The sequence below is a fragment of the Hylobates moloch genome, unplaced genomic scaffold (assembly GCF_009828535.3).
Source record: "Hylobates moloch isolate HMO894 unplaced genomic scaffold, HMol_V3 SCAFFOLD_12, whole genome shotgun sequence".
Lineage (NCBI taxonomy): Eukaryota > Metazoa > Chordata > Mammalia > Primates > Hylobatidae > Hylobates > Hylobates moloch.
The window spans coordinates 86,160,758-86,232,846 of record NW_026652287.1 but is presented as its reverse complement, the minus strand read 5'-3'; positions in this window follow the sequence as shown (position 1 = coordinate 86,232,846).

Below are 72,089 nucleotides of genomic sequence, written 5' to 3'. Positions count from 1 at the left end.
CCTTCTCTTTTTATCTTGAACTTGTAGTCATGTCTTTATATAGCACTGAATGGAGTATGCATTTGGAGCAGAGGCTTTGGATCAGTCTACCTGGGTTCCAGAAACATTTCTGCCACAGGTTAGCTGAATTAGCCTGAGCAAGTTGCCTCACATCCCTAAGCCTTTGTTTCCTTATTTGTGTATGGTGAATGATACTTTATTATACACATTATTATTTTTTATATGTGAAAATAACTGAGAAGATAAATGTGTTTATTATAGTGTTTTGTGACTCATAAAAGATCAGTAAATGATAATTATAATTTTACTCTTATGGTTCACTTTCTACTCTTCTCAATATCTAGTAATAATGCAGAAAACTCGTGAGCCAATCAGTAAATGTATGGCAGTGTAAGGTTTTCCGTTTTCTTTAGCTAAAAATACACACCAATACTCTAAGGATATTGCTGAAATAGATTTTACCCAAAGAGTCAATGACTGATGGACCACACATTCAGAAGAGACTTGTTAAGGGGCAGATGCCATAATATAGTACCTGTTTGGATGACTGCAAAATAAGTTGTATACTTCTAATATAATTAAGTGAAATATACTCAGATATTTAAATATGTATATTGCATTAACATAGTTTGCTTCTATTATAAAAAGAGGAAAGCTTTTTAATTTTTATTTTATTGAGATAAAGTATATCATGAGTATACTCTGGACTGGAGTATATGATTATTAATATTGGCATAGATTATTATAATTATCATTAATTTTATTAAAACACTATTTAAATATTAAAAGACAGTAAGTCATTTGCAAATTAGAGGAAATAATCAGAATGAGTCTTTAGTTATACAAATGTAAATTAATACCATTCATTCATCTTGGAAATACCAAAGATATTGATAAAGTTATATGCATGCAATACTTCAGTCTTCTCATTGAAAAGGGATCATCATGTAATTTCCTTTGCTGGCTGGTGCAAGATTTTGGCTGGTGCAAGATTTTGGAGTCAAAGGCATTAGAGAATGTCCTCAATACTATCTGAAACTTAACAGTGCTAGGATGCAAGTGGTCAAATGGAGGTATGATATGTATAACAGTTTAGTAATTTGTTTTTTCATTGCTATAAAGATACTACTAGAGACTGCATAATTTATTAATAAAACAAGTTTAATTGACACAGTTCTGCATGGCTGCAGAGGCCTCAGGAAACTTACAATTATGGCAGAAAATGAAGGAGTAGCAAGGTACGTCTTACATGTTGGCAGAAGAGACAGACCAAGAGAGCAAGAGCGAGGAAGCGCTACACTTTTAAACCATCAGATCTCGTGAGAACTCACTCACTATCATGAGAACATCATGAGGTAAACACCCCCCATGATCCAATCACTTCCCACCAGGTCCCTCCCTCAACACATGGAGATTACATATTAGACAGTTTTGAAAATATTAAGTTAGTGTATTTCTCATTCTTCTTAAATTATGATGAAAGACTGCATAGTATAATGTTCAGAGCAAGAAATCTGGAGCCACCACATTGCTGCCTAGGCTTGAACTCAGATTCTATCACTTAATGAGTATGGGAATTTGAATAAGGTACTTTATCTCACTGTCTGGACTTGTCTTTAAAATGTAGGGCTGGACACAGTGACTCACACGTGTTATCCCAGCAGTTTGGGAGGCTGAGGCAGGTGGATCATGAGGTCAGAAGGTCAAGACCATCCTGGCTAACATGGTGAAACCCCATCTCTACTAAAAATACAAAAAATTAGCTGGGCGTTGGGGCACGCACCTGTAGTCCCAGCTACTTGGGAGGCTGAGGCAGAAGAATTGCTTGAACCCGGGAGGAGGAGGTTGCAGTGAGCCGAGATCCCACCACTGCACTCCAGCCTGCGCGTCAGAGCAAGATTCTGTCTAAATATATATATAATAAAATATATAATATATATTATAATATAATAAAACATATATATTATAAAAATATATAATATATTATATATAATAAAACATATATAATATGTATTTTATATATAATAAAATATATATTTTTATATATAATAAATATATATATTTTATTAGTACCTCCTTTATGAGGTTGTTATAAGAATTAATTGATTTAATCAATATGTTCTTAGAATAGTGCTTGGCATAAGAGATTAAGCTCTATATAAGTATTTATAATGCAGATGCTATTCGTGCTGCCCAGCCATCCCCACTTAGGAATCAATGGATTTCATTGCTTCAGAAGCTGGGGAGGTATTATTTAGAACAGTCAGCCATTGCTCAGATCTGACTCTGAAATTAGTTTGGTGAGTGAATTGGTGGAATGGAACCCTTGAATCCTAACAGTTAAATATAATTTTTAAGAAGTATATAGCCAACATTTTTTTCATATCAAAAGGTAAGAAATTTTATTTCAGGCTAAAAAAAGAACACTGAATAAAACATAAGAGAGGTTCTAACCAAATGACCAAATGGAGGATGCATAGTGCACTTCCTGTGATGACTGGAAGAGTGGGGGACAAAAATCTAAAAAGAAAGGCTAAACCTTTTAACAGCTGCAATCAGCACTATTAAGATTCTTCTTTTACAGGTGATGAAATGGAGGTTTAAAGATGTTACTAGGTGGCTGCAATGATTCTGGAACCTAGGTTCTTCTAATTTTAAACACAATGCTTCTAATTTTTATTTACTTCTATCAAAGGTTTTGTTATATATGTTGGTTAATGAAGTTTAAGCTATGAAGAGAGATCTCTCTTTAATTTGCATTCTTACATCCTTACACAAATAACCAGGCCTTTTTTGTGTGTGATTTGCTAACCTATACTAACAACTTGGTTTTGCAAATATTTCCAAGTGGAAGATTGTATCTCTCGAAAGCATAGTCACACCTATTTTCCCTATGTCCTACCCCTTTGAGGCTCCTTTTTAAAATATTTAGCTTGTATGGGTATGGCTCTAAATAGATACCTTTTTAAAACAAGATCTTCATTTTTACTTTCTCATTATTGAGGAAGACAGTGCCAATTCTAATGTGAGGAATCACACTAATAGTTCATTACAGGCAAGACATTATGAATGGATAATAATGTAATGTAATGTTCAATACATTATGAATGGCTATTTTACACATCAAGTTTTGGACTTTTCTGGTTTTTATTTTCAGTTCTTTCTACTATGAGTCATTTCCAGTATCATTTAACTTAAAATTATATTAAAATATAATTCAATTATTACACAATATTCCCTATACACACACATACATTTATACATGTACATGTGCTATACATGCATACATTTGCACACACTCAATAGAAGAAATTATATAGTGGATAGTCTAATTTTTTGTTGTTCTATCATAGAAAATTCCATTACTGTTGGCAAAATTGAAAACACTATTGTTACCTTATGTCTTCTGAGACTTCTTTTTTTTTTATTTAAATGGAGTACTTACATGCTAACATAATATTAAAACTCCAACTTCCATAATTTTATGTTAAATGACAATAATAATAATATTGCTTTATAGATGTCAAAGTATTTAATATTTAATAATATTTTATTTAATGCACCCTGACTGTATGATGTGAAATATGTGTAATGTATAAAGTTTGGATAAAAATAGAAACTTTTTTTAGTCTTAAAACATTCATTAACTAAGTAATATAATAAAATTAAGAATAATTTACGTTCAAGCAAACAGTACAGGCAAAGAAAGAGTTGCAAAACAAATCTCAGAAAGCAGCTGATTTTCTAATTCTACTTGCATCTCTTTTGTGTCTGTGCTCAAAAAGCCCATTTTATTCTGATGTTTGTGCAGATTACTTTCTGCCCCTTCCACATCTTTCTTCCTCCACTATACAACAAAATGAATAGGTGATGGCTCTCAGCGCTTGACACTGGTGGGAAAGATTAGCAGGAATGTTGACTATGACATGTCAGATGTATTAAGCCCTTGCTGGAGGGATGCAGTGCAGAAAAATGGTTTGTCATAGTAACCAAGATACTCTATGGGTTTTTTTTCCAAAATAAAATGCAACAATTTCAGAAGAGTATATTGAAATGGAAACTAATTGCCGGTACAATTAAATTTTAAATTATTCTACAATATCTTTATTGAATTGTGTCACATTAGCCAGAATATTGACCCATGTTATTTTATAAAAAGGAAATAGAAATTTTATGATTCTTTTTAAAATGAGAGTTAGCATAGGCATGAAAATTGATTTTAAAATGTCATTTCTTTGACACAGAAGTTGCATGTTGGCCATAACATTTAATCTACAGCACATTCTTACAACCAGAGATTTTTGTTTGCTTGTGTTTTTATAAGCTATAGCAAGTTTTAAGATGTCAAGGGTTGAAAAATGTTATTTTTCCAAATGCATGACTGTTTCAGTGATATTGATGTTTTTTAACTGCTCTGTGAGTAGATTTTGAAAATAAATTGGTTTCTCGTAAGTTATATTTTTAATAATTAAGGCAACAATCTGGGACTTCTTATAGTTCCAAGGTTTTGAACAGCAGCTATATATCTGCTGACAGAATTTTGTACTTCAGTTAACCTTGTGTTTAAGCTAGGATGAGAGAAGGAGTGAAGAAGGATAGGAATGGTTGAAGAGCAGATTTCAGTAAAAAGGTTTTGAGATGGTTGAATATTTAATATTAATGCTATCTCCATTTTTTTAGAGTTGTGGGTCCCCTTGATTTTCATCATTCTGTCAATCTGTATCATTCTGTCTTATCTTTGAATAAAACTCCATTTCTAAGCCTCGATTCAAGGAAAACATATTTTGTAACAAACCACTAGTAAGTCACCTAGTTTCTCTGCCTAAACTGAGTTTGTCATACATTTAAGTAATTGAGAATAGCTCTTCAGAATGACTTACAAATTAAGACTTAGAATATCTGCTTATGCTTCAAATTTAGGTACTTTTTATTTCCTTGATTATATACCAGATATACATGATATGTGGGACTTATATTTTTCTCTTTACATTTTACATTTGGTTTTTAATCCAAGGTTTTGTTTGTTTGTTTGAGACGGAGTCTCTGTCGCCCAGGCTGGAGTGCAGTGGCGCGATCTCGGCTCACTGCAACTTCTGCCTCCTGGCTTTAAGCGATTCTCCTGCCTCAGCCTCCCCGAGTGTCTTGGATAATAAGCGCCTGCCACCATGCCCGGCAAACTTTTGTATTTTTAGTAGAGATGGGGTTTCACCATATTGGCAAGGCTGGTCTTGAACTCCTGACCTCAAGTGATCCCCCTGCCTCGGCCTCCCAAAGTGCTGGGACTACAGGCATGAGCCACGGCGCCCAGCCAATCCAAGGTCTTTTAACAAGCGTAGGCTGCTTGGCAAATCATTAAATAGGGTTATTTGGGGAAAATATATTTCTGGAAAAAGACAGATTTTTGAGAACCAAAGGTATGAGCCTCAGTTCAATCAATCAATATGTAAAGAATAATGAATTTGATGAATGTACCATGGGCCTAACTTCTGGAAATCTAAATGTCACTTTACCAGCAAGGGGTAGAACAATTATCTGAACCATAGGTATAGCCTAAACATTTTTTGTGTGTAATTGATTATCTGATCATTAATACTATTACATAGAAATGCTCAATTTTACTTCTGCCATGTAGAGACATTCAAAAGTCAGCAAAAGTCAGGACAAAGAAGATCCAAGTTTAAAGGTGTATATTCTACTTTCCAGAGAAGCTACTCAAATTCTGACTCATTAAATTTTGTTTGGTTCACAATGTCTCAATATATTTTATTACTATAAAAGGAGTTTTGAAATGTGAACCAATTTGAAAGGATGTGCAACATAACTTCTATGATTCAGATTTTACCAGAAAAAGTATATATATATATATATATACACATATATATACGTATGTGTGTACGTAAGGTAAATATTTATTCTTGATTTTTTATAACCAAACTGTTCAAGTAGCAGGCTATATGGAACTGGATATATTTCTAAACTTAAGTTGTTTCAAACTATAATATTAGGAATCTTAGAATGCAAATTGTTACACATCTCAAAGCAAAATGTGGTTCTTAAAGTATTATTAATTTTTCTACGGTTTATTTCTTATGGAGATGAACTGGTAGTATTTGCAATTCATCTCAGCAATGACTTCATATTATGAGCTGCTAAGATGTGGCCCAGCCTATTTTGTGGTACTATAAATATTGCGAATTTAGAGAAACAATGAATAGTCTTGCTACCTATGCATTAGCTTAAACAGTAAACACTTGTAAAATGCATTTTTAATTTTTTTAAAATTTTCTTTTTGAGACAGGATCTTGCTTTGTAGCCCAGACTGCAGTGTAGTGGCACGATCATAGTTCACTGCAGCCTTTAACTCCTGGGCTCAAGTGATCCTTCCACTCCCGCCTCGAGAGTAACTGGGACTGAAGGCACATGCCACCATGCTCCGCTAATTTTTAAAAATCTTTCTTAGAGACAAAAGTTTTCACCGTGTTGCCGAGGGTGGTCTCAAACTCCTGGGGTCAAGCAACTCCCCCACTCCACCCTCCCAAAGTGCTGGGATTATGAGTATAAGCCACCACACCAGGCCTGTAAAATGCATTTTTTTTTTCCAAGTCTACATGAATAACTCAGAGTTTCAGAATCCTACTTAAAATGGTTAACTTTAAAAAAAAAAATTATGGTCTTTATTGCAATTCCTAAACTATGGGAAAGACAGTCATATTTAAGCTAAGTTTAAGTAGTGTTTTTTCCTATCTGTTTTCCTCACCTTTGCTGCTGCACTTAACACATAACATACAAAATAATTTCTACCCATGTTTTTTTCTATGTCCTGATACAACTCTCTTAATACATAGGGTCAATATTAGCCTTCCTTCTCCAGTACCACGAAACACACTCTTCACATTATCACAAACACATTGATTCCTTGACTGTTTAGGTCTCATTTTTCTTTTATTACCATTCACTACAAGAAAACTTCACGAAGTAAAGTGGCCTTGTCCATTCATCTCCACTTGAGTACCAAAATATTACTATCCATTGCTCTATTTTTACTTCTTTTTTACTCCCTTCAGAAGATTAGTGTAAGACCAAAATGTCATGCTTTTATTCTTCTGGTCCCCTTTCAGAATTCAGAATAGGCCTCTTAATTTATTCCTTGATCTAGGAAGCTGGAAAACTCACTGAGTTGCAAAACTGGTAATGTTAATTTGTATAATTTTCAAATTTAAATTATCTATGTGATATATATTTATATATAATTTAAAATTTATATGTGTGTGGATATATGTACATATATATGTATGTATATCTCAAAGAGGCTGAAATAAAACTAAGTTTCTTTGTTCATTTTTAATATTACTTGTTCAAGTCCTTGGAATTAGGGTTTTAGATAAAGGACTTTGAGCAGAAATTTTTAACAGATCTGTAAGACTGAAGACATTATCTTAATTTAGGTATAACAAATCCTAAAATTTTATTAAATTCTACATTAATAACTTCACATTTTGGTAATAATTATATAACAGATCATGAAATTTTAAAAGTTGGAGGGAGAAATAATGTTATATTTTCCCTCATGAATGCATTTGATTGAAACACACTATATAGATGAAATTTTGGAAAAGGTTTTGTTTTGCTGTTCTGTAACATAAATCTTTTGCAATAACCATAATAACTCTTTAAACTAGAGAAAGGTCTGAAAGTTGTGAGTGAAACAAAAATATGAGCATTTTTCTAGGAAATAATTGCAGCAGAATATTTGACCTCAACTTTCTACCGTTATTCTTACAGTGACCTAAGTGATTTCTTGGCAGAATCCAATCAACTTTTTTCAATTTTCTTTCCTTCCCTAGCTAGTTATATTTGCAATTTCTTTAATACTCTTTCTTCCTTCTACTCACATGATGCTTTACTCTTTTTAGACTTTGTTTCTCCTTATTGGTACTCCTTGTAATCAGTTGCTGATGAGCTCAGTTCTTTGCAGTATTCTCTAAATATGAATTTATACTTTCACTTACTCACTTTTTCAACAAAAATGAATACTTATTCATTACCTCTATTTATTTATTTATTTATTTATTTATTTATTGAGATGGAGTCTTGCTCTGTTGCCCAGGCTAGAGTGCAGTGGCACGATCTTGGCTCACTGCAAACTCCGCCTCCCAGTTCAAGAGATTCTCCTGCCCCAGCCTCCTGAGTAGCTGAGATTACAGGCGTGTTCCACCATGCCTGTATTTTCGGTAGAGATGGAGGTTCACCATGTTAGCCAGGCTAGTCTCAAACTCCTGACCTCAGGGGATTTGCACATCTCGGCCTCCCAAAGTGTTGGGATTATAGGCGTGAGCCACCATGCCCAGCCCATATTACCTCTTAATGTGTTAAAAACTCAGGCCATCCATCAACCACTCTAGCATAACCCAGACTTATGTTTATATGAATGATTCACAAATCATATGCTCTGATCATTCAGTCTACCTACAATTAGTCATGAGCAGGATTTGAAATGAGAAAATTAAGATTGTAGAATATTTTATCAATAGCCCTTCTAAATGGCTTCTATTTTTCAATAGCTAAAAAAAGTTTGTGCAAAGAATGTACATTCATTGAATACGTATTTACAAAATTTATTCAAATAATATACTTATTAACCATAAAGGTTTTGGAATGTGATAGGACTCTAGTCTTGTCTCCACCATTTCTTAGTTGTATAATGTTGGGCAAGAAACTCAGTTTATAAGCAACAGTTTTTTTGTTTGCAAATGAGCATAATAATTACAGCTACTTTGTAGTTTTGCTTGTTTTTTGGCTTTTGATAATTAAATTAGATAGTCCATGTAAAGCACATGATAAAATAAGCACTAATTAAATCCTAGGTCTTATTATTATCATCATCATCACCATTAATATTCTTATTAAAATAAATTATTTATCTCTCTTCATCCCTGCAATATACATAACGTATGGTGGAAATAAAATTTCATATTGCAAACACTGCCTATAAATATATCTCATTCAAATAATTTAAACATGTAAAAATTTAAATATTAAGCCAACCATTTATGTCAAGCATTTAAAAGTCAAAAATATATACAGGTACCCACATTCACAGTCAGGGTGAATGTTTAATTCTAATATATTTTGTTTAATTTACATAAATTCTAATTTAATTAAATTACTAATACTAAAGCAGATAAATAGAATTATTAGTTGTATATGCTTTGTTTGGGATAGAAAATGCAAATAAATTTCCATCAGTAGATATTTCAACATTTAAGCAGATAACATGATTACTTACGTTTTTACTTTATTTTAACAAGGTATACTTTAGCCTGAAAGATTATTGAAAATTTAAGCTCTTTCAACACTGAAGAACACTGTGGTCATTCTATTGGTCATTGTGGTCGTGTTATTTAACATAAAACATTAAAATATTTTAAGATAGGAATGTGCAAACAATTGTTCAATCCACTTATCTATATTCTTATCATATATCTCATAAACCAATCAATTTTGAAAAAAAATATTCAGCTATCTAGCTGTCTCTGCATTCTAACAACCAGTTGACCGATGCAGACTGTTGGTGATAATTTTTATTGGATGCATTAGTTTCCTAGTGCTGTTGTAACAACATACCATAAATTAGATGGCTTAAAAAAATAGAAATGTATTGTCTCATGGTTCTGGAGGCAAAAAAGTCTGAAATCAAAGTGGTAAATATGAATACACAGGAGTATCATGGATATATGAAAAAGTGATGGAACAAGAGCTTAGTGTAGTAGATGCAGTCTGTATTGTTAGGACTTTGAAGTCAATCTAAGTTTGAGGATATTATTTATTTATTTTTAGGTTCTTTTGAAACCTGTAGGAAATCATCTTTCCTTGCCTTTTCTGGCTTCTGAATTCATATTAATTTAAGGCCCAGTCCAATGACATCATCTCAACTTGATTACATCTGCAATGAAGACCCTAATGCCAAACAAGGTTATAGCCATAGATACCAAAGGTTAAGACGTCAACATATCTTTTGAGTGACATGATTCAACTCATAATATTGAGCATGTTGTATACTGTTTAGTCCTTTTCCTAATTTTTCACAACTTCTTCCTGGCTACACTTCCTTATGTGCTCATCCAAAACCCATGAGGTCTATTTCAAGTGCCATTTACATTGATATTCCTACTTCTTTGATCCTATTATTCTGCAGGGTCTAATCTAGTTACTCTCTTGCACCTTAACCTGGCCAAATGTGAGCATTTAGTTTGGAAACATTTTTGAAACTAATAAGATTGCTGCCAATATCCAGGTGTAGTGTCAATCCTCAACTGGGTAACCAGTGCCTCTGGTCAATATTTCTTAATATCACAGCTATTCAGTCTTCTGTTTTGTATGACAGTCATTTAAAAATCTCCAGCATTCTCTCTAAAAGTCCCTTACCACTTTAATATAAGCCTGATTCATAATTAAATCAAATACTGATTTATAAAGAACAATTTTTATCTCAGAATGTAAATTTTTCCATCCCACAGTTAATTTATCCTGAAAAGCTTATCACATTTTTTCCATCTCAGCCAAAAGACATGATCCTTCACTTGAATAAGAAATACTTCCAACAGGTTTGGCATATTGTCTACTCTTTCTTAGCTATCTTGACTTAGTTAACTAATATTTCTTCTTTTGATCCATTTTCAATCTCTGTCTCTATTGGTCTATTATATACAAATGTGTACATATATCCCTCTATACAAAAATGTTCAAAAGGTATTTTATATAAGCCTATTTTCCCCTCTAAATAGCATTTCATGACATTCTCTTTATAGGCTAACTATTCTTTTTAGAGTCATCCTCACCTAGTTATATTTCCTGAAATCTTTTTTGTGTAATTAGAGTTTTTCCTCCAGTAATCCATTGAAATTGCCATGTCAAAAATTGCTAATGATCAACATTTGCTACATTTGAACACAAATTAAAATAGGTTTTTTATTTGTTGTATGGACATACCCATTATTCTGATATATTGTTAGTTTTCTTTTAACCTCTCCAAATGTTCTTTCTTAGAGTCCTATGAAGTCCTCTCTGAATTCTCCTTGATAGGTTCCCTATTTCAAGGTTTTGTATCTTCATTGATCCTCTCCACAGTCTTGCCAGGATGATCTTTCTGAAATTCAAATATTGAGATATCATTCTCTGGCTTTAAAAATATTTAATTATTTATGATGAATCCATTGTGCATAGGAAAAAATAAATCCTCAAACTTAGATTGACTTCAAAGTCCTAACAATACAGACTGCATCTACTACACTAAGCTCTTGTTCCATCACTTTTTCATATATCCATGATACTCCTGTGTATTCATATGACCACTGATTATCTCTTCTCTCAATTATTATCCCCTCCTCTTACAGGCACTATGTTGTAATTATCTTTGTATGTTAGTTATTAACATAGGGTCTAGCATACCATTATTATTAATAAATGTAGAATGCATGAGAGTTGAGGAAAGAAAGTCTTATATCCATGTCATTCCAGGCCTTATTGCAATTTTACTACAATTAGAACACCTGGAATTGACTTAACTCTTCTCTGTAATTCAGGTTTGCTGATGTACAGAGGTAATTCTCTTTTGATAGACATTCAGAATAAAGAAGTCCAGGAGAGACTTGAGGTCCTGGTGTCACCTTGCCTCTCATTCATTCCTTTCTACCCCTATAATTTTCCCATAGATTATCTGCCGCTGCCAGAATAGGGGTGGAAAGTTTAAAAAGGAGAGGTTTGTCTAGTATCAATCACCAGTTGGAACTCAAGATGCATCTTGCCATAGATCATTGTTATAGATACTTATTGCTGTAGTACAAATAGTGCTCAGTCACACACTGAGTGAAACTTGTTTTGCAGGGAGAAGGGACATTGGTCTATAAAATGAACTATCATTAATAACACGTAATGCAGCAGCATAAAATAGCTGCTACTTCTACTGATGAAATTAGGGAAATGTCAGTTCAAAAAAAGTGGCTTGAATTAATAAGCAGTTCTCCCCATTTGGTTCAAAATGAAACAGCCCTGTAACAAGTACACTTGTAGCAAAACATCTAATCTCCTTTTGAGCAGTCAGCCATTAAGGTACACTAGTTAGAAAAACAAGAAAAGACACAATGATTAAGATTATAGATCTTCAACATGAAGTGAATTTATTTTGGCTCAAAAAGGTAACTAATGATTGTTTTAAAACACCTACAGTTAGGAAATCATGTTGTAGATTTTAAAAATGGGATTTTTCTGACAACTCATATATTGTCTAAATCAATAAAAAGTAACCAATATGTGCCCTGCATTTTATAAAGGAGGCTCTTGGACTTGAAATTGTTCTTATGAGAATAGGATTAACTTGCTACATTTTGCTGATCACACATAATAGTGTAAGCACTATTTCCGTGAGGAGAATAATTAAAAAAGAAAAATCTATTTTTCTTTACACTGTATTGATTAATGCCTACGACTTTCTGGTTTGAGAACTTGTTTAATACTAATTGAAATCCATTCTTAGAATCTTTATGTTTCTTTATTTTTTTCTTCAGGTTTATTTCCCACGATAGTCAATTTAGTGCAAGATTTTTATTCTTAATATGAATTTAGATGAATAAAAACTATCAAATGAATTTTAATTTTACCTTTTTCTAGCTCTCTTCTCAACTCTTTATTTAAATTGCTCTTCATGTGCTTGCAGAAAAAAAAAAACTTGCTGTAAGCATTTTTCTGGAGCAATTTCTTTCTTGAAATGCTTCTTGTTCTAGGCAGTCAAAACTTGGTTTTAACTATATGTTATGTGCTGACAATTCTTGTTACTAAAAAAATAGTTACTGAACAAAACAATTCTCTCTTCTCCTCCTGCTTCTCTTTCCCTATCCCTACTTCTGCTCTCCCTCCCACCCCTTATCATTACGCTAACATGTCCAAACTCCCATGGTTAAATCCAGCCCTGGATTTAAGTATGCCAATACTTCGGAAGCTAAAGATGGCAAAATAAAACCGCATACACTTGCTGACCTGTTTTAAGTTCAACTCATAAGCAATAATTTAGGTAGACCCCTTAGTGTAACACTACCTTTCTACTTTATTCCCCTCGAAAAATTACTCTAACAAATCTTTGACTTTGTAACATCTCTGCTCTGCTCAAATTTCCAACACTTCCCATGTCTTCAGATTCTCAGCTGCCTCTTCCTTTTCTATTTCCGCAACAAAATCTCTCAGAAGAAAACTTGCACACAGGCCCAATCTACCATTCATATATCTTGAGCAACAGATCTTGTCCCTTCTCACCTAATTTAGTAACATGACTATCAATTTGTCATTGGCAAACTTATGATTCTAGCTCTGTATACTCTCCTGAGTTTCAAAGTCCCGTATTCAGTTTATTAGGCATCTTACCTTAAGGCTCAGCATCTTGTTTCATTCATTTTCCTCTGAACAAGCTTCTTTGCCTCCTATTAGCTATTCACTTAGGTTTTTAGCTGAAACCCAGAAGAGTGAAGTCATCTTTCACTCTTCTCTTTCTCGATAGTACTTCCCACATTAATTTTAGTTCTATCTATGAAATGTCTACAGCTGGTCCATTTTCCCTCCATTCTTATTCTAAGTACTTTTTTTCAGTATACAAAAGTCAATTTTATTTTTATTTATCAGACACACAATTTAACATAAAATTTTGTTTAATTCGAAAAAAGAGGTTAAAAATCACGGTTTACTTGCAGTCACAAAACCCAGATATCTTGGAATGTATATAAAGAAATACAGCCTTACATGGCCAGAGCAGGAGGAAGAGAGTGAGGGGGGAGGTACTACAAACTTTTAAACAACCAGATAACTCACTCTTATAACTTGTGATAACTCACTCACTATTGTGAGACCCTCAAGGAGGAAGTCCACCCTGATGATCCAATCACCTTCCACCAGGCCCCTTCTCCAACACTGAGGATTACAATTCAGACATGAGATTTGGGTAGTGACACAAATACAAACTGTATAATTTGGTTCATGGTCCCTCTCTAATCTCATGTTCTTCTCAAATTGCAAAATACAATTGTCCCTTCTTAACAGTCCCCTAAAGTCTTAATTTCTTTCAGCATTAACTCAGAAGTCCACAATCCAAAGTTTTACCTGAGACAAGGCAAGTCCCTTCCACCTACGATCTTGTAAAATCAAAATCATTTAGTTACTTCCAAGATACAATGTGGGTACAGGCATTGGTTAAATACTCCCATTCCAAAAAAGAAAAATCAGCCAAAACAAAGGGGCTACAGGCCCTGCGCAAATCCAAAACTCAATAGGGCAATTATTAAATCTCAAAGCTCCAAAATAATCTCCTTTGACTCCATGTCTAACATCCAGGCCACACTGAACCAAGGGTTGGGCTCCCAAAACTTTGGGTATCTCTGCCTCTTTGGTTCTACATGGCTCAGCCCCTATGGCTGCTCTCAAGGGCTAACATTGAGTGTCTGCAGCTTTTCCAGGTGCATGGTGCAAGCTGCTGGTGGAAATACCATTCTGGTGTCTGAAGGATTGTGGCCCTCTTCTCACAGCTCCACTAGGAAGTGCCCCAGTGAGGAATCTGTTGGGGGCCTCCAACCCCACATTTTCCCTCTGCACTGCCCTGGTAGAGGTTCTCCATGAGGGCTCCAACCCTGCTACAAGCTTCTGACTAGACATCCAGGTGTTTCATACATCTTCTGACATCTAGGTGGAGGCTCCTAAGCCTTAACTCTTGTCCTCTGTGCACTTGCAGGCTTAACACCATCTGGAAGCCACCAGGCCTTAGGGCTGGCACTCTTTGGAGCAGTGGCCTGATAAATTTTGGGGCCCCTGTTAGCCATGGCTGGAGCTGGAGCAGCTGAGATGCAGGGAGCAGTGTCCCAAGGTTGTACAGAGTAGTGGGGCCCTGGGTCTGGCCTGAAAAACCATTCTTCCATCCTAGGCCTCCAGGCCCATGATGGGACGGTCTGCTGTGAAGACCTCTGAGACCCTTTACCCATTGTCTTGGCTACTAACATTTAGCTCCTCTTTACTTACGTAAATTTCTGCAGCCAATTTTAATTCCTCTCCAGAAAATGGGGTTTTCTTTTCTACTACATGGCCAGGCTGCAATTTTTCCATACTTTTATAGTCTGCTTCCCTTTTAAATATAATTTCTAGGTCCAGTTCATTTCTTTGCTAAAAAATATAAGCATAGGCTGCTAGAAGTAGCCAGGATGTATCTTGAATGTTTTATTGCTTAGAAATTTCTTCTACCAGATACCCTAAATCATCTCTCTAAATTTCAAAGTTCCACAAACCCCTAGCTCAGAAGCACAATGCTGCCAAGCTCTTCGCAAAATCGTAGTAAGAGTTGTCTTTACTCCAGTTTCCAATAAGTTTCTCATTTTCATCTGAGACCACCTCAGAATGCTTCACTATCCATATTACTATCAACATTTTGGTAACAATTATTTAATAACTCTCTAGGAATTTCCAAACTTTCCCTTATCTTCTTGTCTTCTTCTCAGTCCTTCAAACTGTTCCAACCTCTGTCCATTACCCAGTTCCAAAGTTGCTTACACATTTTAAGCTATCTTTATAACAAAACTCCACTCCCACTACCTTTTTTTTGTATTAGTCCGTTCTCACATTGCTATTTTTGCACCAACATAATATAAAGAACTACTTGATACTAGGTCACTTATAAATAAAAGAAGTTTAATTAGCTAACAGTTCCACAGGCTACACAGAAAGCATGGCTGGGGAAGCCTTGGGAAACTTACAATTATGGCAGAAGGTAAAGTGGATGCTGACACATCTTACATGGCCAGAGCAGAGGAGGAGAGAAAAGTGGGAGGTGCTACACACTTTTAAACAACCAGATGTTGTGGGAAGTCAGGGACCCTGAATGGAGGGACCAACTGGAGCCGCAGCAGAGGATCATAAATTGTGAAGATTTCATGGACATTTATCAGTTTCCAAAATTAATACTTTTATAATTTCTTATGCCTGTCTTTACTGCAATGTCTGAACATAAATTGTGAAGATTTCCTGGACATTTATCAGTTCCCAAAATTAATACTCTCATAATTTCTTATGCCTGTCTTTACTTTAATCTCTTAGTCCTGTTATCTTTGTAAGCTGAGAATGTACGTCACCTCAGGACCACTATTGTATAAATTGATTGTAAAACATGTGTGTTTGAACAATATGAAATCAGTGCACCTTGAAAGCGAACAGAATAACAGCGATTTTAGAGAACAAGGGAAGACAACCAAAGGTCTGACTGCCTGTGCGGTCGGGCAGAATAGAGCCATATTTTTCTTATTGCAGAGAGCCTATAAATGGATGTGCAATTAGGAGAGATATTGCTTAATTCTTTTCCCAGCAAGGAATATTAATAATTAATACCCTTGGGAAGGAATGCATTCCTGGGGGGAGGTCTATAAATGGCCACTCTGGGAGTGTCTGTCTTATGCAGATGAGATAAGAACTGAATTACACCCTGGTCTCCTACAGTACCCTCAGGTTTATTAGGGTGGGTAAAGATCCCACCCTGGTAAATTTGAGGTCAGACCAGGTCTCTGCTCTCAGACCCTGTTTTCAGTTGTTTAAGATGTTTGTCAAGACAATACCTGCACAGCCAAACATAGTCCCTCATCAGTAATTCTAATTTTGCCCTTTGCCTTGTGATCTTTGCTTTGCCCTTTGCCTTGTGATCTTTATTGCCCTTTAAAGCATGTGATCTTTGTGACCTACTCTCTGTTCATACACCCCCTCTGCTTTTAAAGTCCTTAATAAAAACCTGCTTGTTTTGAGGCTTAGGCAGACATCACAGACCTACTGATATGTGATGTCACCCTGGAGGCTCAGTTGTAAAATTCCTCTCTTTGTACTCTTTCTCTTTATTTCTCAGACCAGCCAAAACTTAGGGAAAATCGAAATAACCTACATTGAAATACTGGGGGCTGGTTCCCCCAATAACCAGGCCTTGTGATAACTCAATATCACGAGAATAGCAAGGAAGAAGTCCACCTCCATGATCCAATCACCTGTCACCAGGCCCCTCCTCCAACACTGGGGATTACAATTCAGACATGAGATTTGGGTGGGGGCACAATTCTAAACCATATCAGAAATAATTATCCTTGGCTACAACGATCAACAATCAGGGTAATTCCAGTTTGAGATTGAGCAGGTAGTTGCTAGGCTGAAGTCCTTGTAGAAGTAATTTTTCTGTAAGGTTGTGATGTCCTTTGTGCAAACTTTTTTTTTTTTTGCAGTCCTTTGTAATAGTTTTTGTTAACAAGCATACAAAGATGAGAATGCTCACTTCATGGCCTTCTGTGTCTCCAATTGCCACAGGTTTTTGATTGTTTTTAATATTAGTGACTACATTTTGAATCTGAAAACTTTCACAGCTTCTATAAATTCCAATGTATTATCATTACTCTCTTGGCATTGAATTCTTTAAGTGCTTTAATTGTGGAATACTGTTATTCTTGTTATTATTACTACTTTCAGCACCTATTACCATTCCTAAAACATATCATTTATTTGATAAAATTTGGTTGGCCCAATGAATAAACCTGTAGTTACTTTTTATTAGTATTTTCATTAACTAATTTCTAGATATAAAGTAGCTTAATAGAATGAGTACTGTTGAATTTAGAGTTCTTCACAGAGAAGTGTAATAAAGTAGATTGATTTGCTCTCTTGAAAGTTCTTGCTGCCTTAGATATTTAGTTTCCTTACTACACTACCCCAACCCCACCAACACACACTCTGGGGGCATCATAAGAAAATAAATCAGAAAGAAAATATCTAGAAAATTTTTCTGATCTTCACAAAAAGTCATTGAATGACTGAACCTAAACAGACTTGAACCATTTCTAAAACTTAAATAAAAGGTTATATACTATTTATAAGACATTAAAAATGAACAAGGGAATAGCTGGACATATTATTCTGGAAAAATGGAGACTGAAGTTCTATCTCTCCTTTTTGATAACAATTAAATAATGAGATCAATCTATTTATTCAAATAGAAAAATAAATAGGTTAGCAAGCTTGTTTTTCTGAGTCACAAATGTTACAGAATTTTTAAATATGTCCCTTCCTACCAAAAACTATTATAAATCTTTCAATAGTACTTATGTATGTGAATTTCAGAGACAGAGACTCTAGGTATGGGAAACCAGTTGCGGAAGCAAAAAATAAAATTTAAAAAATATAAAATGAAATTAGAAAAGTTAAAAAGTACCCAATATACAAGAATATATATATAGAGAGAGAGAGAGAAAGAGAGAGAGTTTACTGTGTAATAACAATTTATTCCAGTTATATAAATGATAAGGAAGTTATTTTACTTCATTCTAATTTTTGCTTCACAAAAATCTCAAACACACATATAAATCTCTTAAGAACACTCAGTTCATCTCAGAAAATAACTGATTTCAATCCTTAAATGTACTGGGAATGATTGAAAATCTACAATGGGTCATATTTTTATTAAAGACTTACAAAATGAAGCATACTACAAAATAGAATTTTATTTCGATGTCACCATGTCATTATCAAAACATTTTATGGATTTTTTGAGAAGGAGTCTCGCTCTTTCACCCAGGCTGGAGTGCAGTGGCGCGATCTCGGCTCACTGCAGGCTCCATCCCCCGGGGTTCACGCCATTCTCCTGCCTCAGCCTCCCGCTTAGCTGGGACTACAGGTGCCCGCCACCTCGCCCGGCTAATTTTTTTGTATTTTTTAGTAGAGACGGGGTTTCACCGTGTTAGCCAGGATGGTCTCGATCTCCTGACCTCGTGATCCGCCCACCTCGGCCTCCCAAAGTGCTGGGATTACTAGCATGAGCCACCGCACCTGGCCTGGAGACACTATTTTTTAAAACACAAGAGCTTTGGTCATGTCTGCAGTTGTGTGCGTGTATGTGTGTGTGTGTGTCTTGATACCATCAAATTACAGGAAGAATGTTTAATCTATCCAAGGAAGTTGCCTGGCAACAACATTAGAGTCAATTGCATTGCAGGGTGCAACATATACCCATGTTTAGATTGCTATTTATCTTCATTATAACTAAGTAATTTAAGTTGTCAACTCTCTTGTGACTATTGGATATCTGTTAACTATACATTTAATGCTTGACTAGACTGTGCTTCTAAAAAGAAAAAGCAGCTATAAATTCCTGTGTTGAGTTTAAACCTTATGGCTGACATAAGGCTACAATATGTCTTCATCTTCTTGAAAAAATGTCTTTCTACCAAGTGTGTAATAAATGAACCTTACAGAGTAGCGAGGAGTATGATTTATTCACAAATTCATACAGAATAAACAGTTTTATGAAACTGAATCAAATTGCACCTGAGGGGATTGTTGAATCACAGAGCAAACTGATTAAACTTAAAAAAAAAAGTAACAACCTACTCTAGTAACCTCCACTTTAAAATGACATTAATCCTACTGAACCACAATAGAGTATGCATTTCTAAGCAAATAAGAACTTCACCCAAACTTTCTTTTTTTCCCCATAAATAGTGAGGTCTGCATACCTAATATTCTCATAACATTGTTTTTAGAATAAGAATGATTAAATATAATATAATCATTTTCTCACTACACCCTTTGGTTACAGGTTAACAACATGTATAATCTTCTATTGCATTCTCCATTATAATTTTATAATGTCAGAAATTATAATACTGAGCAAAGATGCTTGATTATATATTCTATGAAAACAGTGTTGATAAAGATATTCAATTCTACTACATATTTTAAAGCACAATGTTGAAAAATTATAAATATTAACCATGGGGACAAAAGCTTTTGCATTTTGGACTCTTGCAGATCCTCACCCTATGTACCTTTTCACCTGGCTGTTCATCTATATTCTTTATAAAATCTTTTATATCATGGCAATAAATGTGTCCCTGAGTTCTGTGAGACATCATGGCAAATTAATTCAATCCATAGGGGACATCATGGGAAGCCCAGTTTGTAACCACTCAGTAAGAAGTATAGGTGACAACCCACTACTTGCAACTGGCATCTAAAATGGGGATAATCGTATGGGACTGAGCCTACAACCTATGGATCTCACATGTCTCCAGGTAGATAGCATTAGAATTGAATTGAATTGGAAGATACCCAGTTGAGGTCTGCTGGAGAATTACTTGACGTGTGTAAAATACCCTCACACATCTGGTCACAGAAGTATTCGTGTTGATTGTGAGTAGAGAAAAAAAAGTTTATCTCATCCTTTACAGAGTACAGTTGCTGAGTTATATAGTAGTTGCATATTTAGTTTTTTTTAAAGAAACTGCCAAACTGATTTCCAGAGTGGTTATACCATTTTACATTACCACCAACAATGTATGAATGGACCGGTTTTTCTGAATTCTCACCAACATTTGCTATTGTCACTGTTTTTTTGTTTGTTTCTTTTAGCCATTCTACTAAATGGCTAAAAAAAAACATACATACAGGTAAGTAGTGATTTAATTTGCATTTTCCAAATTGCTAATGATGTTGAACAACTTTTCATGTGCTTACTTGCCATTTGCATATAATCTTTGGTGAAATGTCTCTTCATATCTTTAGCTGTGTTTTATCAGATTGTCTTCTTTTGTTGAGTTTTGAGAATTCTTCATATATTTTAGATACTAGCTTTTTATTACATATACCGTTTACAAGTATTTTTTTTTCCACTTTGAAACTTGTATTTTCACCCTCTTAATAAGGAAATTCACAAGACAAAAGGTTTTAATTTGGCAGAAGTCCATTTTATCAATTTTTTATTTGTATCATACTTTTGTTGTCATCTAAGCACTTTTTGACTAGCTCTAGATGCTAAATATTTTTACTTATGCTTTATATTTTACATTTAATTCTATGATCCATTTAGGGTTAATTTTTGTTTACCAGGTGAAGCTTAAATCAAAGTTTTACATATATATAAATTAGTGTATATATATAAAATAATTATATATAATTGTATATAATATGTATTTGTATGTATTTATATATAATATATATATTGCCTATGTATGTCCAGTTGTTTCAGCACCATTTGTTGAAAGGCAGTCTTTCCCTCACTGAATTGCTTTGCAACTCTATTAAAAATCAATTGGATATATCCGTGTAAATTAATATCTGGGCTCTCTATTCTGCTCCATCAAACTATTTTCCATCCCTATAGCAATACCACACACTTTGATTCCTGCAGCTATATATTACATCTGTAAATAAGTTAGACTGATTCTACCTATTTATTCTTTTTCAAGATTGTTTTAGCTCATTTGGTTGTCTTTCTGTATCAGTTTTATATAAAATACAATTCAGAAATTGTGATAAGAATTGCTTTACAACTGTATTTCAAGTTGAGAGAGTTGACATCTTTACTACGTTTAGTCAATAAATCCATAAACCCCATGTGCTCCTTCATTTTTTAGATCTTTGGTTATTTATTTTATCAGTATTGTATAGTTCTCAGCATACAAGTTTGGTGCAAGCCTTCTTATACGTACTCCTAAGTATTTTTTATGACTGTTTCTAAGTGGTATTTTATTTTTAGTTTTGGTGTCCACTAGTTCATTGCTGGCATATAAAAATATAATTGACTTCTGCTGTTTATTGGCTGTTCTGGAGTCACTTATTCTAGGAACATTTTCTTAGATTCCTTGGGATTATTTTACATAGATAAACATGCCATCTTCAAATAGGAACAGTTTTATTTCTCCCTTAGTTTCTTCCTTTATTGTACTGGCTAGAACTCCCATCACCATTTGGAACAGAAGTCCAAATGTTACTATTAACATTTAAAATACTTCAATTTTATTGATAAAAATCATTCTGTTGAATCTTTCATAGTTTCTGAAAACTTTTTTTTCTTGTTTATTTTATGTGATTTCACCCTTTTAAAGATTGAGAGATGAAACATAATTTTAAAGGAAAATTAAACCTACTGTCCTTCTACCAGGAAGATCCAAGGAAGTCAAATCACATAAATTATTACTTTCCTGTGTCATTTAGTTAAACATTATATTTGTAACTGAATAAATTTGATGCTCCCACATAATACTAAGAGAAAGTATCTATTTTTACTTTCAAAAGCAGTCTGTATGTCTTTCATAGATGATCAATCATCTTTTATATTCATTAGGTAATCTTCCTTTCAATAATTGTTTTTTACATCAGACTTTTCTTTTTATTAAAATGTGGGTGTATTAGTTTTCTGTGTCTACTGTTATAAATTACCACCAACTCAGTGTGTGAAACAATATAAATTCCTTCTATCATGGTTCTGGAGGTCAGAAGTTTAAAATTAGTACCACTGGGCTATAAAGAGCTCTTATGCCTTTGAAATTCTAATTTCTGCCTCCATGGTCACATTGCTTACTCTTTTTCTGTCTGTGAAGTCTCCCTCTCCCTCCCTCTTATAATAATATATTTAGGGCCTTAAAAGAATCATCTTTAGAATTTTCTTGTATAATCCAGGGTAATCTCCCCATCTCAAGATCCTTAGTCAAGTATGCAAAGACCCTTTTTCCTTATAAGACATATACAAGTAACATATACCAGGCCTACGACTAGGATATGACATACTTGGAAGTCACTGTTCAGCCTGATACAGCAAACTTGCCTTTGTTAATTTAGTGTCTTGTAATTTTTATTGTCATTTTGACATAATATTAAATGCTCTTGCACCAAGTCCGTTAAACTATGATTATGAATTTTTTTGAGACAGGATCTCACTCTGTTGCCCAGGCTGGAGTGCAGTGGTGCAATCATAGCTCACTGCAATCTCAAACTTCTGGGCTCAAGCAATCCTCCTGCCTCAGCCTCTCAAGTAGCTATGACTACAGGTGCACACCACCATGCCCAGTGAAATGTTTTAATGTATAGTCTTCATTATTATTTCTGGTAATATTTGATTATCTCATTATCACATATACACAATCCAGATTCTTCTAGTATATACAATTTTACAGAATTCCATTGCTTACGTATTTTATTATCAAAAACTATCCTGCCTAACTTAATGTTTTTAATACATTTTATTTAAGATTCTGTCCTTGCCATATGAATGCTTTCAGATCAACCAATCATAAAAGTGTCTCCCCATTGGGAGTCAAAGTATCTTCATTCTTCCAGGGCAATAAAAAGTATTTCAGGACAACAGTGGCAAAATATGGCTTGAGAGATTTTAGTCTTCCTCTGCTTCCCTCCAAAATGTATGCCTAAGAAATGCATAGATATTACATGTGTTGCTATTACCTCTCTTCCTAAACAGCGAAAATTTCAAAAACTTAAAATGGTCCTAATTTCTAATAGAGGCATATAATTTAAATGTAAACATTCAGGAAAAAAACCATCAGATGGGAACCCTACTTTCTAAAGTGAATGAGATATTCTATCATATGCAATTATGCCTTCTTCTTGGTTGAGATTTCTGTAATCCTAGTGAGTACACCACTTCTGCCCTAGCAAAAATTCTATTAGATTATTTGCTTTCTATAAGGAAACAGAAGCTGCTAACAGGGTATTTGCATATATTTTCCCTTAGTACAATGTGTTACAGGAATAGTTCCAGAGACCTCCATCAGCATTACGTGGTTACAGACCATTGTTTAAATGTATTAAAGCATCATTCCCTGTAAGAAAACGTTCCCTAGGGCAGGTTGTGGGAAATAATAATAATCAATGTCAATGGTAGAAGGTAAGCTTTACCACTTATGTAAGAAAGTGCTACTGATAACTCAGTAAAACATATTGCTGTTTTAAATAAAGATGCCTTAACAGTAATGGTATAGCAGAAATAAGATGGGCATTGAATCAAGAAATGTTGAATTCAAATTTGATAGTCATGGCCAATATAAAGTTAGGCAAGTTATTTAACATGTCAGAGCTTCAGCTTTGTCATAAAACGGGTTAGTTAATATTACCTAAACCCAAAAGTTTAGTGGGAGACTATAAAATAAGATTATATGTGTAGTTCCTAGTTCAGAGTCAGCTGGGAGAAGATGCTCAATAAATAATAATTCCACTTTTTCTTACTTCAGTAAAGTTTGCAGTTTAAAATCACATTAAAAGAAAGATCAGGAATGCTGCAATTGCTCAAAATCCTTGAAGAAATAGTCTTTTAGATTTGTCTTTATAACCAGATAAAATTAATTTTTAAAGTCAGTATATAAATCAAGTGCCTACTATATGTTAGAGTCTAGGATAAGTTGAAAAGTATTGGAAATATAGAAAAAATCATGGTAAATAACAGACATTGTTTATTGTCAAGAAGAACAAAGACAAAAAAGAATATCTCTATCTACTGATTATCTATCTATCTATCTATCTATCTATCTATCTATCTATCTATCTATCTATATATCTATCTACCTACCTATCTATCTTCCAAGTATACCAAATTGTATGCAGTGAAACCTCATAATTTTTCTACTACAAATATAAATAGTGTGTTTGAGAATATGGAGGAGGAGCAATTTGTCCCCAACCTCTTATTTTTATTATTATTATTATTATTATTATTATTATTATTATTATTATTATTATTTTAAATGGAGTCTCACTCATTTGCCCAGGCTGGATGGAGTGCAGTGGCACCATCTTGGCTCACTGCAACCTCCACCTCCTGGGTTCAAGTAATTTTCCTGCTTCAGCCTCCCCAGTAGCTGGGATTACAGGCTCACGCCACAGTGCCTTGCTAGTTTTTGTATTTTTAGTAGAGACGGAGTTTCACCATGTTGGCCAGGCTGGTCTTGAATTCCTGACCTCAAGGGATCCACCTGCCTCAGCCTCCCAACGTGCTGGGATTACAAGCATGAGCCACCGTGCCAGGCCTATTTTTTTCAACTGAAAAGAGCATTATTCTGCTTGCACAGTGTTTTAAATAGACTACACCAAATTAAAGTATACCCTTAAAGGGCAAAGATTTTTCCACAATAATAATATAATAATATTGTTAATAATAATATAGAATATGACATTAACTATCAATACAGGACATGCAGTTTTACAAAAATGACATTTTCAAGAAGTCAGCAGTCATTAACATGTTTGTAAGTTCTTATACAAATGCTAAATTATCAAATTGTTTCTTAGAACTCTTCCATGTCACTTTTCCAAGTGTAGGTTCATTTTTAGCCTAAATTTGACTGTTAACTATTTTTCATGTTTCATGTACTTAAATAACAAAATGGTTTTTTTAGTTGCAAATATTTGAAACTAGTAAAACTAAGTGCAATAATATTTTATCTTCCAAAAACTTTATTTCTCTGGGAGATGTTACTAATGTTATAATGTGCTGGAAGCTAGAAATATGTCACAAGATGTGAAATGAAGACTTCTTTCTACTTTTGTCTCATCAATCAGAACCAAAAACTGAAAACTTCTCTTAGAAGTTATAGACAAAAAAGTGAATAAACATAAGCTGGTTTTAGGAATAGATTATCTTTTTTGTCTAATTTGACAAAATTTTGAAGAGATAAGTAAAATTTAAAATGAATTATTGTCATTTGCCTTGCCTGACTTTTTTTCAAGCTATGTAACATGGTAACATTGACAAATCCAGTGATTTTTGTTGTTGTTATTGTTAAAATTATATATACTGTTGTTATTCTATGGCTTTTTACTCTGCCATTAACTTAATAGGGGCTCTATAAATATTTGTGAGCAACCATAATAGAAATATATATATATATAGACACACACACACACACACACACACACACACACACACGTTATCTACAACTTTAGTATGGAGTAAATCTCATAAATATGGGAACTTTGAAAGTTTATATGAACTGAATTTTACACCCAAAAATCAAAAAAAAAATCCATGAGTTCAAAAATATTTGTTACCTATGTAAACACTATTATTAACCAAATTAATTTAAAATACTGAGATAAATTCAAGATTATTTTTTAGAAACAGCCATTTCTTTATAAATAGGGGGATTCAATTTTTCTTTAGTAAAGTCTCTCCTTCTAATTTATTCAAGAAGGAAAAAGGAAACACTAAAATTTGCTGTAAGATCATTCTACATAGGCTCCAAGACACATATGCTAGATACTCACTTAACCACTCGTTAGATGTAGATAAATACCTGAATCCTAGAGAAGCTAAATTACTTATAAGTCATGCAGCAGTATGCAGTTTAAGAAAAATCCTACTTTGACTGTTTTTGTCGTTATGACTACCTCTGTATTAACCTGCTGACCATAAAAGGCTCCATCACTAACTTTACAAAATTCCCTGCTACATCTGAAAACATCTTCATATTAATTGAAATATTCATTAATGAGAATATAGAGAAAATACAAAAAAGTGTAATTTAAACATAATGTTACTTTCTCATGTTTACATTCAAGTTTATACGAAAGCTCAGTTCAAAAATGGCGCCAGGAACAAATGCTTCTCTGTTTTTCCTTTTCTATCTCCTGGAGGCTTGTGTGATTTGCTTAGTCTAAAATGGCTCACCATCTAATCTGCATTCCAACCAATAAGCAGGAAGAATAGGAAAAGAAAATTGTCTACCTCTTTCTTTTAAGAGAATGGTCCAGAAGTTACCTACATCAAAATTAGTCAAAGCTTTGTTATGTTTTTACCTGTGAATAAGGGAAGTTGGGTAATACAGTCTTTTTTTAATAAAAATCCTAATACTAAGAAATAAAAAGAAAAGTAATTATTGGAGACAACTGGAAGGCTATTCATGCCACATTGTAATAGCGTGAATAATACCCACAGAGGAAAAAAGACAAATTGTTTCCCCTCTGTTCTCACACCACAACCATCAATATAGAAGACTTCTGTGACCAAAAGGGTTGGGGAGTTTCACCCTCACCTACCAAGCATGCAGTCAATTCTGCAGCAGATACCAGCTGGGTGTCCTCCAGTTCGTTCTGACACTATCTACCTGGAGATAGCCTCAGTTCCCACAGATTGAGGACTCAGTCCCAGAACACTGTCTCCCCTGAACTTCCAATGCCAATCACAAACCCCATTGCTTTACCTGTGCTTTTGACCTACCACCTATAAATCAGGGATCCCACAATCCTATCCTTGGGTTTGATTAATCTGCTAGTATGGGAGACAGAACACAAAGAAACACTTACGTTTACCTGTTAATTATAAAGCATATTTTAAAGGACACAAATAATCAGCCAGGTGAAGTTATATATAGGGCAAGGTCTGGAAGAGTTCTGAGTGTGTAGAAACTTTTGTTGCTGTGGAGTTGGGGTGCAACACTCTCCCTGCATGTGGATGAGTTCCTATTCACCTTCTTGTAAGCTCCCAGTAGTTCAGCTGTCCAGAAGCTCACCTTACTTTCTCCTCTTGAGCCTTTCATGGAGACTTCATTGGATAGACATGATTGAAGCAAGGACAACTGTGTAGAAATGTAACTGGACAGGCCCGGGTGCGGTGGCTCACACCTGTAATCCCAGCACTTTGGGAGGCTGAGGCAGGCAGATCACGAGGTCAGGAGATCGAGACCATCCTGGCTAACACAGTGAAACCCCGTTTCTACTAAAAATACAAAAAATTACGGGTGTGGTGGCGGGCACCTGTAGTCCCAGCTACTCGGGAGGCTGAGGCAGGAGAATGGCATGAACCCGGGAGGCGGAGGTTGCTGTGAGCCGAGATTGCTCCACTCACTCCAGCCTGGGTGATAGAGCAAGACTCCGTCTCAAAAAAAAAGAAAAAAAAAATATGTAATTAGACAAAGGGTGGGCTCAGTGGCTCACGCCTGTAAGTGCTCAGTGGCCTGAGTGCTCAGTGGCCCGGCACTTTGGGAGGCCAAGGCAGGCAGACCACGAGGTCAAGAGATCGAGACTATCCTGGCCAACATGGTGAAACCCTGTCTCTACTAAAAATACAAAAAAATTAGCTGGGCACGGTGGTGGGTGCCTGTAGTCCCAGCTACTCAGGAGGCTGAGGCAGGAGAATCGCTTGAATCCGGGAAGTGGAGGTTGCAGTGAGTCAGGATGGTGCCATGGCACTTCAGCCTGGCAACAGAGTGAGACTCTGTCTCAAATAAATAAATAAATAAATAAATAAATAAATAAATAAATAAATAAAAACAAATGTAATTGGACAAAAAGCCTGTCATCTAATACCTGGCCTGGACAGCAGAAATCCCAGACCTGCCTGTTCAAATTCTTCTTGACCTCCCTGTGAGACATTCCTTCCCTCTGGTATGGGGCAGGACTCCTAAAATGGGAGTCTATGACCTACAATCAAACAAAGTAGGTGAGATAATTTTTTTATGTCCAACTCCAAGACAGAAAGATGGTGGAAGATTAGAATATATTTTTAGTTTCTATGACCTGCCTAGGGAAGAAAAAGGAGCAAGTAAAAGACGGTCAGGAGAAGATCAGAGAGAGAGAGATTCTCTTTCCTGAGGCCTGCTTATGAGACCTAAAGCAACCAAACATCATCATAACAAAAGACTATTAAAAGGGCTATGGGACTTATGAGTCAGGAACCACGGACAAGAGTATATATACCATATTTATATATAGGGTATACATGTATACCACATATGTATACATGTATGTTAATATACTATCAGCACTGTCAGAAAATAAATTTATATGGTTTTAAACACCAAGTTCACAGTCATTTGTTATGGTGGCATCAGGAAACTAATACACACCAAATACTGTTTGTTGTTGTTCCCAACTAAATAATGCTAATTGTTTCTCGGAATACAAACTTCCAAATATTCTGATGCTAAAAACTTATAAACAAATTATTACACAATTAAAAAAATTAAGAGATGACATCTCTGTCACTCAGGCTGCAGTGCAGTGGTGTGATCATAGCTCACTGCAGCTTCAAACTCCTGGGCTCATGCCATCCTCTCACTTCAGCCTCCCAGATAGCTGGGACTACGGGCATGCTCCACCATACCCAGCTAATTTTTAAATTTTTCTTGTAGAGATGGCTTTCTCTATTTTGCCCAAGCTAGTCTCAAATACCTGGCCTCAAGCACTTCTCCCACCTTGGCCTCCCAAAGTGCTGGGATTACAGGTGTGAGCCAAAGTGTCTGGCCTGATTATTATATAATTCTAATGAAAACCAAAATATATTATTTTAAAAATATTTAATGAGGAGCTAATATACACAAAGCAGGGATAAACAGCTAATAAAATAGAAGTAGGGCTAATAAACATAAGATAACTACACTAGATATAGGGATCTGCTTGACTTGATTCATAGGCTGCTTTTTAAGCTTTTATTCAATGATCCAACACGCAAGGGGAAAAAAAAAATCTGAGAAAGGTGTGGATATGAGGCAAAAGCCCACCTAGAGAAACCAGTAAAGATCAAGTTGGTTTAAAACGGGGTTTTGGAGGCAAAAAATCAAGTTGATTCAAAAGAGGGTTTGAGAGGTTTTGGAGGCATTGAGTTATCTGTCTAAATGAGCATGATGATGGTTGCTTGGCTGAGCCATTCTTTTACTTCATACATATACATTAATATGTACAAAGTACTAAATACTATGAGGGTTGCTGGGAATATAAGGAAAAAATCTCATTTTCTGCTCTCCATAAAATTCTTTCGCTGAAATGTGAATATTTTCAGTAGAATATGGCAAGTGCTATAAAGACAAATGTTCCAAATACTAATGGGCATAATAATCAATATAATAATAAAATGCAGGCCTCCATCTTTGAGAATTCATATTTACCATGTCTGAATGAGGTCATGAAATGTGTAGGTTTTGGTAGTTTGGGTACAAGTGATCTTGAAATCATAGATTGAAAAAAGCTTCTGTAGAAAAGCTAGAAAAGCTTTTCTGTAGAAAGCTGAGGAACATTTATGTTAAGAAAAAAGAAGAAGGAAGACTAGCAGAAATGATACAAAATAGGTAGGCAAAGATATTGTTGGAAAATCCCCTGGATACAGTGTCTGAAAGTATTTTTATTATAATAGTTATGGCTACCATAATAGCTACAGATGTGCTTTTTTCATGAATGAGTCAATAGTCAATTACTTCTAGTTTTATTTACTCTAAAGTTATAATTATATAAAAGTAAAATACTTAATGGCATTGTATCTTTGTCACTCCCTGCCCCATATCTTATCTGCCATTTCCTGCTTTTCTGCATCCTATCTCACTCCCTGCTCCCCCACCTTTGTGTTTTTGTTTCATTTTGTTTGTTTAGAAAATATACTTGAAACATGAATAAAATTTTCCATTGTAAGTGTGAGTAGCCAAATGATGGATGGGCATCCAGATAATTGCCAATAGCATTAATTTCCTGCTGCGGGTCAAATGCAGCAGTGTCTTTTTGCCAAGAGATGTGTGAGCATAGTAATCTTTTAAGATGTGTAGAGCTCGATAATCTCCAAGCCTTTGTGCAAAAAAATTCCGTGATTCTAAGCATGTATTTATTATAAACAAATATATTTTTTTAAGGTTCTCACATTGGGCAATGAGAATCACCTGGAATGCTTTTAAAAAGTATTAAGAGACATGCTTCACTCCAGAATAAATAAACTCACAATAACTTAGAATTTTTGAACTGGAGCCTGGGTATCGATATTTTAAAATATGTTCCAAATGAGGCTAATGCATCTAGGTTTGAGGTCCATCAGTTGAACATAAAAGTTTAAACTTCTTAATTTTACTTTTAGATTTTTTACAGAATCCAAAGTATTGTTGTTGAATCATAGTTATTACCTGGAGAAAAAATTCTATAGTAAAAGAAAAAAACACAACTCATTGATATTTACTGCACATTTAAATCGTGGACATAAGATCAGGATAAAGGAAATTATACTAAATAAAAATATCCAGCTTAGAAAATGTAAAATTATGGTTATATTTCCACATATTATTATTCTGCAGCATTTATTGTTAACTCCTGGTACTAATTAAATTATTTTTGTGAAACGCTGAGGCATATGTTAGCCCATTCTACATCCATACAATATATCACTGCCAACAAGCACACACAAAAAGCCAGATGAAGTTGTATTGGGAAGACATTCACTTTAAAGCTATGTTATACATTTCAAGGGAAAGAAAATCAAGGACTTATTACAGTATTATAGCTACTGTGCACTGAATTGTAAATTCAAAAGGCCACTGCACTTTTAAAATACAAGAGCTCAGTACCACACATCAAAAACTTACATTGGTTGAATGTGCATAACAAAGAACAGATTTTCACTGGAGGAGTTTTCCTTGAATACAATTTTGAAACGTGTAATCCAAGCTTTAATAACTCATCTCATTTCTCTCTTACTTGTTGGATGATACACAGTTCTGAGGCGCTTAGTGTATTTTCCATTTTCTGTGCTTTTTTAAAAGCATAATTTAAAGACGTCCTGAATGTATATTGGTTTAGCTATTACAATCTTTTTTCCATATGAATGCTCTAATATGGTAAGATAAATAAACCATGAATAATATTATAGTAATAAAAATATTCATTTAAAATAAGCCAGAACCTCTGTATAATGCAAAGGATGATCTCTTCAAGCTCTAAAATTCAGTAACATTGTCTAATATATGCAAAAGAAACTGATTAGATCTGAGATCTCAAATTTTTGTTACCTGAATTAGGTAGATCGCTGCTTTCTTAAAGTCATTTATTATGTTCCATCTTTTTAAACTTACATTACTTTACTAAATTATGTAATGTTCCTACTTATCATTCAAGACCATATTTTTTTTCTGTTCTTTTTTTTTTTCTAAAGCTCTTAGACATATAGTTTCTTAACAAGAAGATATGAACAAAAATGAGAAAGGGGACTCATAAATGTACTTCTGAAATATTATTTAAATAGTGATACAAGTCACATGTAATATTCCTCAAAAAAACATAATTAGGCCGGGCATGGTGTCTCACACCTGTATTCCCAGCACTTTGGGAGGCTGAGGCGGGCGGATCACCTGAGGTCAGGAGTTCAGGACCAGCCTGGCCAACATGGTGAAAGTCCATCTCTACTAAAACTACAAAAATTAGCTGGGCATGGTGGTGTGTGATCCTGTAATCCCAGTTACTCAGGAGGCTGAGGCAGGAGAATTGCTTGAACCCGAGAGGTGGAGGTTGCAGTGAGCCGAGATCATACCACTGCAACAGACAGAGACTCTGTCTCAAAAAAAAAAAAAAAAAAAAGTATATATATATATATATAATTAAACCAAATTTCTAATAATATTTCAGAGCAATGATAATGTTCAGTGGACTAATATCAATGGAGCATTCAGCCTTTTTAGAACAAGCATTAACTTTAGAATGACTTAATAAAAGCCTGAAAATATTCACATAACTTATTTTCAACAACCAATTTTACCCAAGTTATCTATTTCATCCATTAGTATGTCTTGAAGAGCAAATAACAGATGGACAGCGTTTAGCCCATATGGCTATATGTTGTTTATTAATTGAGAATTAAGAAGGCATACATTCCCCAAGTTGATTCAGTAATCCTTCCCTCTTCTCTGCCATCCTTTTGGTTACCTTATTATGCTAGTGGCTTCATTGTCTCATGGTGGCTGCTCAGCATCTGCTATTGTTATTCTGGGAGAAGAGGGCACAAACCATATGAAGTGTTTAGGAGCAAAGGTGATTCTTCGCTGGCCTCCTTTATACTAGGAAGAAAAATCACTGGAGTCTATCACAGACATCATTTTATGTGTCATTGGCCTGAACTGGTTAACATGCCCATCCCTCCACTAGATCCTGACAAAGTGAGAGTCACGACTGGCATGATGAGTGAAGCCAGTGTTTCCAACTAGCAGCACTGACATTTTGGATGATGCCAATTTCTATAGTGCAGGACTGTCTCATAATTCCTAGGCATTAAATGCCTATGGCTAATCACCATGAAAGACATCATTCTCCATGCATCATGGAGGGGAGCAGCACTGCCACCGATTGAGAATCAGTGATTACTATACCCTCCAAGGCTGGATATTTTGCCAAGAGAATAAATTAATTTTTTTACTTATCAGGGAACAGATGGGATTTGCCTCGGGTAGGTGAATAGCAGAGTCTGCCACATCTCTAAAAACAATTGAGTTACTGATTTTTGTTATGTTTCTTATATATTCACTCTTTAAAAGATAATATAGAAGAAAGTGCTTTAATCCCAATCAAGTTTCTAAATGTGTTTTATTGGAGAAGAAAATTTGTCTCTTCAAACTTCAGTTTTCTTATATCTAAAATAATGATACTGGATTGTATGATCCCTTGTATTCCTTCCAAGCTAGAAATAAAAAAACCTTCAGGTGTATAAATCGTTTTTTACATCTTTTTTTTTACATCATGTGGATTAGACATGCTGTAATTAAGAGAGTGATACAAATCAAATACTGTAGAAAATAGTTTTTCTCTGTGTATTTCTGTACTTTTTCACCAAAGTGTATTGGGCAAAGAGATCTCTGAAGAATAAATAATAACATTCATTTATTCACGTATATCAAATACATTTAGAAAACTCTACATAATTGTAATTATAAGAAACCCAAAGTTAAATAAGTATTTTTAGAGTAATTTTTCAAAAACCTGGAAAGATAATATTATTTTCCCTGGAAAAATAATTGACCTTCTAAGCTTTGTTTTAATTTACATGTTTGTATGTATGTACATTATAACATCTTTTAAAGATGCAAATTGTTTTCTTAGTTTATTATAGGTTAAAATATTTCACAATAACAGTGAAACTGTAAACATTTCAATAATTTATGTATCATATTCTGTTAATATTTGCATCAATAATAATATGATTGTTTATAGTGTACAAATTGATGATGAATTTCTTCCAACCATTATCATAGGCAAAAGAAATTTTGTCAACAAGTAACTAATTCATTCAAACATATATTTACACATCTATGCAATTATGTATTTATCAGTAATTTCTGTACACCCCTAAAAACTCAGGTAAAATATCAACTTACTCTAAAAGCCATCCCTCACCGCTCTGTCTTGATTAAATATCCTCCTTTTTGGTTTTATTGCACCCCGTGCTGCTTAGGCTTTTGGAGCACTTATTACTCATTGACAGTACCTAATTCTTCTGGGGTTTTTTTTGGTTGTTGTTGTTGTTGTTGTTGTTGTTGTTGACAGAGTCTCGTTCCTGTAGCCCAGGCTGGAGTGCAGTGGTGCAATATCAGCTCACTGGAACCTCCACCTCCTGGATTCCAGTGATTCTCTTGCCTCAGCCTCCCGAGTAGCTAGGATTACAGGTTCATGCCACCACACCCAGTTATCTTTTGTATTTTTAGTAGAGATGGAGTTTAACCATGTTGGCCAGGCTGGTCTTGAACTCCTGACCTCAGGTGGTCCACCTGCCTTGATCTCCCAAAGTGCTGGGATTACAGGATTGAGCCACCGCATCTGGCCGACATTACCTAATTCTTGCTCTTCTTCTAGAAGACCATAACTTGGTATTTCTAGTACCAAACACTGCAACTGTTACATTGTAAAGTTTATCCAGTAATCATAACAATTAAATTACCATTTAGATACATAAAATCATCACCATAATCCTATAAGGCAGGGTATTATTATCCTCATCTCATCAGTAAGAAAACTAGAATTTTAAAAAGATAAATAAATGACTCATTATTATTCTGCTAAAATGTAACAGAACTTAGAGTGGAACTCAAATTAACTTTGCTTCCCAGCCAGCCGACTTATAAATGCCAACTTTTTTTTTCTTTTTTTGAGATGGATTCTCACTCTGTCCCCAGGCTGGAGTGCAGTGGCGCCATCTCGGCTCACTGCAAGCTCCACCTCCCGGGTTCACGCCATTCTCCTGCCTCAGCCTCCCGAGTAGCTGGGACTACAGGCGCCCGCCACCACGCCCAGCTAATTTTTTTTGTATTTTTAGTAGAGATGGGGTTTCACCGTGTTAGCCAGGATGGTCTCGATCACCTGACCTGGTGATCCGCCTGTCTCGGCCTCCCAAAGTAGTGGGATTACAGGCGTGAACCACCGCACCTGGCCTAAATGCCAACTTTTTGATTGAATGAAGTTACCGAGTTGCTTAGTAAATATTACAACTGGACCTTATCTGCAAAGTTCAAGCCCACACACCTCCATTTTATCTAGAAATCAATGGCATTTCTTCTTCTCTAATTAGACGGGTATATTTAAATGCGTATTTGTTTATTATTACATGTGAATTCACTACCCTTTCACATTCTGATTAACCCCATACTGTTAAAACAGCAACAAACCCTTGGCACAACTGTCCTGTGTTTTGAGCTCAGTACCAATCAGATAAGCAGAAAATCCTTTACTCTAAAAATCAAAGTGCTTACATGTACTCTCTCATACATTGAAATTTCTTTCTCTGAATTCATGTGTTTTTAGATTGTAGTTATTTCACACTCTTTAACTGCCTTTCCTATCATCCAAAAGCTTCTTAAATAAAAATTTGAAAACTCAAGACTACCTTTGCTGACAGTTGCAAAATTGCAGGAGATTTTATGGAGAAAACAGATTTTGAACACCTCATCCCACAAAATGAGAAAGAAAAAAAAATTAAGTGACTCAGTAGCCCCATATTCTGTAACCCTTTAAGTCCTTTCTGGAAATCAGATATTCTTATTCATAGGAAATATTTCCATGAGATTAATGCATGGGTAGGATATGGGTTATAGAATTAGAAGAATTGAGGTCAACTCTTGGTCCACCTTGTAAATTTCTGTATTTTGTGGCCTAATATTAATCTTCTTGAGCCTCAGTTTCTTATATGAAGTTCTAGTCCTTTGTTCTATTACTAATTATTGTTCCTGGTAACTAAAATTTGAAAGGTGTAGAATGGGGTTCATTTTTTTTATCAGCTTGTAAATACGATAAAGAAAAGGTTGTGACTACTGGTCACCAAATTTTTTTCAAAAGTCTTTGTTTGTTTGTGATTCAAATTTTGGGTTGAAACTGGCATTCTGAATGTTTGCTATTTCTCTATCAATGTGATTTATATGTCTGAATAGTATTATTTTAAGTTTCTTCTCAAATGTATTGTCTTTTGCAAAGTGAATTGATCAGTACACAGGATTCTATTATTTTCTTTTAAATGTTGAATGAATTTTAAATATCATATAAAGTATTTCTGATATGACTTATTTATTTTCCATAAATATTTTCCCAGACTAGATTTCAGTTACTAACTCTCTATCCAACAGTGATATACAAAATATTAGACTGGAAACATACTAATTTCATATGATAATAAATAAAATTTGTTTCTTAACTATGGTACGTAACAAAATAAGAGAGTTTCTTAACAATAGTACTCCAGAAACTCATATGTGTATTTATGATTTATACAACAATAATGTTGTATAACAAACCACCTCAAAGTCTGTGGCTTACAACAAAACTCACAGGGCTGTGAGTCAACACTGTCTCTTCTGAGCTCTTTTGGAATCAGCTTAGTGTTTCGCCTATAAGCTGTGGGTCATCTGGTCTTGTTTCTGGAATCCTCAGTTGAATCAAGGTCAGCTGAATCATGAATTTCACTCTGGAGACTGGCTGAATGTAATGTTGTTAAAAAGTGCATGCTCTCTAAGAAAGGATCCCAGGAGCACATAACCAAAATCAAATTACACAAATACATTTAAGACTTCTATACTTTTATGTTCTATCATATAGACAAAACAAGTATCATAACCACATGCAAAGACATTGTTATGGTGAAATATGCTGCACCCCCAAGAGAGAGAAAAGAAAACCTTAACATTCATGAAACAATAATTCAATTTATCACATAGAATAATTTTGAAATAATATAAAATTTTGACATCCACATTTGGAAAAGAACTCTCAGCATTAGATATAACACACTGTAAAACATAATAATTTGATACTTACACCCAGTAGTTTCAGTGAGATTCACCTTATAATTTACAAATTCTGGTTATACGCTGTTAGGGTAAATTAGTTCAGTTATTGTGGAAGACAGTTTGGCAATTCCTCAAAGACCTAAAGACAGAAATACCATTCGACCCAACAATCCCATTATGGGTACATACCCAAAGGAATATAAATCATTTTATCATAAAGACTCATGCACATGTATGTTCACTGAGCACAATTCACAATAGCAAAAACATGGAATCAACCTAAATACCCCATCAATGATAGAATGAATTAAGAAACTGTGGTACATATAGACCATGGAATACTATGCAGCCATAAAAAAGAATGACATCATGTCTTTTCCAGGGATATGGATGGAGCTAGAGGCCATTTTCCTTAGCAAACAACACAGGAACAGAAAACCAAATACCGCATGTTCTCACTTATAAGTGTGATCTAAATGATGACAACACATGGAACATAGAGGGAAACAACACACAATGGGGCCTTCCAGAGGGTGCAGAATGGGAGGACGGAGAAGATAAGGAAAAATAACTAGCGGGTACTAGGCTTAGTACCTGGGTGATGAAATAATCTGTACAACAAACCCCCGTGACAAGTTTACCTATCTAACAAATCTGCAATTGCACCCATGAACTTAAAAGTTAAAAAATAAAATAAAATGTACAAGTTCTTTATATATACTAGAAGAAAAAAAACTATGCTCAAGAATGAAACTGGCCAGAAGTAGTGGATCAGGCCTGTGATCTCGGCACTTTGGGAGGCCAAGGCAAGCAGATCACCTGAGGTCAGGAGTTCAAGACCAGCCTGGCCAACATGGTGAAACCATGTCTCTACTAAAAATACAAAAAAAAATTAGCCAGGCATGGTGGCTGGTGCCTGTAATCCCAGCTACTCAGGAGGCTGAGGCAGAAGAATAGCTTGAACTCAGGAGGCAGAGGTTGCAGTGAGCCAAGATCATACCACTACACTCCAGCCTGGGCAACAAGAGCAAGACTCTGTCTAAAAAACAAAACAAAACAAAACAAAACAAAAAAAAAAAACGCTGAAGAGTTTATTGATCAAGTGTCATTGATAGGCAGTTTGGTTCAGTGGGAATATCTCTTAGTTTAGAGGCAGTTCTTATTTAGTTTTATTTATCTCCTTCTGTGATAAATTTAATTGGCCTATGTGTAAATTAAGTTGCATGATTCGATGTACAAGAAATGCTTTACAAGTTATATTATTGGTTCAAAATATTTCTTCATCATTATCAATGCTTCTTTACATAAGAAAAGAAGTTCTAATGAGCTAACTTCTCATTCCAACCTTAAAAAAAATTGTACAAAATAAAATATTGTTCTCATCTTGGAAATTATAATGCATTTCCTTTCCTAGAAGAATGATAAAAATTATGCAGTTGGTACTTGTTTATCACTTTTATATTTTGTCTCCAAAATATGTATATTTGAAATCCAACAAAATACAAACTCCTAAATAACATTGTGAAAAGCTTCTAATTTTCTTCACATCTTCCTGATAGAATGAGAACTCTATTCTATTAATAATATATTATCATTATAGTCTTCTTACTGCATTTATAAAATGGCTGTGCAGGAATCAGTTATGATAGATGACTTGAATATTTGTATTACTAGAAGAGGAAGAAATTTCAGCAGCCATGTCTGAATTACAAGCATCTATTCTGTCTTGTGCATAAGTGTCTGAGCATTAATATCTTGAAACTACACACTTACTGAATTTCATAATACTAGCTCATGTTCCTGCTTCATAAAACAATAGAGTATTTTGTCATAGTGCCTTTCAGATATACACATTCATCAAATTATGATTAGCTAAGGTCAAGCTTGCAGCTACAAATAACATCCACAGTATTTGATAAATAATGCAATAAAATATCATTAACTGCTCAATGTAATGGATGATCTACTTTTTTCCCCTTCTGCTGCTCAGCTATAATATTTAGGGCTGCAGAAGTCATACTACAGCTTCAGTAATAATGGGCTTGTTATCGAATCCATTAACTTAATATTTTCCCATTTTATTGCATATTCTAGATAAAATAACCGATTGACAACATTTATAAATAATGCCATTGAACATTGTTTAAATACACTTTTACTATGCTTCCTCCCTCAGCAGTTCTTCATGTTTAGCTTATGAATTTATTATAAGTAAATATTGCAAACATATAAATAATTCAAGCATATATATTTCCATAATATTTTGTACAGAAAAAATGAATGCTTTGTAAAAATTCTGTTTTCAATTCTGGATGGATAATAATAATACTGATATTACACATCTGTGAAATACACACATATAAACCTATATGTATATATTTATATAGCAATAATAGAAAACAGAGGATGAATATTGACGTTATTTACAATATTGAATATTATACATGAATCTAGAAGTTAGAAGCGGCATAATCATTGTCTCTGAGAGATTAGGACTAGTAAGTAAGTATGCAGTAAAATTTTCATTGCTGTGGACTCAGGATCACTGGGAAATTCATGAAGACATAAAGGTATTAATTCAGACAACTATGTACATTTTGTATTTGGAGGAGTCTGTTAGAAGAAAGACTTATTACAGTGTCTGAAATGTTGACATTAGATATGTAATATTCATAAAATTATGACAATATTTAAGCCAATTTATAGAAAATGAGGAATAAATATGGCAAATTCCAACTATGCAACTTGCTTCAAATTTTATTCAATTGGTAGCTTAGACTTCTGAGGGAAAATTTATTTAAAGTGATATGTGTTATTAGTGAGCTATGCAAACACAATAGCTAAATTGAACTTTGCATGAATACGTTTGTGCCATGTAGTTAACAAGTCAAATAGAAGAAGAGACAATTTCTATCAAGACATTGTATATATAAAAATGAAATTCAACTTTCAGTAATATTCTACTGAAGTCCACTGAGATCCTTTAATTATTATCAACCTTATTCCATAATATTTTTTCTATTGAAAGTAGTAGTCCAAAATATTAACTTGTTTGAATATAAACAATTTCTTATCATTTTACTTTCGATCACAATGTGAAACAAGCATTGAAATAGGCAGAAATAATGTAATTGAAATGAAGGCAAATAAGCTATGTATACAATTCTGTTTTCCAACATGCCACTGGGGTAATCTTTCAAAATAGAATATGTTTCAACTGTGATTGTGAAGTCCTGAACATTAACAGTTCAAGACTTCTCCATATAAGACAAGGGAAGCTTATTCATCAGTGAGCACTTCCTATCTATGATGTACCAGTGATTGGGAACATAGAAATCAGAGGCAGGCCCCATTTTTTTTAGGTATTCATTGCCTAATGGGAGGAGGTAAGCAAACATGCTACTCTTCCCTGTGAAGACTGGTGATGTAGGCATGTGTTTTGTTTGGCACTGTATCATCTGCATTCCCTGGAACTATCACAGTGCCTTGAACATAGTTGAATCTCAAAAATAATTACCTGGCTCACACCTGTAATCCCAGCACTTTGGGAGGCCGAGGCAGGTGGATCACGAGGTCAGGAGATCAAGACCATCCTGGTTAACACAGTGAAACCCCGTCTCTACTAAAAATACAAAAAATTAGCTGGACATGGTGGCGAGCACCTGTAGTCCCAGCTACTTGGGAGGCTGAGCAGGAGAATGGTGTGAACCTGGGAGGCAGAGGTTGCAGTGAGCTGAGATCATGCCACTGTACTCCAGCCTGGGTGACAGAGGGAGACTCCGTCTCAAAAAAAATAAATAAATAAACAAAAAATAAAAAAAAAATTACTGATGAATAAGAATAATGGTAACATTTGTATAAGATTGACAGGGAGCACAGAAGACACACATCTTAGTCACAGCTGGAAGACAGAAAGGATACCGTGAGGAGGTATTATCTGAATTTAATTTGAGCAGTGTGGAGGAAACTGAAATGAATGAAAGGAACCAGTGAGACAGGTGTTGGTAGACAACACAGCATACTGGTAGGAAGAGCAACAGTTGAACAGGCTCAACTTCATCAATCCCATGGTGCATTTTAAGAAATTTTCTGTGGCTGAAGTGTAGTGCACTTTGAGATAAGTAGCAAGAGATGAGGCTGACAAGACAGGCTTGGACCACAAAAGGTCATACATGCTATGCATAAGCCATTCGATTTTATCTTACAGACAGCTGAGGAGGCATTGAAAGACATTAAGCAACAAAATTTCAGGCTAATATTTTCTTTTCTTTCTCTGACATCTAGTTGGAGGGGAGGAGTTGCACTAATTATGGCATGACATGAGCAGAGCCTGATATAAATGACATTTAATAATAAAAGAGTATATACATAGATTTGAAAGCTACAATTTAAGAGCTAAGAGGAGTAGGATTTATCCTCATGGAAAATATTCTAGTATGAAAAAGGCCCAGATGAAATGATACGCATATATTATTATTATAAATTATTTTATCTTATTCTTGTTTTAATTGGTTAGTGAGAGCATGTCAGTTTCCAATTAAAAAATTATGTAAATCAGTCAGATTTATTGTTTCAGCAAGTGTTTATTGAGCACCTACTGTGTAAGGAATACTGTCATGCTGGGGAATACTGTAGGAAACTACACTGAGTTCAATCATTATTTTTTTAGTTGTATTTTAAATGGTAACATTAACTTTCAAAATATTCTTCTTAGTAGGGGAAAAGCTGCTATTTGAATGAATCTAGGCAAAGATGGGGGTTAGGAGAAATTAAGTAGGTCAGAAATTAGTAGAAATTAACCATCTGAAGAGAACAGCTACCTAAGTAAAATGGTTAACAGCTCAAGTATCCATAGTGGCAAGGGAGCAGAGGAGTAGCTGGTGACAAACGGCAGCAAAGAGGCCATTTGAAGAGGGAGTAGAAGATACGAACTTACACAGAGTGTGAGACTCTGTCCTGCCCAGATTACTGGACGTTAAACAGAAAGCTAGTTCTATATCATTCAGTAAATGTGGCTAACACCTTGATGTTTCTGATACAGAAAGGAAATGAGAATATGTAAATATTTTGTTATTTTTTAACAAACATTGAATAAAGGAAAACAAATAAAGGTTATTCTCCCAAGGGAAGAATGAATATTTTCACAATTTAGATTTTTTTCTTGCTGTATCAAATACTAATGAGTTTGGGCAAGATATTTTATCTTCTTTAAGTCTCACATTACATTAATAATGATAAGCTCTGCCTTACTGGGGTCACAATCCTGAACACCATTATCCCAAATATTGAAATCCTGAACAATCAATATCCCTAAAGATGAAAATGTCTAAGGTCTAAATTTCCACTGTCAAAAATCCCTAATGTCTAAAATCCTGCAAATTACAATCATAGGATAGTTGTCTCATCTTAGGTAGAAATATTACCTTGTTAATCGTCTTCATGTGGAAATTAAGTAGGGTTTTAGGAGATGCATGTGAGTACTGCATTAGTCAGTTTTCACACTGCGGATAAAAACATACCTGAGACTGGGCAATTTACAAAAGAAATAGATTAAATGGACTTAGAGTTCCACGTGGCTGGGAAGACCTCACAATAATGGCGGAAGGTAAAAGACGTGTCTCACATGGCAGCAGATAAGAGAAGAGAGCTTGTGAAGGAGACTTCTGTTTTTAAAGCCATTGGATCTTGTGAGACTTATTCACTATCATGAGACCAGCATGGGAAAGACCTGCCCCCATGATTTAATTACCTCCCACCATCTCGGATTCTCAATGTGAAAACATTGTAACTTTCACAATAAATGAAGATATGTCTTTTTTCTCTAAATATGAATTTGTGATCTTGAGATCCCAGCTCTTTGGGTGACTGCATATACTGCAGTAACCCCTTTTGGTTTTTTAATCTATCCTGTCAAAAATCTCAAGTTGACAGCCACGTGAGAAATGAACACCGTTGTAAAGCTGGGTGCACATGATTCCAACCATAGTGGTATGCGTTTTTATATTTCACTTTTTGAGCTTTCTCTTTATGAATACCGTTCACCTGCTCATACTGTTGTACCTGTTAAACTGTCAGTTTCTATGTCTGAGTGTTTATGCTTGCAAAAACGTTATGCTATTCTTGCCTATTTTATTGTATAAATTGGCCTATGAAGTGTTTTCTCATATATTCATATATTTCTCAAAGAAATTCCCTTTCAAAAGAGGAAATACATGTCTTTTAAAGAACATTTAAAATTATTTTTTCCTGAATTATATTTTCAAGATTTTAGACTTTAGGCATTTTGATCTTTTGGGATTTCAATATGTGGGATTATGGGCTTGGGATTGCTAGCCAATCTCCTAGTTAAAGCATCTTCAAAAACTGCATATTTTTGAATAAAATGTAGGTTTTATGGATTATGTCTCTCTGGATTATGATTGGCTTCCTCCTTTTTGTGTTCTCATGAAGACTAAATGAAATGATACACACAAAGGGCTTAGTAGGTATGTTGTGTAATGTTTAAGTTTGATCTAATCATGATTTTTCACGTATTCATTCTTTTAGGCATGGAAGAGACAGCACTGATTATGACAAAAACAATCTACGTCCTTGTCTAGTTTACTTTCTACCAAACGAAGTCATCATAATCATTAATTTATTCCAGCATTAATTTTTTTTTATTTCTGGCATACAAGCAATGTTATAAGGTATGGCATGGTCACAGTCAATATTTAACACCACAAAGTGGCAAATTCAGTTTTTTCTGTTAAGGATTATTAAGAGAGTAAGTCTATTTAACCAAAAGAAAGAGAAGCTGGATAAAACAGCCTTTCAGAAATTTGGTGAATTTTTTCAAATTTTTAATGTTATTTTTAATGTCAATGAAGCCTTTTGTAGTGGCTCCGATTCTTAGAATTTCTTTTCACTCTATAGAAAGAATGTATATTGTGATGTAGATCAAGTATTATTAAGCAGAACCAATTTAAACGTATTCAGTGTTACAGCACATTAGTCAATGTTACCATAAAAAAATGACTCATGTAAGAAATAATTGTAGTAGTCCTACTTATTTCTAGTCTTTGGCCCAGAAAATAATACCTAGGATATCGCCACACTTAAAAGTCATACAGTAAAATGTTAGAATAATGCTTGGATTTATTAGGCGCTCCTATACAACACCCACTTATGAATCCCCACAAATTTTTCTATGCTGTGAATCACTTATTTGATTATGAGTTTACTTTGAGATGTTAGATGAATACCTTTAACAAGAATACTTATTCTAACTCAGGATAAAACAGAATTTTGGATTGAAGAATGACAAAATAGGAAAAAGATAAAAGAGCAGATAGAAGATTATTGAAATTTGTAATAGAAACGAGCAAGCCTTAGATTATAGTGACTGAAAGTATAATTTTAATTAATTGTTACCTGTATTAAACTTTTTCTAAAAAATCATTGTTTTATATAGAACGTAATTAGAATACTAAGAGTAAATAGTTTTTTTCCTTTGCTCATTCACTGGTCAAATATTTATCTAATACTGTGTGCCATGTACCATTCTAAGCAGTAGATATATAATCATGAATCAGTCAGACACATTCCCTGCTCCCAAATAACCTTTGCCAGAAAGAGGTGGCAACAGTGTTTAGTGCAAATAATATAAACCTTACTGCATGATGCTATTTTCAGAGACAAACCTGTTCAACTATCAAGGCAGAATTTGGAATAAATATTCTTAGGCTCTATTATATAAAATGCCTAATTTCAATTTTTAGCCAATATATTCAACAGCAGCAAAACGATGATTAAAGTACTAAAGAAGCATTTTGGTCCACATGGGAGAGAAGACAACTATCACTATATTTTAGTCAAGTAATGATGATAGCTTGTATTTATGCAACACTGTCAACTAGGCATTGTTCTAAACATTTTACATATATTTATTCATTTAACTTTTCCACAAATTTATAAGGTAAATATGAGTATTAGCAATATTTTAAAAATAAATAAGCTGAGAACCTTAAGGTTATACTACTTGCCTAAGATATTGTTTAATTGTATTTTTAATGGACAAATAATTATTGTATATATTTATGGAATACAATATGATGTTTTGATATACATTTTTGGCAAAAGATAGAGCTCAGATTCAAATCAAGCAGGTTGATTCTAAGAGCTCCAATATTGGTTCTAAATCTATATAGCCACCAGGCAAAAGATAGCAGAACTCCTTCTGGCCTCACTGTAACTTTTGTAAACTTCTCTAGTCTGGATCCTTTGATACTTCCTGGGACTTCATTTTAAGACTGTTACCTTGCAACTTCATCAGCCAACATGACTTCAAGTTCTAAGTAATTGAAGATTATTTCTAGATTAATATCGTGAGATTGATTTACTCATCTTCTTGCTAATCTTGTACTTCACATTTTCTTCTAGGGAAAACCCCGTAAATAAATCATATTGAATTTGGATCTCTATAATTCAAACTTTCTGTAGGTCATTATTTCTGTGTCTTCCTCATTAACATTAAGAGTACTGCTCATCCCCAGTCCTTTAAGCTCATGATTCTTGGATAAAATAATGTTAAAATGAAGTCATCGTGTTTGCTCTTTTTTTCTTTCCTCCACTAAATCTAAAACTTATGGATATGAATTTACAAACTTTAAGTCATATTGCTTATATTGTTCCACCTTATTATACAAGTCAAATGTCCAGAGATTCTTATGAATTAGCTAAGGCAGAACCAAAAATCACATCCTTATTTTTTGACTCCAAATTCAAGTCCCATGTAAATACCAACACACTGTGGTCATTCATATAACCAGATAACAGTAATAATTAATATTCCTTTAGTAGTTTCTCAAAAAAAGTTAAAAATAGAATTGCCATATAGTCCAACAATTTCACTCTGGGTATATACCCCAAATCATTGAAAATGGGATCTTGAAGAGCTATTTGTACACCAATTTTCATAGCAACATTATTCACAATAGCTGAAAGGTGGAAGCAAGCAAAATATCTATTAACAGATGAGTGGATAAATGTGGTATATACACACAGTGGAATATCATTCAACTTTAAAAAGGAAGGAAATTCTGACACATACTACAACATGGTTGAACATTGATGACATTGTGCAATGTGAAATAAACCAGTCACAAAGGGACAAATATTATATGATTCAACTTTATATATAAAGTATCTATGTTAATCAAGTTCATAGAGACAGCAAGTAGAATGGTGGTTGCCAGGGACTTGGGGCCAGGGAAGGGGAGAATGGAGAGTTACCGTTTGATGAGTACAGGATTTCAGTTTGGAAAGCTGAGAAAAGTTCTCAAGATGGGTAGTGAAGATGTTTGCACAGCAATGTGAGTGTAGTCATATCACTGAATTGCATACTTAGAAACTATTAAGATGGCAAATTTTATGTTTTTATATTGTACAACAGTAAAAATATGTAGAAAAGGAAAATATTAAATCATTATTGATCTTTGGTGAAAAAAATCAAAGGGATGAAAAAGTCTAAGTATATTCTTAAGTATGTCACTTAAAATTAAAACATTGTTAAGAGCTCAAGTCATTATTTAACAGTTCATTGTTGGGATTAAAGCATTGAACACAACATATATGCTGCTATTCTGTGTAATAGTAAATGCTCTGACAAATATGTTGGTTTTGAGTTAAAGACTACTTGCTATCACTGTTGATTACCATTTCATTTTAAAATAATAGGAAAAAGCAGTAAGATTTTTGGGGTTAATAATGTAAATGCCAGCCGGGTGCAGTGGCTCACGCCTGTAATCCCAGCACTTTGGGATGCTGAGGCAGGCGGATAACCTGAGGTCGGGAGTTCAAGACCAGCCTGACCTAGATAGAGAAATCCTATCTGTACTAAAAATACAAAATTAGCCAGGCGTGGTGGCGAATGCCTGTAATCCCAGCTACTCGGAGTCTGAGGCAGGAGAATCACTTAAACCTAGGAGGCGGAGGTTGCAGTGAGTGGAGATCGTGCCATTGCACTCTAGCCTGGGCAACAAGAGCGAAACTCCATGCCAAAAAAATAAAAATAAAAGCAAATGCCTAACCACAGGAAATAATATTTTTGTTTCTTTTAACAAAAATAATTATATAACGAAATGTAGAAAAATATGAAAATGAAGGTTGAAGAGAAGAATAAAGTACATTAATTCCACTAGTGTCAACAACTTAAAGATGTATCTCTCCTTTCAATCTCAATCTCAACCGCTCTCTTTCTCTTTTTCTCCTTTCTCTCTCTCTGTCTCTGTCTCTCTCTCTGTCTCTGTCTCTCTCTCTCTTTCTCTTTAATGTAGGTATGTATATGGGGAGGGGAGTGTCATCACTTTACCCCTGAAGTCCTGCTTATTTATATTTTTCCTATTGAGTTAATGATGATTTTTGTTAAATACTTATGTTTTCTTATGGTTCTAAATTTATGTTTATTCCTCCTATTTTTGTCTTGTCATGTGACCTAATTTTTGTTTGTATCTACCATAAAAAAACCTCTCCCATTTAGTCATTCAACAAATATTCATTGGGATTCTAATGTATTGTTCTAGGCACAGGAAAATATAGCAATGTACAGAAATATCTTTACATTCTGACTGAAAAATTGTATTTTATATATATATATACACAATAATCTTTTTGTTTCATTTTTCAAATTTATTTATTTTTGGTTTTTTGAGACAGGGTCTCACTCTGTCACCCAGGCTGGAGTGCAGTGGTTGGATCTCAGCTCACTTACTGCAACCTTTGCCTCCGGGCTCTCAGCCTGCTGGGTAGCTGCTGTACTACAGGCATGCACCGCAACACCTGGCTCTTTTTTTTTTTTTTTTTTTTTTTTTTAGATATGTGGTATCTCCATGTCTCTCAGGCTGGCTTGAACTCCTGGACTCAAGCCATCTGGCCTCCTTGGCCTCCCAAACTGCTGGGATTACAGGCATGAGCCACTCTACAGCCTCATTTTTTCAATTTAACTATCCATTTGCAAACTTGAGTGTAATGTAGATATATAATTATTTCCAAAACAATTATATAGTGCTCTCCAAACAATTTGCCTTAACGTTCAATCTATTTGCAATGATTTGAATGCAAACATTATAATAGATAGTTATGATCTTGACTTTCCATATTTTCCATTAATCTATATCTCTCCCACTTTAAAATATTATGCGTTGTATAATCTCTCCATTTTTAAGTAGCATTGCTAGAGGTATATTTATTATTTTACTAGTAAAACACATTCCAAAGATTTTGATATTCATTGTTCTCATTGTTAATGTTCTCATTGTTAATGACAATCTTGAGTTTCCTTTTGCTTCAGGGCTTATTTATTTATTGTTGTAAACTTCTTATTTTATCATTTAGTTTAACTTCTAAAAATTAATATTTGAAGGTAGAAAAATATATAACTATATACAGGCATACAAATAATCTGGTTCTGACCTAAAATGATGTATCCTAGTTTGGAAGAATTTGTCAAATATTTATTTATGCTTATACAAATTCCTCTTTTTCCTTCTCTAAAAATTCCAAAACTTCAAGAAACAGATTGATTAGGTTAACTATAAAGAAAAAAAATAAATAAACCTTGGACTATTAAGGCCAAATACAATAAACCTAATATTAGTAGACAGCATGTCTAACCATACCTTATTTTCTTTTCACATTTTTATATTTTTGAGATGATCTGAAAATGATTTTCCCTACTGTTCAGTAACAACACAACAGAGAATTTTTGGCATAGAATCTCCATGTAATTTCTCCTTTCTTTCTCTCCTATTATTTCCAGTGGTAAATACAAAACCTTGAATGAACTATTCTTTTGTATTTCCTATTTCTATATCTCTTTCAAGATGCAAAGCTGCTTGAAAAAGGGGCCTTAGAAATACTGGTATTTCTTCTCTTAAATAGGCCAACACTCACTCTTTTTTAAAATCCTATTCATGAGAAATCATAATTGAGTGACAGAGTAACACGTAAACGAATTTACTTTAGCTGTAACAAGGAATATTCTGACAGTAGGGAGGGCTAAACATAAGAAAGTGTTGTCAAGGGAAGTGGATTATCATTCCTAGCATTAAAAAATAAGATCATTTCCTCCTTAGTTATCATGTCCTAGAGATTATTTGTTCATAAGATCTAGTGCATCTTTCTGAAAGACTGAAAGAGAAATATTACTACACCAGCAAAGCAGGCCTTACTGGTTCTTGCCTAAACTACAAAATTAGTTTTGTCTTTAGTAGCCTTAATAATTGATGTTTCCAGTAATTGTAGTAAGCCTTCAATAAATATGCTATTAAGCAGAAACTCTTCCACAAAATCTGAAGGAATGCTTCATTTTCTTCTTGAAGGCCAAGTGCGTGGTGAAGCATAAGCTGTGAATCCAGAAATGCCTCATTTCTGATCTCAGCTTGGCAAATTGCTTAACTGAACCTAATTTTCTCATTTTTAAAAATGGAATAAATAGTAAACATCTTGTAAGATGCCTATAAGGAATATAATGCTTACAATGCCAAATTTAATATATTGATTGCCATAGTAAGTATTTAATAAATTGTAACTCTTGTTGGTGTAACCATGTGAACTCATCAAAGAATATAATAGTTTCTTCAGTGATTGCCAAGTCTCTGTTCACTTTGTAGCACTGTGCCTGACACCGATTAGATGTACAAAAAATAAAAGTCACTTGAGTACTGGATATTTTGCATTGGGTGCAGTCAGAAAGTTATTCTTTCAAACACTTGAGTACTGGATATTTTGCATTGGGTTCAGTCACAAAGTTATTCTTTCAAACCTATCACTTTCAACATACTTTTTCAGAAATGAACTTCCTTCAGTGTTTCAGTATCATTTGTTGAAATCCTTTGCTTGAAATTTAAATAATCTGTAATCCTGCTTCAATATATTGTTTATTCTTAGCTCACACTGATGATACTTGCACTACGGCTAAACACATCTCTCATTTTTTCATGTCTGTTTTTGCTCATGACTTTTCTACCATTTTCCACAGAGAAGCTGTTAGGCTAAATAACCTACAAACATCTCGATTCTCTAGACTTTGAGATAGGTTCTCAAGGTAGGGCTCAGGACTTTCTGTGTTATGAGGACCTAACACAATGCTTGAAACCTAGTACACATTCAAAGTATATTTGGTAAATGTAAGAATGAAAGTTACAGCTATATACAGCAGTGGTTGTTAATGTGAGCACTTCACTGAATAAATTAAGAGCAAGATGTTAAAAGAAGATGAATGGACTGTGGGGCAGAAGGAAGCAGAATGAGAAAACAACAATTTTGGTGGTGTTGTTCAATGGATATTGCCCACTAAACAACCTTAGTTCAAGCCTTTTGTCTATTGACCCCTTCAGTGTGTTTCGCAGCTATTCATATCTGCTCTGCTATGGTTCATTGATGCAGTAGTAACAGAGAACTATGCTACATCAGAAACAAAACAAAACTATTTTCTTTTGTGATGGCAGTTCCCATTTCCCTATAATCAATATTTAGACTGAAAAAATATATACAGAATTATTAAACATTTCTTCTTTAATCTGCTCTGGGATACTGTTTATCTACTTATCTGATGTTTAAACAAATGATTTTTGCTGCATGTATTTGGGGAAAAATAAAGACAAGAAAAATACAGTATGAGGTATATATTGTAAGGATGATATAAATTCTGTCTGGACAGTTTGGCTTTGCTATACTCTCATTGTCTACAGTACTGTGCAATCATGATAAATGTTTACAATAGGGTCAGTCCCAAGACTGATCTCTGAATGATAAAAGATGAATCCGTTTTGTTAAACAAAGTTTAAAGGGCTGAGCATATTTAGTTTTGAAATGTTACAGTAAAAATAAAATAGCATTTGTAATCAAACAGATTCTGGATCTGTTTCCTCTTAAATCTTAACCCCATCAGTTACCAAGATGAGCAACGCACTTAATATCTCTTAGCTTCAGACTTCTCACTTGTGAGAGTATAGTAAGGTTTTGTTTATAGTGCTCCTATAAAAATTAAATTAGTTAATATATCAAAATACTGTTAATATCTGAAGTTATATAAATAATTGTTGCCTTCTTTTGCCTTTTGTTATAATTTTATAATTGAGTATTCATATATGTAATTATTTATAATTAATTTTATTTATAATTCAATTACCTCCAAAATGGAATTTGAGATTGTTTAACAATATTATTATACTTTTATTTAAACTGTATACTTGTTGAGCATCTACAGTGTGCCAACTGATAGTTAGGGTGTGAGAAATCTAGTGACAAAAGTGTTTAGACAAAATACTAAACACAGAGCAAATGAAAAAGCTATACTAAGAAATTGTAGCTAATACAAGCTACTGCAATTGAATATAAAATTGTATTAAATACATGGCAAGTTGCAGTTTACCAGATATATTTAATTAAATGTAACATTACATTGTCTAGTTCCTTTGTTTTTAGATAGCCACTACCATAAGGAATTACCGGTTCTGAATATATAATACTTCACATAGACTTGGGCAGTATACCAATAAAAGGTTTTAAAGCAGAAATACTTTTTATTATTTCAGAAGATTAACTGCATAATTCATCATTTCCCTAGCAATATCCTAACAAATAACTCCCATTGTTTTTCCTTTGTACCTTGTATAAAATATGTAACAATAGAATTATGTGATTTTAAAGTATTAGTTTTGTTCTAGATTGCTTTTTTCCTTTTTAATAAGAAATAGGAGACATATTATAGAATTAAGATACCCCAGGGTGTGTTTTATTGGTCCACTAATACATGATTTGGGTGGTTAAAGTACTTAGCCTTTAGGTTTGCAGCTCATAATATACCGTAGGCATGAATAAATGGAATAATAAAATGTGCCCTGGAGTGTCTTGATGTCATATTAAAAATAATAAAACACACGAACTGCTATATTCTGAATTCAAATAAATGGTTGGCTATGCAAACATCTAATACTCTGATTTGAATTAAACTGACACTTTTAAAAGCCTAATAATATGATTACTATACATAAAATTTTATTTGACACAGTATATTTTTTGAATTTTTTTTTTAAAATTCATCTAATGGACTTGAAAAAAAAATCTTGATTAACTTTGAAGTACCCAAAGGCAAATGTTGAATACTTAAGTGTAGAAGTATCCTCCAGGAAAATTCTTCACATTTTTGATTTCCAGGAAAGTGTTTATTTCATGATTTATTATATTACCTAACTTCCAGGTATTTTTCTCAACGTTGAGTTGATTTATTTTTATTTAATTTACTTTAAAATGTATTTCATACTTTCAATGTAATAAGAACTGACCCAGGAATTTGGCCAAGTATTGAGGAATCAAAGATGAATAAGATGCATTTCCCAACTTCAGATGTTCACAGTCTAGAAGTGAAACACAGTCTAGAAATTATAAAAGTAATTTCATTCAAAAAGAAAAGTGCTCTAAGTCAGGGTCCTAGCTACTTCTGCCTATGGGATAGGGAGGGAGGCTTTATAAACATGAACATATTTTTGAAAAATTTGAAGGAAAAGACAGCATGAAAACACACATGAGGCCAGTGACCGTTACCTATTGAGGGGTGTTCTACCACTGGCTTAGGGTTTTGAGATTCTCCCTGAAGGCAATGGAAAATTGCTGAACACTTTCATTGGTGTTTCATTTTTTTATCAAGGTAATCATAAGAGCAAACTTATCTTTTGGAAAGATCCCTTTAGCAGCAGTATGGAAGATTGATTGTCCTAGGGTGAAGTAATTACAAAAGTTTAAGTGAGATGGTGAGGAACTAAAGAGTGGGAAGGAAATGAAGAGCAGAATTTGAGAGAAATGACTGAGTTAAAGCTTTCTCGCTTCACAATGCACACCAATAGACAGAAAGTCTTGGTGACTAATAAGATATAGGATGCTGGGAATGAAGGGCGAGAAGGAAAGGAAGAGGAATTTTCGAATATTTAGTCCTCTTTAGCTGGAGCAATAACTAATACTAACCCAAGGCATGTGAGCACCTTTTACAATTTTATTAATCTTGTAAGACTCAGTATAAATTTTATTTCCTGAAAGAAATAATTTCTCAATCAACTGATCTAAACTCGCAGCCTCTCTGCCCCTATACATATAGCAACCTATGCATAATGGTATAAAATCATCTTGATGTGGTATGAAAGGACCAGCCCTCACCCCTCTGCCATCTCACTAAAGGAGCAAATTTTTAAGGGCTGGGATGCAGTCTTATTTATGTTAGTATTTCTAGTGCTTAGCTTAGTATTTCAGTGCTTATCGTAGGACATAGTCAATACTATTGAAATTACTTTCGGGAAATTATGCATACATATTGAACTTTTGGGGATTAAATAGGGGAAGAATAAAAAGACAAATAGGAAAACAAGTTACTCAGGAGCAGCAGAGCTACTTTATTGTGTGATAAGAAACATTCATAGCATTTTGCCTTCATTATTCAGTTTTGCTTTCATAACAATCTTTTAAATCGGTAAATCTATTCAGGCTATTTCCTTTGTTAGCACCTATCTATACTTTTTCTACTGTTTTCCAAAGGATATTCAACTTCCTTAGTAGAATAAAAAAGATATTCAAGCTCTGGTAACTTCTTATATCTGAAAGCTCATTCAATCTCATCACCAGGCAAGTTTTTCCATACCAGTGCTATATCAACATGCTTGTATTTTTCTCATACATCATATTTACTCACTTCTTGATATTTTGCACACGTTGTTTTCTCATGCTGAAGATATCTATTTATCTTTCCAGTTTCAGTGGAAGTATCACTTCCTGGTGGAAGATTTCCCTTTCACTCCCTGTCTGAATAAAATACTCTATTTTTCCATTTCATAATGTATATTTACTCTAACATTTAGTACACTATATTATGAATCCTTCACTTTTGACTATGAGCTGCACTTCATTTCTAGTGAGGTAAATGTTACAAAGTTGGCACTAGGGCTCAATAATCGCTTTTGAATAAGCAGAAAATTTTCTTGTTGATGTCCCAATTCACCTCCTTTAAGATAAAATAGTAATTTATATATGACATATGCCTCTTTTATTTTCTTTTCTTTTTTTAATCTTTTTTTGTTTGTTTTGTTTTTATTATTATACTTTAGGTTTTAGGGTACATGTGCACAATGTGCAGGTTTGTTACATATGTATCCATGTGCCATGTTGATTTCCTGCACCCATTAACTCGTCATTTAGCATTAGGTATATCTCCTAATGCTATCCCTCCCCCCTCCCCCAACCCCACAACAGTCCCCGGAGTGTGATGTTCCCCTTCCTGTGTCCATGAGTTCTCATTGTTCAATTCCCACCTATGAGTGAGAACATGCGGTGTTTGGTTTTTTGTCCTTGCGATAGTTTACTGAGAATGATGTTTTCCAATTTCATCCATGTCCCTACAAAGGACATGAACTCATCATTTTTTATGGCTGCATAGTATTCCATGGTGTATATGTGCCACATTTCTTAATCCAGTCTATCGTTGTTGGACATTTGGGTTGGTTCCAACTCTTTGCTATCGTGAATAGTGCCGCAATAAACATACGTGTGCATGTGTCTTTATAGCAGCATGATTTATAGTCCTTTGGGTATGTACCCAGTAATGGGATGGCTGGGTCAAATGGTATTTCTAGTTCTAGATCCCTGAGGAATCGCCATACTGACTTCCACAATGGTTGAACTAGTTTACAGTCCCACCAACAGTGTAAAAGTATTCCTATTTCTCCACATCCTCTCCAGCACCTGTTGTTTCCTGATTTTTTAATGATGGCCATTCTAACTGGTGTGAGATGGTATCTCACTGTGGTTTTGATTTGCATTTCTCTGATTATTCTTAGAAAGCAAGCATAAAAAATAAGCAAACAAGTAATGTGAGTGCAACTATGATTCCTCTTTAGAAACTTAAGGTCAGCCACAGCTTTATGTATGATGTTCTTAACATTTTCCTAAAACTAAAGTATATTACATTATCTTGGGTATCATATGTGTGACATATTTGTCTGTTCAAAATATTTTGTGTTAAAATTTTAAAATAAAAAATGCACACATTAAAACATCATGCATAAATAGTGGAATATTTCTTCAGTGATTTTTATCTTAATTCTCCTTAGGAATGTTTATAGAAAATACAAAGCTAACAGGAATGTATTTACCTGTACGTAGTTGTTCAAATTGTCACAAACTAAATGGAAACAAGCCTTATGTTTGATGGACCAAATATGTCAATATGTCACATGTATTAATGAAATGGGCAACAGCTTCCTCTAGAGAAATCTTGTGCTTCCTCTCAATGTGCCCCTCTTGCCTCTACACACACACACACACACACACACACACACACACCGAGAAGAGATAGAACTATATTGCTGTCTATTTAACACTTAAAGGAAATGACATTTTTCTTAAATAAGTCTTTTATACCTTACAAATCTTTAAACACTTTGTATAGTCTCTATTCAATGTGTGTAAGGTACAACCAATTGGAACCTGTTTAGTATATCTGACACACTAAAAAGAAACAGTAGAGAGAGATAATTTAATTTCATATAATTGTATTAACAGTGTTTGACAAAATTTTAAAAGTGTTATTTTTCAGAAGTCAATTCATTTTTCTTTTGGCCCAGGAATGCTTTTCTTTCTTGAAATAGCAAAACTGTCAAGCAATAAAAAGAGTAGTCTATTTAGTTCTTCAGCGCCTTACCTAATCAATTAAAAGCAAAGTCCCTTGTGATAGAATAGTCCCTAAAGTTAAAAGTAAGCACAAATATAAAATGATTTCATTTCAAATTGTAATTCATTCTTGAATCCTTAGAATGTTTTTCTTTTAAATGTATTGAGTCCATCCATACCTTTCTTAAGTGTTTGCATCCTTGAATTTTTCAACCCCATTTATTCAATGTTTCTGAAGAAATTTCCTTGGAAATTCAAATATCAGACTATCTTTCTGGGTGGGGGGAGGGTATAAATTTTGAGAATCTGCAATTCTTACTTTATTCTGGTAATTTATTCTGTTTTTAGCTTAGAACTAGTGACAGAAAAGTTAAACAAAGAGGTAGAATGAAGAAATGGCAGCACTGCTAAACTCCCAATTCAGGTCATCTCTGTGTGGATTCATTGTTTGGTGTGAAAGAATGGCCAAACAGCAGGCGTGCACTCATATGTAGGCACAAAGACCTATAAAAAAACACATTCAAAATTGAAAAGAAAAAAAAAAAAAACTTTCCTGCTGCTATGGCTTAACTTCAATGGTTTTTTACATAAAGAATTAACTGAATGAGGCTTCATAAGAGTTGAGAAGAGGGTAGCTGGGGAAGATCGATAGATAAGATGTTGATGTCTCATCTGACTTTTGATGAGGATATATTTCAAAGTGTACACAGTGTAATACATAGTGTTGTATCTTCATGTATGTATCTGGAATCCAGGTGAAGTTTGTCTTTGGGTTTTACACAATATATTTCTCAATTTTTTAATGTTTTGCACCATAAATCCATTTCTAATACTGAGCTTCCCTTGTTTAGAATTTTTGGGCAATAGGCTTAAAGGAAAATATACAATAAAGTATATATTTTGCCAAGACATATTTCCAATAGGTTTTGTTAAAAAAAAAACAGTTTTAGGATGCAATATGCTCAAATAACTAAAAATGGACACATTCCATAAGGGAGGAGAAAAATGCTTTATATTTCTCCTATTTATCTTACTAACAGATCAGTATATTGTTTGAGGTAACAATAGATTTATCAAAACATCTACATTTCAATTTCCTTTCTGAAAGGTGTTTTCAATAACATGTAAAGCTGAAGTTATTGGGTCAGTGTCAAGAACAGCTGTTTTTATTGGACATGCTCAACCAGTATATGTATATTTCTTTTGCCCTCGTCTCTTCCTGTCTTCTGCTTTCTGGAGGCTATATAGTTTACGTGGAACTGAAGTAGCAATGTTGTAATTTAAAGGTAGAAACCATTAAGGGTGGCAAAGCAGAAAGAATCCTGAGTCGTTAGTGACCACAAACTTCCAAAACAGCCCTGAGCTTTCTATCTCAGTCTCATTTGAGTCATTTTATTACTCTTTAGTTTTTTTGAATTACTTATGTTTCTACCCTATCTAGTAAAGACAGTCATCATGATGAGGAAAACATAACATATAATACATTCTGTTTGCAGCGATCTTTCTTCGGTAATTATAATCAATCGATTGCATTGGGTGTTTCCTATGAATCATTCACTGAAAAGGCATGGCTAACTGCCAAGTCACACTCATCAAATATTTATTGAGGCTGACATTGCATTAGATACTGGAACTATATTACAATATAAAGAAACAACCATGGCTGGGCGCGGTGGCTCACGCCTGTAATCCCAGCATTTTGGGAGGCCGAGGCGGGCAGATCACGAGGTCAGGAGATTGAGATCATCCTGGCTAACACAGTGAAACCCCGTCTCTACTAAAAATACAAAAAAATTAGCCGGGCGTGGTGATGAGCCATGGAGCATATGTGGGACCTGTGGGAGACAGACTGACTCCTCTCCTTGGATTGGCTGCAGCTTGATGGAGGTGTGGATGAGGCACTTAGGGTCTTTGCTCCTTCTTTAGCCCAAGGGTGGCAAGGGCAGTTCCACTGCATAGGCAATGGCAGAGAGGCTTTGAATTGCCCCTGGAGGCTCTTTCCAGGGAGTTGCTGAGTTGGTACTGTCTCGATAGCCCCTTCAGGGGTGGCTGGAGTACCCGACCTGGAGGACCTGCCTGGTGAGGAGACATGGAAACAGGCACCTACGTTATGCTCTGTCTACTTCTCCATAGGGCTGCTATGGTGTGCTTGGGACTTGCTCCATTTCCTAGTCACCTCAGATTTTCCAGAACCTGAAGGCATCACCAGTGAAGGTTGCAAAACAGCAAAGATGGTAGCCTGTCTCTCCCTCTGGGAGCTTTGTCTCAGGGAGGTATGGACCTGTTGCCAGCCTAAAGGATATATAAGAAATGGCTGGAGACCCCAGTTGAGAGGTCCCCCCCGAGAGAAGGAACAAGATAGGAACCCACTTAAAAAAGCAGTCTGGCCATATTTTGGTAGATCGGCTCTGCTGCGCTGGGGGTCCACTGCAGCCCTGTCACCTCAGACACTCCGATGCTCAAAGGCTCGAATGGTTAAGTCACCCAAACAGCAAAGATGGCGACCTACCTTCTCCTCTAGGAGTGCCATCCTAGGGGAATTCAGATCTCTGACGGCTGGAGAGCTCAGGTGGGTGTGGCAGAAGGCCTTGACTGGGAGGTCCTGCCCAGGATTGAGTGCCTGCTTACAGCAGCAGTCAGGCCACATTTTGGTAGAGCAGCTGTGCTGTGCTGGGGGATCCCATCTGCCCTGAGTCGGATCAGACTTTCCAAAGCCTGAAGGCTGGAATGGCAAAGTTGCCTGAACAGCAAAGATGGGAGCCTGACCCTCCCTCTGGGAGCTCCTTCTTGGGGGAGTGCAATGCTGCTACTGGTAGCTGACTGTAATTTTAAGCCAGTGGGTCTAATCTCGTGAGGTGCTCTGGAAATGCAGCCTATGGGCTGTTGCTGCTCAGCCCCCTGGATTCAGCCTCTTGCCTAGGGGTATGTACAGGAGCCTAACCTCCCACTTTGCTAGAGCAGCAGCTACTTTTGCCAGAAAGTCAAAGTATCTAAGGCTGCAGGGTTTCCATGCACACCTATGCGGCTGCTCTGCTGAGACTCCGTGTAGCTCTGTCTGACAGACTGAAGATTGGAGGCCCTGGTGGAGTGGGTTCACAAGGAGATCTTTTGACCCTAGGGTAGCAAATATCTGTGGGGGAAGCATAGTCTCCTGGGGTGGCTCATTCACTCATGGCTTCCCTGGGCTGAGGAGGATCCCCTGACTCCATGTTGCTGCCAGGTGGGCCATTGTCTTGTCTTGCTTTTCTTCATTCTCTGTGGGTCAAGTTGTTTCTATGATTAATGTCAATGTGAGTACATGGGTGTTTCAGTTGAAGGTGTTGTATTTACTTGCCCCTTTTGTTCCTCTCCGTGAGAGCCACAAGCACTAGCTGCTTATAGTCAGCCATCTTGGCCACTTTTATATTTTTTTATAAGCCCTTTTAAATATTTTGGAAACTTCTTGTTAAAGAACTTAAAATCAACCAGGTTAAACTTGGGCCTTAAGGTGAGAGATTAACCTCAAAAGTTTGCTTGTGAAGACTTCTTCTGAACTCCTTTATGTCTCTCCAGTATACACACACTGTCATGTTCACTCTATGAGGAACCCAGGATTCTTCTATTTGGTAATTCCACTGTGTAGGTCTTCTAGTTCCAAGCCACAGTATCTTTATAACCTGTATTATTTCCAAAGAGTCATCAATAATGATATCATTTTATGTTTGATTCTTAAAATATGTATCTTCTGTCTTCTCTTTTTGCCAGTTTAACCAAAATTTATCAAAGCTTTTATCTGAAAAGCGAGTCAACTTTTGCTTTAATTGACTTTTCTACAATTTTATCTTTCTGTTACTATTTTATTGTTCTTCTATAGAATCTTTATCGTTTCCTTGTTTTTTCTTGCTTGGAAATCAGATCAGCCTTTCTTTGTTAATTTCTTAATGTGGCTGCTTTGGTTATTTTAAATCATTCTTTTTGTTGAATATAGGCTTTCAAGCTAAACATTTTTTAAACACTGCTTTATTTTCATTCATTTGATGCAAAACGTCTTCTAATTTCCCTGGTTATTTTGTTTTTCTCTTGGTATTTAATCAAGCCTTGACTTCCCTTTTACTTGATTATTTCTGAGTGTCAGACATTGTGTATAAAAATTATAGAAGTAATTTGAAGATATAAATTATGTTATGTTCTTTAAGATGAATTACTTAATATCTGACTGAGATAAAGAATAAAAAGATAAAGAATAAAAGCACATGAAGCAAAATGAACTCTTCTGTTATTTATAAAGGCTAATCTGGAGATCGTATTAGTGGACAAGAACTTCAGAATTAAGCCAAATTTATCTACTTATTAATATATTCAATGTTCAAATGGGGGCAAGCGTCTTTACAGGAAGTAGAGCAGAGGAGAAGTTGCAATATCTAGAGAAAGGCTTTGTCCCCAGAAGATTTTAAAAAATAAAACCAAAGTGCTGCTCTATGTACTGTAGCCTAGAAGAAACATAAGAAAGAGCTACCAATCTAAGATTTGAAAAAGATTAAACAGAGAAAGGAAAAAGGCCAAAGTTTGGCGTATTTGAGGAAAAGAAAAACTATTGTGGCAAGAGTATCTTGGATACTAAAATTTGCTCTGTGTGTCTTTGTGTGTGTGTGTGCATGTGTAGGTGTGTGTGTATATACTATAAGATAGAATGTTAATCAGAGAGGCTAAGATAAATAGTTTGAATTGTAAATTTTCATATAAATAATGTAAGTGTACAGAAGTCTCTCAGAATGTTGCTGATCCGAGATCTGTCTGTGGTAAGAAAACATATTTTTATGTATGTTTAATACAAAGACATTTAGAAGATTGAGTGATCAAATTTGATTGGAATAATCAAGGAAAAACGTGTATCTTTATAAATTTTCATTTGAAGTAGACCTTTTAAGGAGGCAAATATTCTTTTCATTCTTTAAAATCTATCTGAAATATCATTTCCTAGTTGAAGCTACTCTGATATCATCGTCTTTGTGCTTTCTATCTTGCTGAAATAGTTTATTCTACTATTTCCCACAGCTGATTCTTTACTAATTTCTTAGACAATAGTAGCCCTATATGAGCATTGCCTGCTTTTAAAACTACTCTATTTCTGGCACTTTTTGCATAGGGGTTAAATGCACAGGCTGTGGAGGCAGACTCTCTGGTTTGGATTCATGTCCCTTCATTTGCTATGTAACTTGGACAGATTGTTTAACCTCTTTGTGCTCCAATTTTCTCACCTGTACAATAGGGATAACAATAATAACAATAATACCAACTTCATAGGGTTGTTTTCAGCTTTAAATGACATAATGCATGTTATCAGCATAAAGCAACATCTGACAGATAAATGTGCTCAAGTAAATATTAGCTTTTTCTCTCTCTCTCTCTTTTTTTTTTTTTTTTTTTTTGAGATGGAGTCTCACTCTGTCACCCAGGCTGGAGTGCAGTGGCACTATCTCAGCTCACTGCAACCTCTGCCACCTGGGTTCAAGCAATTCTTATGCCTCGGCCTCCTGAGTAGCTGGGACTACAGATGTGTGCCACCATGCCTGACTAATTTTTGTATTTTTGTAGAGATGGGGTTTCACAACGTTGGCCAGGCTAGTCTCAAACTCCTGACCTCAAGTGATCCAGCTACCTCAACCTCCCAAAGTGGTGGGATTAAAGGTCAGCCACTGAAACTGCCTTCGCAAAATTATGACTGAGAAAGTGAAGGGGATCTAACCTAACCGACTCCATCTTTCTACTAATCTCCAAGCTGCCCTTGTTCATTCCTGGGCATAGGCTGAACTAACTTTGGGAGGAATTTAGTTTATAGTTTATAATTTAAGACAAAGACAGTAACAGCTCTTTCCCAAAACAAAACTCCTTCTTACTGGGGAACTCGACTGCCTTTGTAGGACTAAGAAATTAGCCACAAGATTAGAAATTATGGTTTAGGAGTCATGCAGCTATAAGATTCTGACCCTCCCTAAACTGCTCCCAAGATCAGTGCTTGAGATATTTGGCAGACCCTGCACTTGATGGATCAGCTGGAACCACCCAGATTGATAAACTGGCTCATCTGATCTTGTAGCCCCCACCCAGGAACTGACTCAGCACGAAGAGACAGCTTTGACTCCCTATGACTTCATCCCTGACCAATCAGCATTCCCAGTTTGCTGGCTTACCCTTACCCACTAAGTTGTCCTTAAAAATTCTGCTCTCCAAATGTTCGGGGAGACTGATTTGAGTAATAATAAAACTCTAGTATCCCACACAGTGGGCTCCGCATGAATTCTTCTTTCTTTGTTGCAATTCCCCTGTCTTGGTAAATCAGCTCTGTCTAGGCTGCAGGCAAGGTGAACCCATTGGGTGGTTATAACATTGCACCTGAAAGCTCTTTCTCTTATGATTCTTGCTATATTATATTTTGAAGATGTCATCCACTCAATTGATTGGCTTGATTAAACAACTCTCTTATAAAACATATGAATTGATTCCTACAAAGACTTCTACAACATAGTTCATCATCCAAACAAGGATACTTTTATAAGTAGAAGGATCTGCTATTAATAATTACATTCAGACAGCAGTTAAAAAGCAGAAGTATGTTTATCCTGTTATTAGGCCATCCTATTATAAACCCATCATTTCAGTACATGTCGACTTTTTAGTTAATGTATCCGCAAATATTTACTCAAACAAAGTTTTAGCTTCTACTGTCTGTTCTCACACCACTATTGTATCTTGCCTGAATTATAGCATTCACTTCCCAACTTTTTTTTTTTTTTTTTTTTTTTGAGACAAGATTTCATTCCTGTCCTCCAGACTGGAGTGCAATGGCACTATCTCAGCTCACTGCAATCGCCACTGCCTCCTGGGCTCAAGTGATTCTCCTGCCTTAGCCTCTCAAGTAGCTGGGACTACCACAACTGGCTAATTTTTACATTTTTATAGTGGCAGGGTTTCGCCATATTTCCCAGGATGGTCTTGAACTCCTAGGCTCAAGAGATCCACCTTCCTTGGACTCTCAAAGTGCTAGGATTACAGACATGAGCCACCATGCCCAGCCACTTCCCAACTTTAAAAACATCAGAATATTATTTCAAAAATGTAAATTAGATAATATATTTCCATTTTAAAAACACTCCAGCAATTTCTATTTTCTTCAAACACTTCATAACTCCCAGGACCTGGTATATAGTATATGTGTACTTCATTATCAGTATCATAGATTGGTTTCTATCATCATTACCACATCATCATCATCATCGATCATTTTCTGGGTATCAAGACTTATGTTAATATTTTAGGTACAATTCTCTTTAATCCACACAAAACTTTATGTATTATCCTTATCTATGAAATGAAGAAGCTGAAGTTTAGAGAGGTTAGACAACTTGCCTAATATTATACAACTTATGAGAAATGGAGTCAAATTTCAAAACCTGTTAGTCTGACACCAAAGCCCTTGGCAGTGAATATTAAGTTATATTTTCTTGCTCATTAATCTATTGATTAAAATAAAACTGAACTCGTATACAAATATTAAAAAAATAAGTGCCTTTCCTATCTTTCTCTTATTTTGTTTTAGCCTCATTTCCTGACACCCCTCCCATTTCACTGAATACACTGTAGCCATTCTGATTTTTCTTGTCTTCATACTGCAATGTTCATCTTCTTTCTAGGTTTTCACATGTGCTGATGTCCTCCTGGAATGTTTTTCCTACTGCAAATTGCCTGGATAATACCATGAAGTGACTGGCTTTGATGATATTTCCTCTATTATACTTTTTATTCTCTGTTCCTCTTTTATCAGGCACCTCCCTTCTGTTTTCCCAGACACTGTATTATCACTCTCCTTTAAATATCAAATTATTTGTATCAGTCTTCCACTAGATCGTAGGTATTATCAAGGCATACAGTGTCTACCTTGCACAGCACTGAATTACCAGAGTGCCTGCTGGCACATAATAGACACCTGAGAATGTGAAAGAAAAATCGCACTTAGAGTTAAACAGGCAAGGAAGATTTATAAGATTAGTAGTGTATTCAACATTTATTACAAAGAAGGAGAGATATTGAACTGAACTCTACTGAAACAAGGGGGTAGGATTGTTCACAAATTAGGTGAACTAGTGGGAAGTATAATTGTCTCTGTGTATCTGCAGGTTCCTCATCCATGGGATTCAACCAACTGAGAATAAAAAATACTTGGAAAACAAAAAAAGGAACAATACAACAATAAAAATAATACAAATAAAAAAAATACAGGATAGCAACTATTTACATAACACTTACATTGTATTAAGTAATCTATGCCAGGGAGGTGGCAAAGTCCAGGCATTGGAAAGTGGTTGAGGCAAGGGTTGGTAAGAAGCATGTATCAACATCAGCATAGGTTTAAAAAAGGAAGGTTTTATTAGAAAGAAAGAACACTGCAGAAGAGTGCAGTGGGACGCTTCAGCAAGAGAGGACTGAGCATGCCACGGTGGATTTTTCTTTAGTGGTATTTATGGACCTTAAAGCGGGAGATTAAGAGTATTTTGGACCATATTAGCCATGCAGGTCATGATAAATGATTACATTAGTAGACATTTTGGTGCCTTCATGTCAGCAAGGGTTGCACAATGAGTTTTGATAGGCATGCATTCCAGAGATGAATAGAAATTCTAGTTACTATATGTTTTTTGCAAAGAAAACTGGAACAAGATGTGGGCTTTAAATAATAGTATAATTACTTGTGAATTCCTCAAATAAAGAGTTTTGCCTCTGGATGGTCACCAGGTAATTTTGGCTCTCCTCAATCTATAGATGATTTTTAAGGGACTTGAGCATCTACAAATTTTGGTATCTGGAGGTTCCTGGAACCAACCCCAAGAAACCATTCTACCAGAGGATATTAGTGAGGAGATTTGCCAGTGTTGTTAGGCCACCTGTGTTTGCTAATATTGCTCATCTAAGTTAGGCTTATACTCTCCCACAGAGACTGGGAGATAAGGCCATTATTTTTCTTGTGTTTACATTTCAAAGGAATGTATCCCCAGATCCTAGAGAAAGACTTTACTGGGTTGTAAAACTAGCAAGGTGCAGAGAGAAGATTTACATCTCAAAGGGGTAGAAAAATAATAAAATAACAAGTGTTCTGAAATAAATGCTCTAAGTAAAAAGAGGTTAGGGGTCTAGAGTCAGAAAGAAACCTATCTATAGTTCAGTCAAGCAGAGGGAATGTTAAGGGCTTCCTGGTCTAGATCTGTATTTGTTTTTCATCACTGGCCATCAGAGAAATGCAAATCAAAACCACAGTGAGATACCATCTCACACCAGTTAGAATGGCCATCATTAAAAAATCAGGAAACAACAGGTGCTGGAGAGGATGTGGAGAAATAGGAACACTTTTACACTGTTGGTGGGACTGTAAACTAGTTCAACCATTGTGGAAGTCAGTGTGGCAATTCCTCAGGGATCTAGAACTAGAAATACCGTTTGACCCAGCCATCCCATTACTGGGTATATACCCAAAGGACTATAAATCATGCTGCTATAAAGACACATGCACACGTATGTTTATTGCGGCACTATTCACTGGAAAACATCATTCTCAGTAAACTATCGCAAGGACAAAAAACCAAACACTGCATGTTCTCACTCATAAGTGGGAATTGAACACTGAGAACTCATGGACACAGGAAGGGGAACATCACACTCCGGGGACTGTTGTGGGGTTGGGGGAGGGGGGAGGGACAGCATTAGGAGATATACCTAATGCTAAATGACGAGTTAATGGGTGCAGGAAATCAACATGGCACATGGATACATATGTAACAAACCTGCACATTGTGCACATGTACCCTATAACCTAAAGTATATAAAAAAAAAAAGATCTATATTTGTTGAGTTAATGGATAGTTAACCAGAAAATTCAAAAACATTCCATAATACAGTATAAAACTCTTGACATGTAATAATGGAAAAACTATTATGACTATGCGTTTATATAATTTAAATAAACTGGGGAATAATACATAGCATTTAAAATTTTAAATATTCAAATGACTTTTTCTGAATACATTTTTACATTTTCCTAACTCATAAAAAATAAAATAACTATTATAATATGGAGGTTCACAGGTAGAGTTTAATGTTTTAATTGAACATCTTAGTTCTGCATTTGCTAAAACTTCTAAGAAATTACTGATGACTTTGAAGTACATTGCAAATCAAGTAACACTATAACATAGTAGCTAAATAGACCAGAAATAATAATTTTTATTGCCTACTAACTGAAGTTCTTTCATATTTTGAATGGTGTTTAATGTTGTTTAAATTATTGTGGCTATAAAGGAAATATATCCAATCTAATTAAACCTGTGTAATTTCAAAGAAGGTAAATTTAGTAGCTATATGTATATCCCCCGAAGTGTCATTGGATATTGTATTGGTAATATTTTCAAAGCATTTTACTTTTATTTCTTACACATTTAGGGTACTGTGAATAACCTCATATATAGGACAACAGATAATTTAGCTAAACTGATAATATTGTTCATTCTCTAAATTATATGGCTTATTTCTTTTTCTTTCCAGCATCATCCATGTCTCTCCCAATTCCAGATGCCCAGTCATTTTGCATGTTTATGGAGCTTAATCCCAGACTTGAATTTCATTAACTGACCGTAGCCTTAGTTAAGTTTCTACAGTAATGAGTTCATTGGGCTGAAATTTTGCAAAGATATTGGGGGAGAGAGAGGGGTAAACATCATCTACATTTGAAAAGACCACATTTACAAATCAGTACTCTTTAATGCAATTTTTTTTTCCCCTTGACTAACTGGGAGTTTATTTGCATGCATTCTAAGTGACAGTAGAATGAGAAACTAAGATTTTTGTCATTTTAATTTAACACAGACTCACCCAGAAAGCACAGCCCTGATTCTGCGTGAGAAAGTCTATCTCTACAGAAACTAAAACGTGAGTCCTGTTGATTTGTGTTACTGAATTTTACTATGCTATATAACTGTCCTGGTGATATGATATGGCATTTGTTAAGATATATAATGAGATAGTCTTGATTAAGTGCAATTTCTGCATTCTTATAAGGAATACAGAAAGTGAGAATTGATATGTTTGTTTTACTGTTTAGTTTAAAAGAATAATAGATACTTAACTCTGAAGAAAATAATGTGTTTGTGCTATTAACTGATATTCAGTTTAAGGCATATGGTTTTACATGGTTTTGATATTCCAATGTATTTATGGTTGATAGCGTAAATAAGATCCCTCACAAACATTTTCCATGCCTTTTTTTAACATAATTTAAAAATCTCTGTAACTAATATGCCTAAATACTTAGGACATATATTTATTATCTCAGTTTTTCTCTTGGATTTTCCAAACAGAACAAGCTATCAGTTAATGATGAAGCTTGGTTCACTTTTCTTCTTTGCTCTGTCATCAGTCTGTCTTTTGGCTACTTGCTAATGGTGGCCATCTCTGCTCACTGTTTGGCCTCTGATAAGTTGTCTTTGATAGCCTGCTGTTTTGTTCTTGAACCCTGCCGTGGCTACAACTCTGGGATAGCAGAACTGTCAAAAATAAAAGTAAAAGAGCAAGAGGCACAGAGCCTGTGAAAGTTAGAGAGGACGTAAGGCCTGATAATTGAGAGAGAGGGGTAAATGATGAATTTTCAACTGGAAGATAGTTTTCACTTTATACCATTTGCTGTCACATTACCTGAAATAATAAAGAGAATTTTTTCCCCAATAATGGCCAATGGGGGCTGTTCGCTTTGTGAGAATCTGCCAGGGAAACATGCCATGTGGCTTTATCTTTGAAAGTGAGGGTGAGACAAGCTTGCCTGGCTGCAGATAAGTGACTTAGAAGGAATCCTATTCAGATGTACCTGTCATTAATTTATCAGGAGGTTTTGTGATTCATACATACTACTCTGTGTGCAATAGAGCATTAAATTGGTTTCCTTTGGGAGCAGGTCACATTCAGGGGTCGTCAGACTCATGCTATTGGATGACGTATGCTTGATTCATATAGCCTTTTTCTGCTGGTAACTTAAACATATGTTAGATGATCCCTCGAAACATTTCAACAGCAAAAGGATTCACAAAAACTTGACTATCACTTAATATGCAAGTGTTTGTAACAAAAAAAAAAAAATGTTTATCAACCTGTCCTCTTTTAGCACAGTCATTTATTCTGATAATTAAGTAGTTATAGATATGTTTCGGTTTAATGGCCTAGATCTTGATGAATGTACTTCCATAGCTCCTTTATTTATTTAAACAAAAGGATATTTACTTAAGCTCATTAATTTACACTGAAAAAAGGCAGAGCTGCTTTGAAGCAAGTCTCACAAAAAAAAAAAAAAAAACCTTTAAAAAAATAAAGATTTTTCCCAATTACAATATGGCTTTTTACTGTGGAAATTTTACTTGATTACTTCGTATATTTTGAAAGACAATGGCATGCATTGTAAAATGAGATAGATAATGGTTTGAATTTGAGAGGAATATAAAAGGAAAATATGCTTATTTTTGTGTGCTTAGATTGTCTTGAGTGACTCGAGAGATTTGGGGCTTTTTTTTCCTTTTTTTTTGAGAGATACTTGGCAAATACCAAAAAAAGAAAAAAAATCCTTCGTTTTATTATTTTCATGATGGAGTGTGTAAAACTAAAACCTAATATCTTTCCTTGAGTTTTAAGTGTGCTTCATTCTGTGCAAAATTAAGCCAATAAATGGCAAAGTGGCAGTTAAATGAAAGCAATCAGTAAAATCTTTCTAAAGTATTTTTAGCGTGCCATGACAAAAGTCTTTACTGTGGGTAAATGAGCAACATAAACTGATTGTTTTTCTATTTTTATAATTTAAAATTGTTCATTATATTCTGTATTGCAATCTAAAACAAATGAGATCATTTCATGAAGTAGCAAAGAAAGACTCTTCCAAGTGGATACAAATGATGACTTTATGCTGCATTTACATGGTATACTCTTTTAATTTTGTCCCAGTTGTGTAAATGTGGAATATTCAACATAAACCAGAATTTTCTTATTGATGAATTAAAGCATAATTAGGGCATTGCTGTAGGGAACCTATTAGACCTTTCATGCATAATTCACCGTAATTAAATGAGATATTCTTCACATCTCCCAATCCTTAAATTAAGACTGTGACCTTAAAACCTTGTAAGGCCTTCTAATAAACAGGAGTGTGAAATCAATATTTTTACTAAAATTATTTTAGAACTTCAAAATCTCCTGGTAAACATCTCTCTGAAGGAAAAAAAAAGGCAAAGAAAGAAAACTAGTTCATGAAATTTGAAAAAAGAATACTATTATACCATCTGCAAAGTACATATACTTAGGCATATTTCTGCTTTGTTCTTTCCATCCTAAAATTTTGTTTTCTATACAGCATAAAAAATCCCTAAACTTTAATTTTTTTATGTCTTTATAACTATCATTATAAATATACAACCTATTAGGTTGTATTTGTTAGAGACATTTGTAAGATTTCACGAACATTTTGCTGCTCAGATTATAGTGGTAGTTTTAAATAGTTCTCTCTATCTTTTGTAAATTTTCCTCTGCTTCACATGTTACATTAGGTAGTCAGGCAGACATGAGCAAGGCAGGAGAGGCCCCTCCCCACCAACCACCAGGAATGCCAGGCGACGATCAGGTTATGATCAGGCAGTTGTTAAACTGTCTCTCTAAAAGAATTATTGGTCACAGCCCATGCCAGGGAAAAGCAGTCTCCCAATAGATAGAAACACCAGAAACTGATGATTACCAGCTTCCCAATAAGATCTCAGAAGTTGAGTAAGTGTGCTCAAGAATGCACACTAAGAGGCAGAATGGTAGAGTTTAACTGGTATATGACCTTCCTCTAGGAATACTCAACTGGGAAGGGAAAAATGCCTCAAGTCACTAAGGGGCAAAATGGTGGAGTTTAAACATTCGACTTGTAAGGGAAAAATGCCACAGTTGTACATGCGTATAACTTCAGTAAACACACTGCTCATGCAACCCCTCCCAAGTGCTGGCAGTCCACTGTGCATGCAGGCAGCCCACCCCAAGGGAAGAATCAAGGGAGAAGGGATGCAACCGCTCGGAAGCATGCCAATGTACAAAATGCCAAGTCAAAGCTCAAGCCTTGCACTTGAATCTCTCAAGTTGCCTGCTTGGCCCTCTTCCAAGTATACTTTACTTCCTTTCATTCATGCCCTTCCTTGTCTATAACTTTTAATGAACTTTCACCCCTGCTCTAAAACTTGCCTTGGCCTCGCACTCTGCCTTTTGCGCCGAGGTCGAATTCTTTCTTCTAAGAAGACCAGAGTTGAGGTTGCTGCAGACCCACATGGATTCACCACCACTAACATATATATACATGTATAGGGATATTAATTGCTACAAGATAGCTCCCTATTTCTCTGACTCTGCTGAAGTAGTTTGAAGATCTCTTTGGAAAGGCCTTTTCTAACATTTCAATCTAGCCATTATCTCTCACAGACTTCTTTTACTTCATGACACTTGCCATAATTATTAAGTATAATTATTTATTGTTTATTTGTGTACCTCTCTCACAAAACTTAAACACCATATACAGTGCCTAGCATAGTGCCTGGAATATAATAAGTAATCAAAACATTTTGTTGACTGAATGAAATCAGATAATGAAAACCAGATAATTCTATAAATAAGACTATCACACAGATCCAAAAGTTATGTAATCACTGGTTTAACAAAATATTTACAGATAGACTTTGTAAATAAATAGAGAATTCAGTAAGCATCACACCTCAGTAGACAACAAAAGCTACTAAAACTTATTAGATATTAAATGCCATATGTATGCCAATATGTTTTTCTCATTGATCGCAAGATTTCTGGCTGGCACTCCTTGACAGATTAACAAGAGAAAAGTATTTATTCAAAGTTTTACATGACACAGGAGCCATCAGCAATAAAGGCCTAGAGAAATGGTGAAAAATGTATTTTTATCCGGGGGTTGGAATGAAGAATGGACAGTTATGTAAAAGAATAATTTGATAAAAATGATACTTACTAATGGCAATAAACTGGGGAGTAACTTGGCGAGGCCTGTTTGTTCAGATTCTTTTTGGCCTCCTTGTGTAACATTCCTACCCTATAGATATGAGTAAGTGCATATCACATTAGGGTCCTCAAAAGAGGGGACAGGAGAAGGTCAGAGAGATCTTTCTGCTTCTATGGTTTTCTTAATTTCCTTCAGCTTAAAATACTCAGTCTACAATAAGTCTATATTTGGAGGTAGCATTTCCTGTGTCCTGTGACATGGAATACATAACTAGTATTGTCTAGAATAAATTATGAAATTTTCTGTGGATATCTTTTGAAATAGTTTAAAGAAACACACAAACACCTATGATTATTAAAAGCATCCATTCATTTATTTTACAAGCATTTGTTGAGGGTTAACTATGTATGAAACTGTGCAGAGATCTGCAGGGGATTTACCACTGTAAATTTTTAACTCTAACACCATGAAAATGATACACAGTAGGGAAATTTAATATACACTTTAAAATATAGTAGAGCTTTAACTATAAAGTGAAAGTTGAAAATGTCAATATTCATTAAGAAGTATTAAGTATTACTTAATGTGAAAGTATACTATAAAGTTTATAGTATTAAGAAGAATGAGACTTCATTTTCAGCTGAGGGAAGCAGCAAAAGTACATTGCTGATGTTGATTTGAATCTAAGCTTTGAAGAAAACTGAGGGATTCTCAGCATAGGAAATCTAATCAGGAAAGGTATGAAGAAGGTGTTTAGTAAGAATCAGTTGCTTATTTTGGCAGGCATGTCAACTAAATGTAGGAGGATAGAAAATATTATGTTTGACAGCTGCTATGGATAAAAGTTACATATTAAAGTAGATTAGGACAAGATTGTGGAAGATTAATACTAGTTTACGGAGTTGGGAGTCTGCTGGCGTGTAACTATGTCCACTGAACCAGCTCTTATCTTAGAAGCATAGAAAGTAAATCCCAAAGTGCTGGGATTAAAGGCATGAGCCACCATGCCCGACCAAATTTTTCTATTATTTTTGTTGCATTAGAGCAAGTTTTGGAACGAGGTTATGTAACTCTAACAAGTGTGTTCATTTTCAAGATTATTTTTACTATTCAAGATCTTGTTCTATTTTTATTTATTTATTTATTTATTTATTTATTTATTTATTTATTGAGACAGAGTCTTGCTCTGTTGCTCAGGCTGGAGTGCAATGGCATGGTCTCGGCTCACTGCAACCTCTGCCTCCTGGGTTCAAGTGATTCTCCTGCCTCAGCCTCCCAAGTAGCTGGGATTACAGGCACCCACCTCCATGCCAGCTGATTTTTGTATTTTTAGTAGAGATGAAGTTTTACCATGTTGGCCAGGCTAGTCTTGAACTCCTGACCTCGTGATATATCCACCTTGGCTTCCCAAAGTGCTGAGATTACAGGTGTGAGCCACCACGCCTGGCCCTTTCTATTTTATTTTAAAGTCAGCTTATGAGTTGCTTTAACTTCTTGTAACATTT